The following is a 63,323-nucleotide window of genomic DNA, read 5'->3' on the forward strand; positions in this document are numbered from 1 at the left end:
GGTTGGTCTCCTTCAAAGGGTTTCTTCTTCTTTGTCTATTATTATCTTTTTTTTTACTTACACGTTGCCTTCCCTTTTGACGATTTCACGATGGGTGTCTTTCAGACGCTCAACGTGGCTCCCTCTCAGCTTCACCCAAATACCTGGGTCTCTCTTCGAACATTTCGTCTTATATGTGATGTGTTCTGTCTGTCCCCTACTCCTTCCACCTTTTTAAGTTATTACACCTCTCACCTGATCGAACTCGTTAGCCCTTTCACTACATCACACAAAAATTTCAAGGGAAAATTCTTCAAGTTTTTTGTTGAGCCTGAGGGCATGAGGTTTATCTTTGACGAAGTCGGTTGGTCTAGGTTTTCTTTGTATTGGACTAGGAACCCTACCCAATTCAAGGAATGGCCTCGTCCGGCTCTGAGTGTCGAGGAGCAAGAGATTTACTCTCTCTTTGACAAGTTCCTTCGAAGGCTCCCTACACGGAAGTTATTAGTAATGTACAAGTCGTCTCAACAATGGGCGACCTTCCAGGGTATGTTTGCATTGATTTTTGTCTTTGTTGGTATTCTGGTCTTTTGCTAATGTGTTTTCTCTTTCTTGTAGATATTATGACTAAAGAGGTTCCTCAAGCTAGCAGCACAGTGCATGCCTTTCGTGCCAAGGCCCTGCAATATGGTAAAGGTAAGGGCAGCTTGGAGACGGTTGCAGCTGGCAACTTGTTCGGGGTTGGTCCCTTGGCCGCTGAAGGGAGCAAGAGGAAAATGAGAAGAGAGGCTAGCAACATCGCCATTACCACTCGATCTCTAGGTAAATTTAAGTGAAAATTCTATATCTTATTGAAAAATATGACCAAGGGAACTTATTATGTGTTTAAGTAAATTTTGAGATATTTGGACTGTTTAGAAAAGTTTAAAATATGATGTGATTAAATGGTGCATTGATGTGTTACATGAGATGTGGAATGGTGTTAAATTGTGATCAAGACATAGTATTTTCAGGAAAGAATATACCGTGTTAAGATTGTTATTAGGGTGTGAGTATCATGTGAATGAGACGATCCTAACTCTACTGATATAATGGAATCACGTAGATGAAATTATTCAGTTGGTGAGAATCGAAGGAGGTCCATTTGGCTGAGTCTGAGGTTTGAAAGAACTTATCAAAGCATATTAAATGGGTTAACCTTGTCATATGAGATTATGAGATGACGAGACATTGAGATGAGTATGTGCATGGCTGTGTGGATTTCACATCGAGTAGTATGACATGTGCAGGTATCTGGATTCTAAGTTCAACACACGAGTCTTCCGGAAGTAGAGTCAAGTGTCTATGTGTTGTGAGTCAGTAGAAGTCTGTCATGAGAAAGATGAATTTTGAATTTTTGATAGGTTATGTGTAATGAATGAAAATTGATGGTTTTATGTAGATGTTTAAAGTTATATTTATATTACAAGTTTTTAAAATAGCTAGTTTACCCTTTGTTTTGTTTTGTGATTGTTTTCTTTTAATCTGTGATGATCGTGTATTTACACAATAACACATAATCTTACAGGTGATAGAACTCCTCGGTAAGAAAGTAGATGATGAAAATATTGTATTTTATTTTAAAAAATTATTTTAATTTTATGTAAATACTTAAAGTCTTATTAAAATAGAAATATTTTGAAACATTATACGAAAGGTTATAAACATTTGTATTATATTTATATATTAAATTTGATATTTCATACCTTAAATCAAAATAATATGTATTGATGTTAATCGAAAAAATAAGTAAGAGACCAACCAAAAATCATTTAGGAATAACAATGTAATAAGAATAATGTGGAACGTAATACATACCCGCACTATATAACCATACATAATCAACAACTCGTGGGGTGAAAATGTAGGTTAACTCACACTGCCTTACAATCCATTTTTTCGTTTAATTTTTTATTCTGTATGTAGTATTGTTTTTTAATTGAATAAGACTAAATATTTTTATTATTGTTTTATTAATATTATATATTTAGGAGTACAGCTATATATTTTAATTTATGTATACTTTAATATATATTTTTAGTAAATAAATAATATTTAAGTTTTTTTTTATGATTTTGATACTTGCTGTAAATTCTTATTTTCGTAAGACATTCAAATTTAGAGTTAAAAAGTAAAAAGTAAAAAAAGTTTTTCTTGACTTTTTTAATATTTTTAAAAATTTGTGAATTTTTTTATAGATCATAATTATACTGGACATGCCAGACTTATTAACTCAAAAGTTTAAGTCAAGTTATTTCAGACTTATTAACTCACAAGTGTCTTTTCAAATTTTTCTTAACATAATACGTGGTAGATTAAAATAGGACCAGTCAACCTATATTATCACTTTTAACACTAATTTATATCCATAAAAAAATAACTTTGATAGAAATATAAATATGATTGACTTTAATTTTCTACGTATTGAAAAAAATAACATAAAGAGGTCTTTGATTGAGTTAATGAAGTCCTAAGTAAATATAAATAGATCGAAAAAATCATTAACTCAGGAGAGAGTAAGATAAAATTATATATTCAAATTCTTAAACTTTTATGTGAAATTTAATATTTTAATTTCAAAGAATCGAATTATTTTCGTAACTTCTTAAAATTTCAATTTTTTTTTTATTAAAAATATGTGGTCCAAACATAAGTTAAGAATCTTAGACGAGTTTGTGTGAGATATATTTTTTAAACAAATAATAACCGATAAGTTTAACAAAACTGTATCGATATAAGTATTATAAAAGAGTAAATAATACTTAAATAGTTTTTATTGGTATAGGTTATAGATAAAATATTCATTATTCATTATTCTTTAATCAACCAAAACGAGCGATTTTATTATTTGCTGACATTAATATTTTTTTGACATATATTTTTTTATTTATTTCCATTTTAGAATCTTAGTTGATTTTTAAATTTCGTAAAATAAAAAAGTACTACTACTAAAAAATAATTTTAAATAAATGTTATTTCTCGCTTAAAAAGAAATGTTTTAAACTTCTTAACCAAATCTTAAAGACCCCTGTTTTCCGTATATAGGGATAACAAGAAAGTTTTAACCTATAGATAGGTCAAATTCACAATGAACTAGTAACAATACCTTTTATACATATATTTATCCTTTTTCATTAAAGATTTTTTGAATATTTTAAAAAAAATATCAAAGTAAAGTTATCATCTGAAAAGATTGATAACTTGATAATTATTTACAATTTAATTTCATGTATATTTTTTATTTATATCCATGAACAATTATATAAATTTATATTTTTCTGTGCAAATTACTTGATTTTTTTTTAAATAATTTCATTTGTTGTAGTATTCTATATTACAGTTTAATTTGAATTATATTTTAAGTTTAATTTTTATTTGAGTTTATATTTTAAAGATAATTTTTAAATAATTTATTTTAATTTAAAAAAAAAAAACTATGTGTGTTCATACATGCCTCTAGACGTAGCATAATATATATACTACATACACAAGTTTTTCAAATGAGATGAATAATAAGACATTTTTTCAGACGAAGAGTAACTGATAACTGTGAGGGGTTGCTATCCCTACCTACCCATTCTCATAACAAAAATGTTTTTTTTTTATACCCAATGTTTCACCATACACTCCAAAAAAAATATTAATATTTTAATAATTTATAATTTTTAAAATTTTTAAAATTATTTTAATATTTTATATTTTATTTATATTTTTATTAAGAAATTTTTTTAATTTTTTTTTATTACAAATATTAATATTTTATTTTGTTGTGGGTGTAAGATGGAGCAAGATATCAAAATATCATCACCGTCTCATAATTTAATTACAGGAAATTAAGGAAAGGTTGGGAGGAAAGGGAGATTAGAACTCTACAGAAAAAAAATCTATTTTGATAATTGGACACTTGAAGGCGTGATTATATGTTCATCTACACCAAATTATAAGAGTAAAGACAAATGTTAATTTAGTATGTGCATAGTTAAAAAAGTCACTTTGTAATTATTTTTTAAAATTATTTCATCTTTTGAAATCTACATTTTAATAATAATAATAATAAATTACAGTTATAATTTGATGAAGAACTATCAACATATCATCATTAAAAAAGAATGGATGTCCATATCTTAACAATATATCATCACTCAAAAAGAATGATGTTGAAATCTTAATATCACATAACTTATCTAACAGTGATAGGGTTGTTAGGAGTATTTTGGTCTTATTACTTGTGAAGGTATTTTTCGTAGGAGTATGTAGGAATTTATTGGTGTTTTCTAGGTTTCTTAAAGTTCAGATTGTTATGCTTGCTGAGTTTTATGGAGTTATAAATGCTATGAAGGAAGTTCAAAAGATGGGGCTTATTAATGTCTGGCTTGAATGTGATTCTGTCTTGGTTTGTGTTGCGTTTACTACTAAGACTAATTTATGGATGCTTAATGGAATACTTGTATGTCTTAATTACGGTGAAAAAATCATGTTTATTGTTACTCATATTTTTTTTTGAAGAAAATGTGTTGTGCTTATAAGTTTGCTAATTTAGAATTTATTGATAGATAATCATTTCATTGATATAATAGATTTTCATATAGTATATTATTAGAATTTGTTAACATATAAATTTTGGTATAGTTTTCCTTTATTTTTGTATTTTTTTTTTTTTTTTTTTTAATAATATTTTTTTCATATGACGGCTGATGATTGTGGTTACTTCAGGTTAGTTGAGATGTCAAGTTGCATAATGTATAACATGAAAGTTTTTATGATTTTTTTTTATCAAACATTCAATTGATAATTTAATAAATTAATATCTTAATTATATTTAATTTAGTTTTTAATTTAAAATAATATTATATTATTATAATGGTTTGTTAACTATTTGTGTTTTATTTTTTTATGTTAAAGAAATGTTTTTTTTTTTAAAAAAAAAAGTGTCTGTACGTCTCTGTTCAAGAAAAAAGAGTCTTTGGGCACCACCACCACTCAACTCACTTTGGCATTGCTTTGATCTTGCACCCTTAATAGAGTCCTCAAGATGCCTTTTGTGTCCCATAAAGTTAAAAATAACTCATTTTCTTTTATTTTCAACAACTAAAAATCAATGCTAATCATATGAACTTGCAAAAGAACATCACGTGTTTGTCCTTCACTCAGTGGCTTTTCTAAAAGCTATGAACTTGATTTGATTGAAAATGCACTAAAATCACTACTTCATCATTGTTCACACCTCACACTGTTGCCTACCTAATTATTCTTCTACATTTTTTCCCCTTTAGAATTTCACTGAACCCATCATTTTTTAAGAGATTCCTTTCCCAGGTTTCTAGCACTGAATAGTCTTATTTTTTATACATAATATCTCAGGGGTGAAAAACGGACCGTCTCGTATAGGTCTGCAAAATGTGGGTCAGGTTGACCCATCCCGCATACAAAATGTGGATTGATTTTCATGATTCGCTTTGCATGCGGGTTGACTTGTAGGTTTGTGGACCGATTTGGTTTTTTTTTTAGAACGTAGAGGAGGAGTAGAGGCAGTAGCGGTGTGCAGTTGCGGAGCGGCAGTAGCGCGCGATAGTTGCAGACGAAGTCACGCGGAGTCGCAAGCAGAGTAAAGGAGAGTGCGTCGTGTGTTGTGTGCCTTTTTTTTTTTAACAACATAATTGCGTTGTGTTGAATGAAAACCTAATTTTCTTTCACTCAAAGTTGTCATTCCGGACCATTGTTGTCAAGTCATTTAATTAATTAATTTATTTTTATTCTTTTACGGACAAGCGGGTCAGCTTGCCCTGCCCCGCGCGAACCGCAGGGTATGCAGAACGGGCTAATGCAGATCAGCGGGTTGAAAACGTTAGCCCACCCCGCATTTTTAACCACAGGCCGCCGCAGCCCGGCTCACCCCACTTTATCACCTTAATATCCACTTACTTTGTTGATGAATTATTCTTCGTTGAAACCTGATTATAAATTAACTACAAACTCATTTATAATATATTATTATTTTTATCCACAATATAACTAGTCTCTATACATATCATGGATTATTAATTTGATATATGCAAAAACATTAAAATCCTATAGGTTTAAACATTATCATTACCACCATCAATAAAGCTTATTTCTAAGTATACCAAGCTTTCATTTTACCTTTCCTCTATTCTTATTTTTAGCATGATCGTTAACATTATTTAGTTTTATAAGAATAAGGAGTTAAATCAAACAAAATCATTTTTCAGCAAAATCTAATCGAAAAAGAAACTAATATTGTTGAAGATCTCATGTCGACGTCGACGACTAGAGATAAAAAGATTCATAGTATATCACCGTATAAATCAATTTTATAAGATTGAGTTAGATTTAAAAAGGGTTACCATTAGACCATTCATAAATACATTTGCAACATGTGTTTCAGATTTCACATCTCTTACAAATAAGAATAGGTGGGTACAAACACTACAAAAAAATATCATTAAATAGAAACTATATTTAGAGACCAAAATAATTAGTAATTATATTGATTAGATTAAAGACCATTATATAAACTAATTTTTTTTTATCTAAAATAGATTCTAGTTTCTAAATTAACATCTAATTTAAAATTTATTTTATAATATTTTATTAATAATAAAAATTACATTAAATATATATAATTTTTAAATTAATATTTAATTTTATAATATAGTGATTAATTATTTTTTATTTTTAAATTTGGTTATTATAAAGATTTATACTTAATATATGTGTAAACAGTAGAAAACTGTTTTACACAGTCTATTTTCTCATAAGAATCTTTGAACCTTGAACCAAGAATCAGGATCCTCACTAGTCTCATTTTAGCTTTACCAGGTTTGAGTTCACAAGTTGGAAACAACCATGTTACCGCAAATATCTCACATCCATGCACATGCCACTTCAGCCTTGCCACGATGAAAAAAGGTAGGAAAAAAATATCTGTATACTTTTTCTGTGAAAAAATTATTATCAGTGGTAACAGAGCAAATAATATTCTTCTTATCAAACTCAAAATCATAAAATCACAAGATTTTTTTTTTATAGTGAAATAAAAGGAATCATTTTAGAGGGATCTACCATGAATTAATCTTGTGGAGAAGTGGACAAAGTTTGGTGTGTCTTCTTGCAAGCATGAGCTATGACATGCCACATGATATCCTGGAAAATTGCAGACTGGTGAGTCAACATGAGTTGTCCATTTGTGGTACTATATATACATATATATATATATGTAATTACCGATACCAAAACTCAAATCATTACCAACTATAAACTGTTTGAGGCATCTCATTCCCATTTCCCAAAGTGAAAATGATACATACACATTTTATATATATGGGTCGAACAACATATTATATTATGGATACTCGATAGCGAGCGGCTTATCCAGCTTGATAAACCCAACAAATTTTCGTTAGAATAGATTCAAAAATAACTTTGATATCATATTAAGAAATAGACTTTAAGTCTAACTCAATCACAAAATCAACTTATAAGATAAGATTTACACCTACTGAAATATTCTAATCTCTAGTCGATATAGAATTTCTAACACTTCCTAAAATATTCTCATCTTTAGTTGAAATAGGATTTGTAACGCATATAGGATTTCTATCACCAAATATGTGTGAAATGCTGCATTCATTTTTCTTTACTAATGTTTCTCTTGTCCTCAAAAGATGTTGGAATCTGATCCACCCACCTTACTTTGTTTTTCATGGTTTTGGACATTGTTTTTCTAACAGGACTTGTTCAACGTGGCACAACAGAAAGAAGATAGAGACATCATGTCATGGTTGCAATCATGCATGCTAATCAATCAGCTTTTTAATTGAAGAAAATGTTAACTCACAACTACAAATTAAAATACAACAATTTACAATTCTCTTTGGTGCATAATTGTAAACGTATCATCATTCTCTTAATAATCTAACTCAATTCTCTAACTAATTACTTTACACGATTAAAAAAACATGTTTGTGCCGAATCCCAATCCGACAGTGGCTCTTCCTTTAATTTCTTTATGTTTGTTGCAAGAGACAGCAAGATGCAAATCCTCCAAAAGAGAAGCACAATCTTTGCCTCAATCTAGCTATCAATTAATTACATGGAAAGGACAAATCATAAATAAGACCCTCTAACTAGGAATTCCAAAGTGGAGTAACAATCAGCTTCACAATTTCCCATAACACGGTGCACTTACTGAGACACCGAATCTACCATATTTTAGAGGCACTCACACAGTTATTGATGAACCACTATCATGATAAAAAATGACAGATACATTGAAGCTTCATAAGCTTGCCAAATACCACTTTCAATAAACTTGCAACCCCACATGCAAAACTACACTCAGATTAAATTATTTACATGGATTAGCTCATAATAAGCATGCATATACAAGAGTCGTGGATGTAGCAGAAACATAGAAAACATTCGACATTAATAATACTGCCAAAGAAGATAAGAACATAGTCTAAGGTGGCAGGCACTGTGGTTTTGCCACTGACACCGTTTTCATCACAAGTGGGGAAGCAGCTGCAAACATTATGATATTAGTCTTTGGAAAATCTCTGGTTTAGAATGAGTTTTTTAAGTACTCTATCTCTATTTGTATCATGCTTTTTCAACACTTCAAATAAATTACTGATGATAGAGAGGCTAATTAGTACTTAAACAAGATGTGGATGAATAATGAGTTTGTTTGAGAGGCAGTGGAAAGTGTGGCAGGTGTTGAACAACAGGGGTAAAAGGTGGACAACAGCTGTCAGTGTCCTAAACGTTGACTTGCTAGCACTGTCAAAGCACTACTACATGTGTGTTTTATGAATGCTTTTTGGAGTGTGGTTGGACCACTATGGCAGACAATGACTAAAGCACTTCCACACACATCATATAGAAATAGTAGTTTGGTCTGGTCTGGTCACATTGGCATGGAGAGTAGTATAATAATAAGATGGTGACTGGGCCCAGTTTATCAGGTATTGGAATTGTAATGGAAGTGCTTTCTTTTTGGGAACCTTCACGTGAGTAACAAACATTGACCACTTTGCTTGCATGTATTTATTTTTATATGTATTCTTTCTAGTATTGATATACTAACAATCCTGCACCAGTTACAACTGTGAAGAAAAATAACTGGTGTCTTTCAATTTGCTATTGTCAAAAAAGTAACATTTTCCTTCTTTCTCATGCTTCTTGGAGACAACACCCAACTATATCTCTCCTCTTTGACACCCTTTTCTCTCTCTCATTCAACTCCTCAAACATGAAGCTTAATCTGCACCTTGGAGCTCTCTTGTTTTTCCTTTTCCTAGTTTCTTCACCAAGATTACATGCTCGTTCACTCACTGAACAAGGTAATTAATTAAGCTGTTGTTATTAAGTCTCAACCATTAATGGTTCCTTTGTGGAATGAAATGTGTTTTACTGATATAGAACTTGGTTTCTTTAGGGAGGAACAGATCAAAACTGAATGAGGTCTCAGGGGAGGACTTTGTTTTGGAGTTGGAAGGAGGTGAACCTTTGAAGGTAGGAGACATGAGATCAAAACTTACATGTTTATTAGATGCTATATCTTGGTATTGTTCCTCTATTAGAGTTTAAAAATTTGTGCTATAATCTTCAATATAAATGTTTATCAGTAGAATGTTAAAATGGAAATGCCAAAGAACTTCTTATAAAACATATAAGATTTATTTCACTGTTTGTTTTCTCCTCCTTGTGAATGAATTGAACTTTATAGTTTATCTTCCAATTGTTTCTGTCCTGGAAGCAGCAGCTGCTGGGGGTGGAGGACTGCAATGGTGGAGATGAAGAATGTTTGCAGAGAAGAATTGCTTTAGAAGCTCACCTGGACTACATTTACACCCAGCACCATAAGCCTTGAATCATAAATCCTACATTTTGTACACAATCTTCATAATTTAACTTATAGATAATATCAAGCTAGAATTGTTTTTGTTTTCACTACAACACTAGTGGCTTTGCAAAAGTCTTTGTTCAACTGGTATAAGGGTATATCTGTTTGATATAATGCAGCTGCAGAACATAAACATAACAGAAATCTGATTACTTTTATTAGCCATGTTATGCTTGCATATGGTAATAGTTATTGTGAGTTTCTCCAACTGCAACCATCACAAATCTGCTGTTTCAACGGATCCATCAAGAGGGGATAAGACGCCATAAGCAATTCGAAAAATAGTGGATTCCATATATTGTCTGTTTTGAAACTAGTTTTGTCACAATTTTATTTTAAGAGTTACCTAGAAAAATTAAGAGAGATATTATATTTAAAGTATAATTTATCTTGATTCTGATTCTTAAACATGTGATTCTGTTTCTTAAACATGTGAGATTAATGATATATCGGAACAAACTTTTTTAGAAAATTTTTGAAACCATTTTTCTATTCTCTTGTGAGGATTCGTCACAAATTATTATAGATTTTTTTTAATAATTAAGAATATTAGTACAATCTAATTCTAATTTTCACTTAAAAAAATCATTAAATAAAAATTAATTTTAAAAATAAAAAATAACTAATTGTTATAGTGATTAAATTAGAAAATATTTTAAAAATTAAAAAAATTATTGGTTTCTAAATTAATTTCTATTATTAATAAATAGTTTTTAAATTAATACTAATTAATTACTGAAATTTTAACTACCAATTATTTAAATTCTAAATTTGAAAGAAAAACCTTAGTAACTAATTAAATACAAATTTAAAAACTATTTATCAATAATAGAAATTAATTTAGAAATCAATATTTTTTTTAATTTTTAAAATAATTTCTAATTTAGTCATTATAATAACTAATTATTTTTTGTCTCTAAAATTGATTTTTATTTAATATTTTCTTATAATATTTATCATTAGAACGTGAATTTATATTTAATTAAATATATGCTACTCTATCAATCATGATATTAAAAATTAATTTATAAAATGAAATTTACTTCTATTTCTATTTGTATACATTTTTTTATTGTACTTTTAGTTAAGCTGATATCTATAATATTATTGATTTAAGAAACGTGAGTGAGTTTGTGTTTAATTTAATTAACAGATTAAATTTATATCTATTATACTATTTTGAATATATTTTTGTTGATTTGACATATCCATTATTATCGATTATCAAACATTTTCTCATCGAAGTATAATAATCATTTATTAATAAGTTTTGTGTTAATTTAGACGATGATTATTATTTTTTAAAGATATACTTTTTTATAATTAAAAAGTTTAGTTTATGTAACATTCCATTACATCATCTTAATTATCCTAATTTTCTCCTCCTATCAACTAACTTTTTCTTATTTTTACAAGTTCTTGGGGTACTTTTACTTTGCTAGCATAATTTCTGTTTACTGGTATAATTTCTATATTGTTTTTGGGGTTTAGATAAGGTGTATGTTTCTATTTTATTCGTATAATTTCTATATTATTTTTTGATTTTGATGGTGTATGTTTAGTTACAATATATTGATAATCAATATTAATTAAATATCACTATTATTATATTATATAAAAAGTTATCAATTAATTATATGTGAAAAAAAAAGTTATCAGCACATTATGTCTTGATTATTTCTCATTACTTATATATGAAGATTTGATCCGTGTGAAGTTCAGTTATATTCTCTGTAGCTTTTATCACTTTTTGTTGGTTTGACACGAAAATATGAACATAAATATGCGTTTAAAAATTAGGTGGGAATCGTTTGCTTTACAAAGTGAGTCAGGTTGGATGATTTTGTATTAAAAGTTCAAATTCATTTTAGTTGTCTGTCTGTCCCGCATAAGAAATATGCGAGTTTGCAAGTCATCTGTATAAAAAAAATTTAAAAAATTAAAATTTTATTAATTATAAAAAAACTTATTTCTACTGTTGAAAAATTAAAATTTTATCTGTGTTTCAATTTATTTAATTAAGATAAAAATATAATTTCAAGTATGAGCATTGTTAGAATATTTGATTAAAAATAAATAAAATTTTGTTTTGCATCTATTTATTCATATATATATATATATAAGAGTATCTTATCAAAGTTTTGTTACAAAATATTTTAATGAAGATGACTAATTTTTTAACTATCCTATTAAAATCTTTTCTTTATATTATTTTTTATTAACAAATTTTAAATATAAGACTTTACTTAAAACTAAATTCATTGTCACTCTTAATACTAACTTCATTAGATGATTAAAATAAAACATTCATTTTTTTAGTACATTAAATTCAATTTTTTTAAAATAAAATAAAGATCATACTGTAATAATGAGTGAATGGGATATGATTTTTTTTATAAAAAAATATAAATAATTTTCTTTTATTTACGCAGGCCGGCAGGCCAACCCGCCCTACTCCACTGTTGGCCCGCGTGGACTGCGAATTATGCAGGATGGGTCAAAGCGAGTCAGCGGACTAGATTAGTGATAACAAGTTGCGGGTCGACCTGCATGGTCTATCCCGCATTGTCACCCCTAATTTAAAATCCTGCTGTAAACACACGCTACATATACTAGTTGTACTGATTGGGCCGAGAAATTTGGCCGAAAGGTCCAATTAGGCCGAGGCCAGCTGAGATTGGGCCGAAAGGTCCAATTAGGCCGATGCCAACCGAAAGCAATGTGAAGATTGAGCCGAGAGTTCAACCCAAAAGTGAAGATGTGAAGTTGAACTAAAAAAGGTCAATTGAGAGAATTAAAAGAGAGAGATAAAATAAAATGGAAATTATTATTAAGCAAAAGCCCATGAAACTGGGCACAAATATGCAGGTGTGTGTAGTAAATGTTTAATACAAAGAGAAAAAGCCCAAATAACTTATGGGCCCAATAAAAGAGTAGTATAAATAAAGGGTCATCGTAAGAGGTGAAAAAGGGTGAATTCATTCTAATATTTTGTAAAACTGAATCTAACTTTGGCATTGGAGCACCTTTCAGGTACGCACACCCATCTGTGAGAGGAAGCCGAGACCAAAAATCGAAAGATCAAATGGAGTAAATTAAAGTTGACCGGGAGGTGTCTGTCAGGCAATTCGATAAAACGAGAAAGATTTATGAACCAAGTACAAGCCAAGAACAAATAAGCTGAAAGCTTAAGTCGAGAAGGGAGTTCGGAAGTGAAGGCCGGGAGGTCAACGGGTGGAAGGCAAAGAAAGAGTTTATTTCTAGGTCCTTGTAAGAACATTTAGGCGCCCACCGTGGGGCCGAGAAACAAAAAGAGCGAAAGAGGAGAACATTCCAGAGAACAAGAAGATTGTCAGAACGCCATGACCATGGCCATGTTAATACAATTGCAAGAGGAATTTGAGACACTGAAGAAGAGCAATGAAAAGGAGTTGAGTATGTTGAGAGCTGAGAATGCTTACATGAGACAAAGATTAAATGAAGAAACCGTGTTGAATGCTTCCCTTGAAACTTTTCAGCCGAGAACGCATGTTAATCAAAGAGAGAATAAGGAAGAGAGTTTCAGGGTCACACAAAGGAAGTTACCTGAGATTTCTGGTATTGTTGTGGGAACGCCAGCCAGAAGACTCCCGTTTTCTGAGACTATAATAGAAACCTCATTACCTGACAACTGGAAAAGTCTAACAATAGAGAAGTATGATGGGAGTACAGATCCAAATGAACATGTTGCCATATACACAACTCAAATAAGTCTATACACATGGAACGACGCCATCCTATGCAGAGTGTTTCCAACTACTTTGAAAGGAGCAGCTTTAAGCTGGTTTACCCGGTTACCACCGTTATCTATTGACTGTTTTGACACTTTGATAGAAAAGTTTGGAGCTCAATTTGCTACAAGTAGACCACATCACTTAACATCGATAACTCTCGTAAACATAAGACAAGAACAAAATGAGTCATTACGAGCTTTTATGGAGCGCTTTGGAAGAATGGCTTTAAGTATTAGAAACCTCAGTCCGGAAGTTTCTATGCACCATATGATAACTGCGTTGAGACCGGGACCATTTGTCGACAGTTTGTGCAAAAAACCAGTCGTAAGCCTTGATGAACTAAGACAGCGTGCAGCAAAGTTTATGCAAATGGAGGAGTTAAGGGACTTCAGGAATCAGGCAAGATGGACGTGAAGAACGAGAAGAAAACAAATGAAAGAGAGGGGCGATATCAAAGCAGACGTTTCAGAGAGGAACCCCGTGGCCGAAAGTTTCAACAATACACACCATTGAGCACAACTCGGACCCGAATACTTCAAGAGGCGATGGCAACTGAAGTAATTCCGCCACCAAGGAAAGCACGAACCCCAGATCGAGTTGATCACAATAAACATTGCCAGTACCATAAAAATCATGGCCATCACAATGTATAATGCATAGCGCTGAAATACCGAATTGAAGAGTTGATCCAAACAGGGCAATTAAAACGCTTTGTTAGAGTCGGAAGAATGAAGGCCAGTCAAAGTCCAGAACAAGATGTCAGGAGTAGAGGAGAAAAATTTGGAAGAACGACTGACATACAAAATGACTGAAATGAGAGAAGAGGAGGAAGAGATGAAAAAAAAAGATATAAGAAATGGAGGAAGCCACCTCCATTCTCAAGAGAGAAGGAGCCAACAACGCAGTTTGGGAAGGCCGGTTAGGGCGTTTATTAATACTATCTCTGGAGGCTTTGCGAAAAAGGAAACATATAATACGATAGGAAAGAAATATTTGAGAAGTGCCATAACCGTGAATCATGTTTTCAAAAGAAGAAGTTTACCACCAATGTTATTTACTGATGAAGATTTCCAAGATATTGATCCTGATCAACGAGACCCAATGGTGATAACAGTCGAAATTGTCGAGTACGCGGTAATCAAAACTCTAGTAGATCAAGGGAGCTCAGTCGATATTTTGTTCTGGGAAACTTTCAAAAAGTTACATTTGAAAGAACAGGACATGGTCCTTTTGAAAGAGCAAATAATTGGGTTTTCAGGTGAGAAGGTTGACACCAAAGGATATATTGATTTGCCGACAACCTTTGGTAGAGGAAATGCAACGAAAACAATTACAATCAGATACTTGGTGGTAGATACTCGTACTTCTTATAATGCCTTGTTAGGAAGATCTTCATTGAATAAGTTGGGAGCTATAGTGTCAACACCACATTTGGCAATGAAATTTCCAACAGAACGAGGAGACATAGCAACCATATATGTCGATCAAAAAGCAGCCAAAGAGTGTTATGCGACCGGATTGAAGATGGTCCAGGAGCCGAGAGTGGCGACCGGAAGTGTGGAAGCAAGAAACATGGTTGCAATGGTGGACTTGGATCCTAGAATGAATGATGATGAAAGGATAGAGCCAAGAGAAGAAATTACATCGGTTCAATTAGGCGAAGATGAAACACAATGTACATATGTTGGGGGTAGTATGCCCGAAGAAATGATTGATGACTTAGTGGCAGTAATAAGAATGAACAAAGATTTGTTCGCCTGGAAGGCATCAGACATACCGGGAATTGATCATAACATCATCTCTCACAAATTATCTGTTTGCCGAGAAGCAAGACCGATAGCTCAAAAACGAAGGAAGTTGGGAGAAGAGAGACGAAAAGTTGCTATTGAAGAAACAAAAAAATTGTTACAGACAGGTTTCATTAAAGAAATCCAGTATACGACTTGGTTAGCGAATGTAGTTCTAGTCAGGAAGGCAAACGGAAAATGGAGAATGTGTACTGATTATACAGATTTGAACAAGGCATGTTCGAAAGATTCATATCCCTTGGCGAGTATTGACAGGTTGGTTGATAGGGCATCTGATCAAGCCATGATGAGTTTCTTGGATGCTTATTCCGGTTACAATCAAATACAAATGTATAAACTTGACATCCCGAAGACTGCTTTCACTACCGATATAGCAAACTATTGTTATCAGGTCATGCCTTTCGGTTTAAAAAATGTCGGAGCTACATATCAAAGATTGATGGATACGGTGTTTAAAAAGCAGATTGGAAAGAATATGGAAGTGTATGTGGATGATATGATTGTCAAGTCACATGCGGTAGGTAACCATGTGAAAGATCTTGAAGAAGTATTTGCACAGATAAGGAAGTATAACTTGCGATTAAATCCAGAAAAATGTGTTTTTGGAGTCAAAGGTGGGAAGTTTCTCAGCTTCATGTTGACCAACAGAGGAATTGAGGCAAATCCAGATAAATGTGAAGCAATAATGAATATGAGGAATCCGATAAATTTGAAAGAAGTTCAGAGGTTAATAGGAAGGTTGAATGCCTTGGCAAGGTTTTTACCAATACTTTCCGAGAAGTCAAAACCGATAATGAAGTTGTTAAGGAAGGCCGAAACGTTCATGTGGAATGAACAATGTGAGCAAGTTTTTGCAACGATTAAAAAGACGATAGTTGAACCTCCCATCCTGGTCAAACCTGTGTCAACTCTGCCTATCATCGTCTTTTTTTGGAAATGGTGCTAGAAGGACCAGGGAACTTTCATTTGGAAATGGCTCTGAAATTTGAATTCAAAACTTCAAATAATCAAGCCGAATATGAGGCTTTAATTGCAGGATTGGTTTTGGCCAAAGACATGGGTGCACAAAATGTTGTATGCCGGAGTGATTCTCAATTAATGGTTGGACATATGAAAGGTGAATACTAGGTAAGATATCCCTTATTATTAAGGTATTATCACAAAGTCTTGAACATTATGGAAAACTTTATCACAGCCAAGATCATACATATTCCGAGAGAACAAAACACAAAAGCCGATTCTCTATTCAAGTTGGCAAGTCAACGAAGACAACCTCAACACAACTCCATTCTACAACAAACCTTGCACAATCCGACAGTTGGAGTGGAAGAATGTTTGATTGTTACCACAAAGAAAGATTATTGGATTCAATCATACAAAGAAGTGATTAACAATCAAGAACAAGGAATTGAAATTGATGTTAGAATGGCTAGAAAATTCGCTAATTTTATCCTCATAGGGGATGAATTGTACAAGAGAGGGTTTTCAACTCCTTTGTTAAAGTGCCTTTCTCATGAGCAATCTGAACATGTAATTCGAGAACTTCATGAAGGACTATGTGGATTGCACTGTGGTGCACGAACAATGGCAACAAGAATCTGTCGTGCCGGATATTATTGGCCGACAATACGAGAAGATTGCAATCAATATGTCAAAACCTGTAAGAAGTGTCAGGAATTTGGAAGCCTCAACCATATACCATCACAAGAGTTGCAAGGAATTGCTTCTCCCTAGCCATTTGCTAAATGAGGAATGGATATCCTCGGCCCATTCCCTTTAGCCCGAGGACAAACAAAATTCATGATCATTGCAGTTGATTATTTCACAAAATGGATAGAAGCTGAAGCGTTGACAAAAATAACAGCTCAACAAGTTCAAACATTTGTGTGGAAGAACATAATTTGTAGATTCGGTATTCCACATTCTATTATAATTGAAAATGGCCGACAATTCACTGATAAAAAGCTTTTGGAATTCTATGCGGATTTGGGAATCAAATCTACAACCACCTCAGTTGAACATCCGCAAACAAATGGACAAGCAGAGTCAGCTAACAAAGTCATTCTCAGTCAACTAAAGTGAAGATTGGGAAGCGCAAAAGGGTTGTGGGCCGAGAAGTTACCTGAAATATTGTGGGCATATAGATGCACACCGCAGACATCAACTGGAGAAACACCATTTAATCTCACATATGGAACAGACGCTATGTTGCCAATAGAAGTCAGTGAACCAATATTACGAAGACAAATAGAAGATTGGAGTGTTAATAATGAATGTTTAAAGGCAAAACTATATTTGATTGAAGAACTCCGAGAGAAAGCCAAAATCAGAGAAGAGGCAGTAAAAAGAAGAGCATGTAAGAGGTTTAATGCAAAGGTAAGACCGAGAACTTTTAGTGAAGGAGATTTAGTATGGAGAATGAGGACTGATGCAAGAAAAGACCCTGCACAAGGGAAGTTAGCACCAAACTGGGAAGGACCGTTCAGAGTAATAGAAAACTTGAAGAATGGAGCCTAAAGGTTAGAAACGTTAGACGAAAAGTTAATACCCAGAACGTGGAATGCGAGTCACTTAAAGTTTTATTTCAATTAAGGCTTGTATTTAAGAACAGTAACTATTGTATATTAAGACCTTTTGTAGAACAGTGAATGAAGAAAATGTTGAAAGCTCTAAGTGTTAACTAGAAACTCTCGGTTTCGGATGGTTTCATTTCAGGTGAAATCCCTCCCGAGAGAATATTTCCTTATAATTCTTTCGGTCTTGGATGCTTTCACTTTAGGTGAAATCCCTCCCAAGGGAACATTTACTTATAATTCTTTCGGTCTTGGATGCTTTCACTCCAGGTGAAATCCCTCCCGAGAGAACATTTACTTATAATTCTTTCGGTCTTGGATGCTTTCACTCCAGGTGAAATCTCCCCGAGAGAACATTTACTTATAATCCTTTCGGTCTTGGATACTTTCACTCCAGGTGAAATCCCTCCCGAGAGAACATCTACTTATAATTCTTTCAGACTCGAACACTTTCACGACGAGCCTAAAACTTCCTGAAAGAATGATTTCATATGAATCTTTCGGCATAAGCTTCTTTCACGTGAACTTTTTTCCAAAGAATATTACGTATAGTTCTCGTGGTCAATGATGCCTTCCCGAAACCACATCGAAAAATAAGACCGAATACTAATGCCGAAAGACCGAAATATGAGATTCAACGTGTTTATAATATTATATGAGTTAAACTAAGATATATCTATCGTTTAAGCATAGTTGGCCGAATACTAAACCGGATACTGAAGCCGAAAAGGTGAGATGCCTTTATCTTCGCTTAGAAAAACTTAAGGCCGAAAGGTTATATGTTTTCATCTTAGTTTAAAAAAAAAGTAGGATTAATACCGAAAAGTATTATACGTTCATTTTAACTAGGAAAAGTAAATCAAAATGTTAATGACAAAAGGTGAAGCGGAATACATTTGTCATATTAAATTAATTAAGATGGTAGGTAACTCGTACTGATCAAGTAAAATAGATGCGAAGTAAATAAAATATTATATATATAATTTGATGCCATACATCCAAAATTACCATCAAATGGCTAAGACAAGACATGCTAAAAACCCAAGAGTTTTTACTCGGGAACTGTTACAAAAGCAAATAACTAAATACTATTCGGCGTCATCATGCCCATTATCATCCCTTTCATTTTCCCTTTCATCTTCTGGAGATCCTTCATAAGGAATGTCACCAACCAGAATAAATTCACCCTTATAAAAGTCTTTGCTGACATCAAAGTTCCCGGCATCTAAAGGGATCTTGTAAAAGTATTCGGCCTGTTGGAGAGCTCTCTCAAAACCGAACTTGTATTGTTGGATAACAAAACTTTCAACTTGATCAACTCTCAACTTTAACTCATTCACTTCTGCTTCCAAGCGAAAAATGCCTTCAACATCAATTTTCTTCGCAGTAGTAAGTTTAGCAACATCTTCCTTCAATTGCTGATTCTCAGTGTTAAGTGTCAAATTTTGGGCCGAGAGCTCAACATTTTCACTCTTCGATGTTTCTTTCTCGGTTTCTTGTCGGATATTAACTAAAGAAAGTTCATCAATTTGAGAATTTAGTAATCTGATTTTTTCATTTGATTCGGCTACTTCTCTTTTCAATTTCTCAAACTCAACAGAAGAAATATGGTTCTTAGTTTCTTCCCTTATCGCTTTACTAATCAGAAAAGCACGGCTAGTTAGTTCAAACATCGAATCAGTTAGAGAAGGAACAGAAACAGCTTTGAACATATCCCGAGCAAAGGAATCAAGATTGGAGTCAACAAAATCTGAAAAATGTGTGGACGACGTAAATATTGTTTCAAAGAGAGATTGAGAAGAACTCCCGGAACCATGACGATGTTTCTTAGAAGAGTGTGACCTTCTATTACTTTTGTCTCGTTTCCTACTCTTCTTAGAAGGTCCTATTTCGGCGTCCGCGGCAATTTCAACCTCTAAGCGAGAGGCAGGCTCAACAACTTCATTTTCTGTTTGTGGAATTTCTTTCTCAGGTCGAGGAGTTGAGCCTCCATCTTGGTTAAACAACTTAGAAAAATAAGCACGATCCTTCGATTTCATTGCCGTCATTAAACCTGAACATCACCAAAAGATTCAGCAAAGTTAAAATTCTATTATTACTAAAAGAGAGAATCCGAAAAAATCACATACCCATGAAATCTTTTCGGGGTTTATGAGAAACGTATAGCCGAAGTAGAGCACGAGTTGGAATCTTATGGGAGAAGTAACCGAGAACCGCAATAACATGCTTGTCTTCGATAGTCATGGAATAATAAGAACAAGAGTTGAATTTCAAAGGAGCACGAGTCCAGTAGAAAGGGAATTTTGGAATATCACCATCAAAGAAATACTTTCTCCCGGTTTCCTCAATGAGAATTTTAAAGAAACCTCCTTTGAAGTTTTTGTATGAAGAAGTAAATGGAGAAAGAAAACAAATTTTTGTCTTACTAATCAGGGACAACCAACTAGGCTTCTTACCGGGCCAGGAGCTATAGTAATATAAAAAAGTTTTCGGACTCGGAGTCAAAGAAAGGTATTTACACAAAATGCTAAAAGCTTGCATATAAGCCCAACCGTTAGGGTGAAGTTGAGTAGGAGCAACGTTAAGAAAACAAAGGACACCCATCTGAAATTCACTTAAAGGAAACCGAATATGGAGATCAGTAAAGAGACATTCATAAAAATAAAAAAATTCGTGTCTGTCGCCTTCACGGCCATGGCAAACATTATCAATGGCACCAGTTCACCGAAAAGAAATGATTTCCTCAGTGGCATCAGGAGAATACACATAAATTTGAGAAAGGAAATTGCGAAGGGTTGAGGAAAATTGGTACCAAGAGAAATATTCTCGAACTTTCGGATTAACCCATTCGTACCCGAGCCGAAGGCTTAATCTTTGTTCGGCTATTTCTTCTCTTTCCTCGGCTTCAACATCCACAACATCTTTGCTTGATGAATTCATACACGAGAGCGTTTCAGGTGACAAAGAGGATTTGGCATTCTTATTGGTCTCAATCACTCTCCCAGTAGATTCATTACTCGTGCTCGAAAATCCCGTAAACTCAAAAGAAACGGAAACAGAACTCGATGAAGACATTATACCTTCCGTGAATATTTGCTTCAACTTTAATATATAATGAGTGGAGAAATTGTGTAACCAGATGAATGGAGTTGAAGATTTATAATGGTGGAAGAGTGATGACATATGAAGAGTCATGGCATTGTAACCATTAGATTTAGTCATATCCAGTGGTTGGAAACTTCTAGCTTGTCACGTCAAGCAGTACAATCAAGAGGAAGCGCGCAAAACGAAAAAGTCTTTTCGCAATTAATACACCATTAAAGTCTTTTTTTTTCAAAATTTGTTTTCCCCCCAAAATATAAAAGAGGTGAAGTTTCATTTTTTCATAGACATTTCGTCGTCTACATCTCCTTATGCCTGGGGGCTTAGTGTACTGATTGGGCCGAGAGATTTGGCCGAAAGGTCCAATTAGGCCGAGACCAACTGAGATTGGGCCGAGAGATTCGGCTGAAAGGTCCAATTAGGCCGATGCCAACCGAAAGCAATGTGAAGACAGAGCCGAGAGTTCAACCCAAAAGTAAAGATGTGAAGTTGAACTAAAAAAGTTCAATTGAGAGAATTAAAAGAGAGAGATAAAATAAAATGGAAATTATTATTAAGCAAAAGCCCATGAAATTGGGCCCAAATATGCAGGTGTGTGTAGTAAATGTTTAATACAAAGAGAAAAAGTCCAAATAACTTCTGGGCCTAATAAAAGAGTAGTATAAATAGAGGGTCATCGTAAGAGGTGAAAAAGGGTGAATTCATTCTAATATTTTGTAAAACTGAATCTAACTTTGGCATCAAAGCACCTTTCAGGTACGCACACCCATCTGTGAGAGAAAGCCGAGACCAAAAACCGAAAGATCAAATGGAGTAAATTAAAGTTGACCGGGAGGTGTTTGTCAGGCAATTCGATAAAACGAGAAAGATTTATGAACCAAGTACAAGCCAAGAACAAATAAGCCGAAAGCTTAAGTCGAGAAGGGAGTCCGGAAGTGAAGGCCTGGAGGTCAACGGGTGGAAGGCAAAGAAAGAATTTGTTTCTAGGTCCTTGTAAGAACACTAGCAAATATAAAATGTAAACTATAATTATTAACTTTTTAAAATCTTGTGAAAATTTTGTGAAGATGTGGAAACAAATATGTTAATAATGATTATTATTGGAAGGAAATGGATTGGAGTGTGAATGTTTGTGAAAAGACCAAACTAACTCTCATTTATTATTATATTTAATCTACTTATTAATTTCTTCTCCCCACTTCTTTTTCTTCTTTGTTCTTTGCACCCCTCCCTGCACCCCTTAACATTTTTTCTTCATCCCTTATCAATTATTGAGTGGAAAAGCCTATTGGAACTATATTGGTTACCATTGATGTCGCACTGGTTTTGTACTTTTAATTTGGCTTTCAAATTTAAAACACACATTAGGATGTAAAATCCATAATGAATATACATTTTGAATTTATGCATTATGGAATGTATGTAATATATTTTTGATTGTGGATTTTGGAATGTATTTTTTAAATGTATGAAAATACATTATGGAATACACAAACTGAAATGTATTTATTAATTTTAAAATAAGTATTAATTGTTTGTTATTATTATTATTATCGAAGGTATGACTAAGACCAAAGGTGAACCATCATTGCAAGCATGAGCTAGACAGAGACTGACGATGTCAATTCATAAAAGGGATAGAGAACAAGTTGTTGTTACCATTGATGGTGATGTATTTCTATTAGATGCTACTAGAGAACATGAGGAAGTTGGAGTAAGATTTTCTATGAGACCTACTGATATGTCGTTGCTCGAGAGTTACGCTGACCACGTGGCTTGTAGATCGTGGGAGGGTGAGGATCGAGGGGAACTAAAGTTGGTCAAGCTAAGTAAGTTTGGGATCTCTCATCCTAAAGTTGAGGTCATGATGTTTAACAATGGGTTGTTGTCACTATGCAATTGATAAAGGTCTCATAAAAACCTTTGTTAAGAGGTGACATCGTAACATCAACAATTTTCACCTCCTTGTTGTTGAGATGACCATCACTCTGGTTGATTTGTCCGCATTGTTTCTTCTCCACATTGTGTGACGATTTTGTTCGTATGTGATGTTGGATTTCATATTAGCGACATCATTGTTGGTTGAGCTACTTGTGGTAGATTTTGGTGATATGGTGATTGAATTGAGGTAGTGTTGTGGTACTCATGTTTGATTGAGTTGGTTGCACAAGGTGTACGAGGAGTGCATCATACATCACATATGAAAGTTCTCAACTCGCAATTATTTGTTGCATTTGGTTGATTGCACGATTTTTGTCGATGGTGCGACATTGATTAGTGGTGGGTATGCATGAGGAGTTGTCACACTTAGCCACATGTACGACCAGTTGGGGAATGCTTGCTTTGCGCAAACATAATAGTTAGGATATTATGTCATGCAATTATTACATGTAAATGACACATAATTTGAATAATTTATATTTGTTTTCAATTAAATATATGAATAATATTTAGTTCATAATGGATAAAACATTGATATATGAACATCTTAAAGGGATGAGAATCAATATAACACTCCCATATATCATAAGCTCCTTCTCTCAGGCGTGTTGTTGTGTTATTAAACACCATGAGTGTACACTTGACGTTATGCGCACAGAGAGCAACGATCTTACCCATGTTGTAGTGCTATGGAGGCCTTACGGTGACCATTGGCCTAGTCATCCATTTGAGGCGATAATCATGTTCTCATGACATATTTGGCTTGGGACATGCTCACATCCCCATTTATTTGAGCGTGCTCTACGTTAATGTAGGTATGAGCAGACGATTCCTCAACATCCTCCACCTTTCAGAAGAGATGTAGTTGTTGTCATTGATGACTGATGATTGCATTTTACTGACCATTTTGTTACTAGTGTGACATTGACTTCACATCCTTCAACATGTGCATTTGGATTTATACACTAGTTCAAATCAATGTCATACCCTTGTATACTTCCTCGTGCGAACAAAAATTAACCGTATGTATTACCATGTCATCGACCAAATAAGTTCAGATGGTGGCCAAACATGACTATCGTCACAACAGAAACATGTTTTTCCGACGAGTTATTTTCATGATTATGTTACCATGATTTTTTCTTTATTTTTTCAAGTGCCTAATGCATTGGTTCAATAAATGCAAGGTGTATTAAGGAAAAACGCCAACATTCTACAGTGCATGATTGATTGTGGACACGTGACAAAAGGTATTTCAGCATGGGATGAAACCCACCATGCATTGCAGTTAGCTTGTGGCGTCACAAATAAGGGGGTTGTTTATATTACACATCCATGTGTTATATGGAGTAGGCGACTTGAACATAGTTTTAGAAGTTTTGTATTTTTAAATTTAACAATAATTTTGTACAATTTTTTTTTATCATTAATGTATGAGATATTATCATCATTTATTGTGTTCACTTTTATTGAATATTGTTCGTATTAAAAAATCTCAATATTAAATAAAGTATTTGTGTTTAAAATACAAAAATGATTATATAAAATAAATTACTTGCGTTTGAAATTAATTCAAATTCAAATAAAATACAAATATATTTAAAAAAATCCAAAAAATAATGTATTTTAGAATGTACAATACAAAATACAAAGATGTATTCTTGAATGTACAATCTATAATAATTTTTTTGTATTTCACAATATACAATCCCGAATACACAATATGTGTTTCAAATTATACTTCCAAAATACAATTTTAAAAGGATGAAAATGGATTTTAAAATATAGGAGCGTATAATTTAAAGGATTTTACTTCCTACATCCCCCTATTTTTGAAACTACACCCCCATAAATTGGGGAAATTGACGAATTGTCTTGTTAAAAATCTTATTCTATTATAGACAACGTATTTTAAGACGTATTTTATAAACTAAAAAAAAATTGTGTGTTCAAAAAAATTCCTAGAACAAGTAATTTAGAAATTACTTTAAAAAATAGTCATTTTAAAAATGATGAGAATGCAGAAAAGGGAAGTGCAGGAAGTAAAAGCCTAATTTAAATTTATCGGTGTGCAGAATGCAGAGCCCGATCCATAGTGGCTTAGAGTGGCCCGCTGAGAAAATTACAAAATAAACAACATAGGTGACAAAAAGTGCATTTTGAATAAAAAAATTAATTGAGCTCTTTTTTGTGTAAGATAAGAGGGAAATTGAATTTTAAATTTATGAATAGCGAAAAGTTTAACCGATAAATGAGTAAAAAGGTGAAAATAGAGTGAGAAGTTAATTAGGAAGATGAGATAAGAGATTGAAACGACGGAGAAGGGTGTCGTATGGGAAGAACCCTCTTTCTCTTTTGTTTGCCTCTATCGTCGTTTGTAACGACAGGTAGCTGTGGTAGGATTCATGTAATGTAACTGTGTTATCTTCTTCACTCACTCACTCACCTTATCCATTCGCATCACTCTCTAACCGTTTCTTCCCAAATGGACAACGACGAAGACCAACCGCAAGACTCTCCGGCGGCCAATGACCTCCAAAACGACACCTCCTCCGAGTCCGAGTCCGAGTCCGAGTCCGAGTCCGACTACGAGTCCGACTACTCCTACGACGAGGAGGAGGATGACGCCTTCCGCCGCGCCTTCAAGTCAGGCGGGGACGAGGACGAGAAGAGGCCGGAGGATGATAAGGGCAACAACCCGGAGAACAACCTCCGAGAGTTCAGTCGAGCGCTGGAGAGCGCGGCGGCGAAGGAGCTGAAGGAAGAGCTGGACCCCTTGATTGCGTTGGAGAAAAACCCTTTCGACTTCCCCAAGGACCCCGAGAACTGGACAGAGCAGGACCTGCGTGAGCTTTGGGCGGATGGGGTCCCCGAAATTGGTGGCACAGGGTGGGACCCTGCTTGGGCCACCGAGGAAGAGGTTCGCTACGTCAATGAACAGCTTGAGGAGGGAGGAGACCCTCCCATTGCGCCGTTCTATCTTCCTTTTCGCAAACATTACCCTCCAATTCCCGATAACCACTACGACATTGCCACTCCCAAGGATACTATCGAAGAGTTGGATAGGATTGAGGAGTTCCTCAAATGGGTTAGCTACGTTTTCCAAGATGGTAGCACGTATGTGTATTTTTCTATACTGTAACACTTACATGATTCTTTTTTATGTTCACTTTAATGTGCTACGTGTTTGTTGCTGTTGGATGGATTATGCGTTTCTTTTTTTCAGCTATGAAGGGACTATTTGGGATGACTATGCTCATGGGAAAGGAGTTTATGTTTCTGACGATGGATTGGTCAGGTTTGTCTTTGCTCCGTTGAGGTGTTTTATCTAAGGGCATGTTTGTTTTTTCATTGAGTTCCGTTGAACGCGAATGTCGTGTGAGTGATGGATTCTCGTTGTAGAAAACGATAATTAAGTAAAACTAACACACACTAAGTGATGATAATGCCGGTGATAAACTAAAACAACATTATATATACAAGGAATGGATTCAAGTAATGAACACTTAAAATGTTAAATTTGCAATGTAATTGGAAAGAGGGGAGAAATTTGTTTAGGTTTTTGTTGTGCCCTTGGTCTGATGACACAAAGGTTTGAAAATTCAGATGTTATTGATTGATAACGGTTTTAAATATTGGTTTGTGGCTGCAATTTCAGCCACAATGTCAACACTGTTGGAATTACTGATAGCAATTGCAGCCACATTGGCTGCATTTGTCTGTAATTTCCCACAACAACAAGAATAGAGATGAAACCACAGCCACAATATAAAACTCACAGTTAACGTAAGCACAGGAAAGCTGACTAAAAAAATGGTTAGCTTAGGTGGTACCCTTATTTTGTTGTCATGCTTCTTTGTGCAACACCCATTCATTGACTTGAAGATTTGCCTTGGAAATTTGTGGGAGGTGACAATGACCAAGTCATTGGCATTTTTAAGCGAAGACAAACTCTAAGTTCAACAAATTTCTACTGCCAACCTCAAATTGAGGAATTCAATTTTTACGCTTTAGGCTAAACTGGATCTGTTGGCCATGTTTTTAGGGTTCTGTTGGCCATGTTTTTAGGGTTCTGTTGGGGTCTATGACTCTCTGTTTGCTAAGTATTTCAATTAGGGCCAGAATCTACCCATTTTCCACATCGGACATAGCGCTCTTCATTTCTTGACATGTTCGTCTTCATACAACAATTCTTTTATGTCACTGATATTTTGCAATGTATTATCTTTTCATAGGTATGAAGGTGAATGGTTTCAAAATGATATCGAGGGTCATGGTGTACTTGATCTTGATATACCTGTCATAGAGCCTGCTCCTGGGTCCAAGTATGTATCTTTCTTTGAATTGCCCCCTTAAGACTGAATGAAGTCTTAGACTGTGGCACAGTTTGAATATGCATTCATTTTCTTGAGAACAAACTTGGGCTGCTTTTATCCATGCCCTCAGGCTTGAAGCAAAGATGCGAGCCGAAGGAAGGATTATAGCTAGGGATTTTTGGTCCCCGGAAGACAGAGAATGGCTTGAAAAGGATATTGAAGATATGTATGATCTTGCAGATGGGGAATACGAAATCCCCTATTATGAGAATGAGGAATGGGTAAAGAAATATGGAAGCAAGCCGTAAGTTTAGTTGTCTATTTCTGTTTAGTCTTTTCAGTTTGAATCACTTTATTATCTTTAAGATAAGTGCCACTTTGCAATCCTTCTCTCTAGACATTACTTGCATTGTCACTTTACATCTATACAAGAGCATTATTACTAGTATTGAGAGAGGTTTTATATTTATTGTCCAGGGAGAAAGGTCGGTATCGTTATGCTGGTCAGTGGAAGCATGGCAGGATGCATGGATGTGGTGTATTTGAAGTCAATGAGCGTGTCCTACATGTAGGTGCATGGATTAGACAAAATTTATGTTTCAACTTATTGACTATAATCAACCTCTTGCAATTTTTATTAAACTGGGCAGAGAAAACTGGACTCTGCAGTTGGAAAATGATTGCAGAAATAACATGTTTTGCTCTAGTTTCTTGGAGTGTCCTACATTCCTTATGCTTATGGAGACTGTTATTTTTTGCTCAACATACTTCAATTTTGTGTTTATGGTGTATGATCAACATTACTTGGATGATTTTTGCCACTTAATTAATCGGGGGAATTGTAAGGTATCTCAACATAAGGGATGATGTTATTTCTTCCATCACACTTATGACATCTACTAGTAGACCTATTTTCTTTCCTGGTTACATAATTTGTGTGCATGCAGGGTAGATTTTATTTTGGAGAATACGTGAACGAGTTTGAGGGATGTGATGAAGAAATTTCAGCGGTATTTTTTTCATTACTTTTTCATCTCTGTATAATAAAAAAATAATAATCCAAGACCTGTGTCAATATCTTAATCTTTCTGATATTCTGTCAATTTCAGATGCATGCTGGTATAGCAGAAGTTGCTGCTGCAAAGGCTCGCATGTTTATTAACAAGCCAGATGGAAGTATGCTATTTGACCTCTTTGGAAATATTGGAAAACGTTATATGCATTTTTTTTGTGGTGGTGGGCCTGGAAGGGGAGTGTTTCTAATTTTAGGTTTTGCAATTTCTTTGGTTGCTGGATCCATTGATTAGTGCATGTGTTATTGATTTGGGCATAAAGTTTCATGTTCTGTTACTTTCTTCCTTTTACTTCTTATCACCGTTTAGAATATGTTTGGTTGAGATTATTACTAGAAAGCAATTGTTTATTTTTCCTAGCTCTATTGAAGCTGAAAAAAGTAGGCAATTTATTTATCTAAAATTATTTAAGCTACACAAGCAATTTTGACCTCTTTTCCTGATTGGGGTGATGCTGATTTTATTTTGTTTACACATCTTTAATATTTTGTGTCGGCAGTGGTTAGAGAAGAGAGGGGCCCTTATACTGATCCACAGCATCCTTACTTTTATGAAGAAGAGGATGTGTGGATGGCACCAGGCTTCATTAACCAGTTTTATGAAGTGAGGCTTATTGACAATGTTTTATCCTAATTTATTGCTTGTTGTCATCTTGATATGCAAGGAAGTTGAAACATGCGTATGATTCTATCACAGGTCCCTGATCACTGGAAAGTATATGTGCATGAAGTAGATGAAGAAAGAGAAATGTGGTTGAACTCTTTTTATAGAGCTCCTCTGAGGTTACCCATGCCAGCCGAGCTTGAGCACTGGTGGTCAAAAGGTTGGTATTTGTTCTTCCCATTTTTGTGTATGAACAAGTACGTAATTGGTATGCTTTTTACAGTCCTCTCCTGTCAGGCAATGAAAATGAAAAGTTCTTAATTTATTCTTCCTTCAAATGCTTGGTCAGAGGAGAATCACGAGGTTCCTGAATTTGTTCTTATTAATAAGGAACCAGAACCTGATCCTGAAGATCCTTCAAAGCTTATATATACTGAGGATCCTTTGATCCTCCATACACCAACCGGAAATATTATCAATTATATTGAGGATGAGGAATATGGGATACGTTTATTCTGGCAGCCACCTTTGAAAGAAGGCGAGGATGTAGATCCTGAAAAGGTTGTATTCCTGCCCCTTGGTTATGATGAGTTTTATGGAGGAGAAACGGATAACAAAAAGGAGAGCATATTGTTGCGTATTATACTTGCAATTGAAAATGCTTGCAAGCCGTGGGTTGATAAGTTGGATAAATGGACTGAAGAGCAGAAAAAAATTAAGGAAGAGGAAAAGAAAAAAATTGATGAAGATCTTGAACTGCTGGAAGCTGAAATTGGACTAGAAGAGGCTGTTGAGGATATGGAAAGGTTACTGCGCATAAAAGAGAAAGAGGAAGAAAAGAAGGCAGAGATGGGTTTGCTGGATGAAGATGAAGAAGATGGTGATGATGATACGGCTTCTGTACCCAAACAAGATGAAGAAGCTCCTGTAAAGGTGGAAGAGGAAGCTCCTGTAGAGGTGGAAGAGGAAGATGATGATGATGGAGATGACGGAGACGATGATGGTAGTGCACAATCAAGTTTCGGGTCTGTTGAGCAGGGACAGACAACAGATCAGTGGAAGGGAAAACCTGGGAAATCTCCATTTTCTACATTGTCACTTGCATTTGCTCGTAGCAGCCTTATCTCTACTGTGAGTTATTCCCAAATTTTATTCAATGCAAGTATTTATGCATGACTGCGTCTTATATTTTGGAACCGATTCTTGTATTCAAATTATATCCTCTCTTATGTATATCCTGGTTCCACTGAATAATCAGGGAGCTGCATTGTTCATCACGCAACATCAATTATAATTTTCTCCTTTTAAACATCATTAAGCATTTTTAATGGATTTATAAAACAGTTTTATGCTTCAGTCAATTATTCTTTGATTGAACAAGTTAACTGATTATATTTGACTTATCTCTTCTGAGATATACCACCATATACGTTTCAATGAGTTCATTTGGCATTCTTGCTTGAACGCATTTTTTTCCCTGGTTGTGTGGAAAATAAGAATATTAGAACTACCCAAGTATTGAAAAATCTGGCAACCATACTCTTGTAAATATTTCTCATAGTTTCACAGTTTTGAATAATCAGATAAAGTATGATAAGGAATGTGGGATAACTACACTGAGCTCCCTTGGGATTAGCGGTAATTACAGCTAGTAATGGTGTATTGCTAATGTAGTTGCACCACCTTGTCTGGGAGCCACAATACATTTGTGCTATTGGTCATCTTAACTCTTACTTCATTTCAATGTTTAGGGGAGAAACTTGTTTGTTTTAGGAGTTTGAATTGAAGACAGGCAAGTTCATGAATATTTTTCTCTCTCGGTTGGTTTATCAGGTTCCATCCAAGCTGCAACAATCATTTTCGTTCTGGAACATGGGAAGATCGAAACTAGAATCAGGTCCTCCTCCGAGCATTGATCGCTCTAATATGAAAACAGTTTGCTCAGTCAGTTTCCGTTCTCTGACCAGCCAGAAGGGTAGCTTGAAGACTGTGGGGAAACTCAAGGCAAGAAGCTCTTTAAGGGGGAAAATTCTTGAAGTGCACTCTCAGACTCGATCACATTTATCATCTTCTGCAAATTCCATAAGCAACTTACAGAGGCCAAGATCGAGCAGTGACGTGTGGTTGCATGCAGCACCTGAGAGGGCTTTAGACAGCATACTGTCTTTGCATTCATCTTTGTATAATTTTGAACAACGTAGAGAGATTGTTTGATGATCGTATTCTGTCCATTTTTCCCAAATAAGAGAGTTTTACTTGAAATACAAGTTTTGAAGGCCTTTTTGTATTGTTGCCCTTTCTGTACCAAAAAGAAGCACACTTAGGATTTTTGGGAGGGAAGAGACATAAAAATTGTTTATGTATTTTATATGTATGTCGTTCTAAATCTCAAAAGCACCCAGTGATATAGAATTGTAGAATGCTGTTTGCATTTACTTTTCAATGTTCATCCAATTTCACTTTCTTACACTATTAACATGATGCAATCTTTAACCACACATGATAAACTATTCATATGAAATAATTCAAACGGCTTAAAACTTTGATTCAGAAATTATTCGCTGCCTTTATTATGAAATCGTTTTCTAAAATAAAAATATTTTCATAAATTGATTTATAAAAGTTTTTTATGTTAACTGGGGGAAATAAAAGCTTACTCGAACACACTGACTAGTTATATAAAGTAATCTAAAAGTTTAGATGAAGTTGAAATTTTTGTTTTGTAATGAGAAGGTAAGATAAGCCAAAAACACTTTACAATAAAATAAAGATTAACATAATTGTCTTACCTTTAGCAATTGAATATCATAGCACAATATTCCAATTATTTGTTTTCTCCTTAATTTATATATTTAACTTAACCCATCCAAAATCTACAAGCAAATTTAGTTTTAGTTTCTAATTCAAACTCTATACTTTCTGGATATGACCTTCTAAAAGCAACTAAAAATATTAAGATCCTTATATCACTGACACTTGTATATAGTAAAAACACACTCCTAGCAAATAAAGAAATTAATATTTTAACTATATTTATTTGAATTTTTAATTAAAAATATTATCATATTTTATATTATTATATAGGGTTGTTGAATAGTGTTATTGAGCAGTGTTAACAAGACTTTTTCCAAATATTAAAGATGACTTTACACAAATCTATCAAAAAATAATACATTTTAATTTATTTTTTTTAAGTTTAAACAAACTAATTCACAACCCACGAATCAGAATCATTTCTGTGACCACGTTTTGACCTTTTGTCACAGATGATGACAATTACATGAGTTGTCCTTGTCCCATTTCTTTCACGTGTTCTTTTTTGTCTTACAGTGGGTTTTTTATTTGCTGATGTAGTTGATTAAATAGATACAAAATTTCATTTTCATAATATATAAATAGATATAAAATTTCATTTTATGAATTATTAAATTTAAATTATATTTTATTTTTTAATATAATATTAAAGTTTTTTAAAATCTATTATAATAGTAATTTATTGACTCAAACATAAATGAAGTGTGTTGGAAATTCTGTCTACGAAGATAAAAACAATATTTATATAAAAAAATTATAAATTTATTAATTTAAAATGATAATTTATTTTTTATGTAAATTTGTTTATATACATTTTCGAGAAAACCTAACACAAATAACATATAAGGTGACTGAATAAAAACGCAATATAAGGGTAGGAACCGATTAATTAAACTTTGTAGGGAAATATTTTGCTGATTTTTCATAGACATTGTTATTTTAACTTGCTATGTTTTTGTTTCTACTAAATTATTAGAAAGTCACTTTGACTCTAATTTATTATTACAAAATTGATTTATAAAGTATGATTTAATACAATTTTTTCAAGTTGAGATATAAAGATAAATATTTTATATGTATGATTAAATATTAATTGATAGACCGATCTCATAATCATCGGATAAATAAAAATTGTTAATATAAATTTTAATATTATGTCAAAAAACATATTTAAATCTAATTTTTTTTGTAAAATAAGAATTGTCTCACTTATATATTATAAATTAAATTTATATATAATAACTTGAGATATTTACCCAGTATTACAAAGCATGTTCACAAGAAAATTAATATTGAGATATAAGGAAAAAGGTTCAAGAAGAACGTTAAAAAAAAAACAATTAACGAAAAAGAATTAATGGAAAAGAAAAAAATTTAACAAGAAAATGGCAAAAAAAATGTAAAAAGTTATACGAAAAATAAATTTCAAGGAAAAGTGAAGTAACAGCAAAATATGGAAATATAAATATAATTTGAAAAGGAAAGATGTAAGTTGATAGGTAACTAATTGTTGAATAATAAGTTAAAAATCATAAACAAATAAAGCGTTGTGAGTAAATGGATTTGAAAAAAAAAGTGTAATAAATTTTAAAATTGGTAGAAATAAAAATTTGCAAGAAACAAAATGTGCTTTAAAACTAAAGAAATAAGAAAAGTAATAAAAATGTTTTGTCTTAATATAAATTTTACTTAAAATATTTTTTTTTTAAATTTATAGAATTAAAAATAATAATAATAATAATATGGGTTATAAAAGTATCTATAAAATAGCAATGTAAAGTGAAGTTAAATAAAATCAATTAAAACAAATATAATATGCTGAATAAATAAAATTTGTCATTCAGAAACACTTTGCAATGTTTGCTCACCTCATTTCACTGAAATAAAAAGGGAAAATGTATTGTTAACTCTCCTAAGTTTTACTCCATTATTAAATAGATCCTAAACTTTAATTCTATTAAATTAGATTGTCAAATTTTATTCCTTTTATGAATAGATATATTGTATTTTAATTTTGCTTTAATTGATCCTTAAATTGAACTATTTTGTAAACAAACACCTAAAATTTAAATTTTATTCTAATTAATTCTTATAAAATTATAGCTTTTTATAAATAGTGTTTTCCCAACATATTTAAGTTAAATGTGAATAGTCAAATCATATTTTTCTTCTTTTATAATCATTAAAATAAACAAAAATAATTTTTAGAATTAATTAAGATGAAATTGAATTAAGGTGGTTATCTTGAAAAGGAGATCAAGCTTAAGGAACAATTAAAGTTTAAGATATTTATTTATAAACAATGTAAAGTTTTAGTACCCATGAGAATATATCGGAATTTAGGGAGTGTGCTTATAAAAAATTAAGGGCCCAACAATATTTTCAAATTTTAGAACAATTGCTTTTGCAAACCTCAAATTTCTCTTTCTTATTTTAGTCATTTTTTCTTTAAAATTTAAAATAAGTAATACAGTAAATAGAATTAATGCGAGTTGTATTTCAACAAATCAGAGTGGCGCAGCGGAAGCGTGGTGGGCCCATAACCCACAGGTCCCAGGATCGAAACCTGGCTCTAATAAAATTGAGTTTTTTTTTTTTTTTAGTTTTTTCTATTTAATTTTTTAACATTTTTAAAATAAAAGAATTTCATTTTTTAAAGTGATCACTTAATATGCATTACTAAATTATTAAAAAACTGAATGAATTTCTAATAAAATCTGGTATCTACGTTAATTATATTTTTTGTAAAACATCTTCTTAATTATATTTCAATTTGAATAAGCTTTGTTGCTCACTAAATTAATTTTCAAAACATAGCAGTTAACAATTGAAGAATAATTTGTTTTCAGATAGTTTGAAACATAGAGAAAGAAAAATGTTTTATTTTAATAAATACTACAGTATAAACACAAATTAGTATTTCTATAAATATAGATTTTAAATTAAGAAAATGAATAGATATAATTATGGTATATTGAGTATATTTTAAAGGTTATTTCACGCTCAACCCATATAATTAATGAAATTCACAACATAGAACAAACAGTGACTGTCAATGTTAATTGATAAAAATCTTAATAAACTTTTAGAGAAAATTAACATAAATTAAGATTGAGTAGAAAATATGAAGATTTTTTTAAAAAAATTATTAAAATTTGTTTAATACTTAAATAAATTTTTACAGTAATTGAAATTATTTATTTATAAATGTGAAATTCAAATTCACTAAATTCAAATTATCAATTACCTTATTCAAATAAAACATGTGAAAAATAAATAATTTAAAATAAAATCAATTTAAATTTAATGTATCTGAGTATACTGTAAACATTAAAATTCTTAATCCAAACGTAAAGTAAAACCTTTGGCATAATAAAAAAATGATGTTAGCCTTAAGTAGTAATTAATTTAATTTTAAGGAGTGCTTTTCTCTAATTCCTCTCAAAGTATGAATAATTTTATGAGAAGTACAAACTCACCATTTCTATTCAAATTAAATAGAAATTATTTTCAATTATATTTGAGAAAGTCAAATGTTAAAATTGAAAATGAGTTATAAGTTTTTCTAAATCCTAAATAAGTATACGTTTAATAACATTCTTAAAAAAAATTAAAATCAATAAAATTCCAAAATTATTTAATCTTTTTCTTAAAAAAAAATATAAATTAATTAAATTTATATGTTTTTCAAAGTTCTAAATAAATACGAACCCTAAATTATTATTTTTTTATTTAAATAATAATCTAAAATAAATAATATTTTTAAAAATTTTAAAATCCTAAATAAATATAAAATCTAAATTATTTAATATCATAATTAAATTAAAATAATTTTTTTTAAATTATTTAAAATTCTAAACAAATACAAATCCTAAATTAATGTTATACTTAAATAAATATTTACAATAAATAAAATACCTAAATTATTTAAAATTATAAATAAATACAAATCTTAAATTATTGAATATCATACTTAAATAAAAATTTACAATAAATAAATTTTTTAAATTATTTAAAATTATAAATAGATGCGAATCTTAAATCCTGAATGTTATACTTAAATAAAATTTTACAACGAATAAAATTCCTAAATTATTTAATGTTATAGTTAAATAAAATATCTAAAATAAATAAAATTATTAAATTATTCAAAATATTAATAAACAATAATTTTAGATTATTTAATATTATACTTAATAAAAATTTGAAATAAATAAAAATTCTAAAATATCTAAATTCTTAAATAAACACAAATCCTAAAAGTTTTTAAAAATCTAAAATATATACAAAATCCAAAATTATTTTATTTACTACTTAAATAAAAATATAAAATAAATAACATTTATAAGTTTTTCAAAATCCTAAATAGAAATCCAAAAATTTGTAATATTATTCTTAAATAAAAATAAAAAATCAATAAAATTCCTAAATTAATCAAAATTCTAAATAAATTCATATACTAAATTATTTAATGTTGTTTTTAGATTTTTTTTTAAGTTTTACAAAATTCTAAATAAATACGAACCTAGATTATTTTATTTTCTACTTAAATAGTAATCTCAAAGAAATAAAAATTCTAAATTTTTTAAAATCCTAAATAAATATAAAACTTAAATTATTTAATGTTCTACTTAAATAAAAATTCAAAAAAATAAATTAATATATATATATATATATAAATTATATTTTTATACAAAATAGTAAAAGAAAACCCGTAATGTAAACCAACAAACCTTCGAACGACATGGAAGAATTTCATTATGTTAAAAACTTCAAAAAAAGAAAATAAGATTATTTTTTAAAAAGACGTTAATAGACAAAATTTGTGTTAGTTTTTTTATATTTAACAATTTATTTTTTTAGTATACTATTTATGTTTATGCATTGTTTATATTAATTTTAGTATGTTTGGTTTCTTTATCCATATATGCTGATTTTTTTTTTCATGTATTAATATTTACTTTGTAATTTATTTATTTATTAATATTTATACCAATATATAAAGAGATTTATCTTTTTTGTTTACATAATTTTTTTCTGATTCTACCTTTATTTAATATATTTCATTTTATTAGTATAATGAAGTATTTTTTTCATTTCATATGAATTACTTAAAAAATAAAATTATTTTTAAATTAATATTAACATTTTTTATATACAACCTAATTTTTCACTATTTCCTTACTTCTTTATTTTAAGGCAACAAGAAAGAGAACGAAAGAAAGAGAAAGAATACATTAAGCTCTCACATCAAATTCAAATCTCACATATTAAATGAAATAACTTATATTTCTAATCACCATCTCCACTTCTATTTCTAATCATCCTCTTCACTTTATTTTAAACAACTATATTTTTTTGTAAAACAATCTTTCTTCAACCTGTGTTTCCAATCACCATCTCCATTTCATTTTAACAAAGTGAACATCATCACATCCTCTAATCCCAAAATCATCAATGAAAGAAAAAAATCATCACACTCTCCAATACCAGAACATCAATGAAAATTTCAGAACATCAATAAAAAAAGAAAAAAAACTTGAAAAAAAAATTCGAACAAGAAGAAAAATAATAATTAATCAATTTATGATCGTAAAAGACACACAAACGGAAGTGGGTCTTGTGTTTCCCTGATATTAATAATACTTATTTTCCGTGCATTACACGGATTAAAAACCTAGTTCATACACAAACAACCCCTAACTCACCCTGTTCACTCCACTTCACCGCCAGATCTCGTTCTGTTTCACTCATTGCACAAGATAGAAAGAGAAATAATGGTGGTCATGGCGGTTCACCAATTCGCGCAATGCATCACTTGCCACGCCTGGAGCGCCGATCAATCTAGTAATTATCCTCCTTCTCTCTCTCTATTCCGATTCTTTATTTTTTTTCGTTTTGGATTCCAACAGAAATTTTCTGTTTCGAGGGAGAACAGAGTTCGCCTTTCGCTTTTTCTTCTACTAATTTTAGGAAATCCGATTCGGCGGTGGTTTGAATTTGATATGTTCTGTTCGTCGATGGAACGTGGAGTTTTCTGATTTTGTAGATGCGATTTTGATTGGATCTGATTTTTTTAATTTTCTTTTGAGCTTTTCATTTGAAATCGAACTGAGGCTGTGGTTAGTCGAAAATGGAAACGTTCTGCACGAACATTGTTCGATGGCGAAGCTGATAATCACTACGTGTCGAGTGTTGATGTTTTCTTTAACTTTATTTAGGAAGCCTTTGGTTCCTGAAAGTTGGAAAATTGTTCATTTTAGTGTGTTTAAGTGCCTAGGGAAGTTGTGTAGCTTGTTTGATCGTTTTGAGGATCAGCTTGAGTAATTTCGTTTGTGATTTGAATTTATTTGAGTTTTGCACAGGCTAGTCTGCTTTGTGATGGTGGGAGAATGTTATTGTTTAAGAAGGAAAATTCATGCTGATCAAAAAAAAAAAAAAAAAGAAGGAAAATTCACTCGGTTATATTATTGTAAACTTTAGAGAGAGGCACTAAGTTGTGGACCCAAAGCAGAGCATAGGATGTTTGAAGAACTTGAGTGAGAGGTACTAGAAGTTGTAGTGTGCAATGTGGAATTTGTTGACATGGGAAGGGGAGGAGTTAGGAGGTTGAGCAATAAGTTTTGTTTGGATGGTTGAAATCGTCCAGATTTGTGTGACCTAAATGTTGCAAGTGACATCAATTGTCCCGTGATAGAGGCCAGGTGGGACAAGTCTCAATCGAGTTATAGTTTTTGGCGAAATGATAAGCACTCGATCCATCAATTGATATTAGAGTCAAGGCCACGAGTTCGATTTTCATCAGTGGGTCAATTGTTCAAGGGGGAGATTATTACAAGTTGCACAATTGTTCTATGGAGTAGGTCAAGAGGGTCAAGTCACAATCGAGGAGTTTGATTCCTAGTGGAACAATTGCCCAAGGGGAGAGTTGTTATAGGTGACATCAATTGTCCCATTGTATAAATCGGGTGAGTCAAGTTATAATCGAATTGTTGTGCTTGGGCATTTACACTTTTTAAGTAGAATGAGTTGTCCTAACTATCAGTTATAACTTTTGACCCAGTGGTAAGCGCTCAATCCAATGCTAAAATGTTCATAAAATGGAAGGTTTTGGAGCTCTTTAATATCACGCGTGTTACATTGCAATATTCAACTAAAATTGCTACTATACGTATTGCTATTTTGCACATGGAGGGTAAAGCCCCATTTTTGGACCTTTCCAACCTTATTATTATGATATTTTTAATCTCAAAAAGAGTTTTAGGTTAATTTAATCTCATAAAACTGGTTTGTAAGAAATGATTGCATCCCTCTATTTATTCATACCACTAGTTGATATAGGATTTTCAACGTAAACACAACTTACAAGATTAACTTGAAATTTGAAGCTTGCAAGTCACTAATATATTTGATCATAGTCATAACACTAGTCAATGTGAAGTCTCCAATATTTATCATATTCCACTTGGCTTTAGAATGTGGAATACCCTCCTTTCTTCCTGTGCAATCATTTCTGTTTGACAACCCATGCTTGTCTCATCTACCCTCATGAGCTCAAGTCCATCGATTGCTGGCAGTTCTATGGTCATTGTCAGCATTTACTAGTATTTCTGGTTACCAAGTCTTGTGTTTTCTCAATCATGCGTTTCCTATGGCCATCCACTCATTCTCTGGTGACCCGAACACATTTTGTCACTCAATCCCCCACTGTCTTATTCTTTTTGACCGTGATGTATTAAATATGGATATGACTTTGATTTTGAATATCCTTTTTTTATTACTATTTGGTAAGGGGTATAGTTGCCATCACGTTATCTACCATCCTTTTATAGCGCCTTTCACGGTTGACAGCTATGATCATGAAATGTGTAATCAAAATATGTTTGAACTTGGAAGTTTGATCTCAATTAGCAGATTTATAGTGTGCATATTTTCTGATATTTAGGTGCTAGTTGCTAATGCATTAATATTAGGAAATTTATTTTAAGTTGTTGTTTTGGACCAAACTGGTGATTTTGTCTCAAGACAATTGTTATAAAGCTTATCAAACGGTGGAAATAATTTAAGATGCTTCAACATTTTCTTTTCTCATGCAAATATAATATTGACAGTTTTACTATTTCTTTAATATGATATGCAAACATTTTAACATTTCTTGTATCGTATTATATTCTAAGATTAACAAATCTACTTTTTATTGTCTTTAAGGCATATTATTACTGCTTTTGTTTTTTTTAAAGTATTATATTTATAATATGTTTATCTCCCATTGTAGTGGTCGCTTTATGCCCAAACAGTAATGAAGTGCACATCTATAGGTTGGTTGAAGACAAATGGGAAAAGGTGTACGTACTTCAAAAGGTAGTATGCTAATATTCCTCCTTTTTTTAATTAAAATAACGTTATTAATTGTGTACTCTTGCTTCTGGATTTGATCACGGTAGAAGATGTGTAAAACTGATATTTTTTATGCTTAGTGATTAAAAAGTTAAGTTTGATTGTCAGAAATGATTGGACTGGCAGTAAGAATGAATGCAATTTTCAAGCAATGAGTTGTACTATATTTTTAGTGTATATCATATTGTTCTATGAACTACTATATGTGTCTTTAATATCATTTGATTCTTTGTCCATGAAGTCAACTCTGATGCCAATAATATAATGATTGACTTTCTTTTTCTAATCCATTTCTGTTTATAATGGATTAACTAATTTGGTTGGAGATTTAGTGAATAGTTTCATTTCTTGGCCTTTTTTCTCAGCATGACCAGGTAATTTCTGGGATAGACTGGAGTGCAAGATCAAATAGAATAGTTACTGCATCCCATGATCGGAATTCGTGAGTGCCCTTGTGATTTAGAACATTAGACCTGTCACCCTAGGTCTTGGTGACTTTTTAACATTGCATTTTTTATATATACACAATACATAATAACAAGTTTAGATTTAAAACCACGTGTTCTTTGTAGATATGTCTGGAACCTTGAAGAATCAGAATGGGTGCCAACTCTTGTTATCCTTAGACTAAACCGTGCTGCTCTTTGTGTTCAATGGAGTCCAAAAGGTATTAAGCATGCTGCTATGGTTCATTTTCTCTATGCTTCTCTTCTTAAGTAGAGGTATGTTTATATATTCATGAAAGTTCATGCAGGGAAAATAATTACTCCGAAAGTTATGAGTTGTCCACCTTCTAGAGTTAGATAAGGAAATTTTTGTTTCAAGTCATCCCATAATTTAAAATATGTAGGAGTGAAAGCATTGCTTCCTTCACCACCCTTTGCACAATTAGCTTGCAGTTATTGGAAGATGTAATGACTAAGAGGCTATCATAAGCCAACTTCAGTTATGCCCTTGTCGTGCATGTCTGGTGCAATTTTATATTCAATCAAATTTTTACCCGCCCAAGTCTTGGGTGTAATGTTAATGTTCGGAGGTTTGATCCTTCAAGGTGCCACTTTTGTTCTTTCTTACTCAGGTGCTTTCACCTTCTTTGTAATATCCCTTTTTTGTGGTTTTCCTAGAATAATTGTCTAAACCTTTTTTGTTAACTATTTTGTAAATTGTTGTTAAAGTTATAAGTTAAGGTTATGATGCATTTCCAAATTTTTTTTTTGCAGAAAACAAATTTGCAGTGGGGAGTGGAGCCAAAACTATTTGTATATGCTACTATGAGCAGGAGAACAACTGGTTTGTCTTTGTTTCCTTGCACTTTAATTCCCGGGTCCTTTAGCATCTTGGCTACAAGAAAAGGAAATGTATCTAACGTGGTTGTTTTTGTCATTTCGGTGGTTTTAACCTCGTTAAATGTGTTACCTGCATTTTGACTTTCCCCTAGTAACTCCACCATGACTAATAGGTACTTTCACCGTGTCTGTCATCACTAAGGTAGTGAGACCCACAAAAAAACGTTTTTTAAATTTGACCCTTCAACATTGTCTGACAGAATGTATAGATGTTGTATGTGTGTTAGCGTCAAACATGGGGACAGCATTGAATTGAAGAGCTGTGTCTGTGCTTCATAGAATGGCTTGGTCATGTCCTTAACTTGTTCATAAATCTTGCCTTTAATAATTCAAATTGAGGAGGTATGCTACTTTCTAGTTAATTTGGGATTTAAGTTGACGTTTGTTAGAGTTGTTATTGTAATGAATTCTCCATTTGTATCTTGGTATTATTTTAGCAATTGTCATGTGAAAATTTTCTTATTATGTGACAGACCCACTAGTTCACTCATGAGTGGGTTGAATTTGGATCTGGTTGGAGGAAAATAGTATTTCCCAAACCTTAATTGACTCAATCCAATCCACCGCTTTCATGACCCGGCCCAGTCCTTCCTGTGGACACATAGTTAAGATAATTGGAACATTAGATTTCAGAATAGTTATAGGAACTTTCTTTTCTTTTCATTGTTTATTTCTTCATTTTATGTATCTACTTTGCAGGTGGGTCAGCAAACTTATCAGGAAAAGACATGAGTCTTCAGTGACTAGTGTTTCTTGGCATCCAGATAATGTTAGCCTGTCTTTCTCATGTACATGCATATATATATATATATATATATATATATATATATATATATATATATATTCAATAAATATACACAAGTGTTTTTATTTATTTTATAGTAGTTATTGAAAGCCTTTTTTGTATACCAAGTCAGCTCTTTAGGTTGCACTTGCTTTGCTTGCTAAAAAATTCTTTAATTAGGCTTTTTTTTCATATGGCCATATTTGTTGTTTGCTATTATGATTTATATGTAATAATATATTTTAAATATATGATATGATATCTATTTATCTCCTGTATTTCTGTTTAATTCCTTTTTCCTCTAATGTTTTACCCAGCTAACGTCTTGGCCTGTTAAATTATTAGTTTTGGGGTCAAAATTCAGATAATTGTGTTTTCTATATAACATTGATAACTGTGTTCTGAAATATATTTGTTATGTGATGTGAAAAAAATCCAATGCACAACATCTTTGTTTTTCTTTGAACTGCAGATTCTTCTCGCAACAACATCTACAGATGGGAAATGCCGAGTATTCTCCACTCTTATTAAAGGCGTTGATGCAAAGTATGATAAAAGGATCTTTGATTGGGGCCGACTTTTTCTGTTTATGTTTTTATATCATTCAAGTTTAAATGTTGAATTGGCACAGGGATTCAAAAAAGGGTACTTCATCAGATTCAAAATTTGGAGAGGTTCAATTTTAACTCTTATTCCACATGTGAATCTTTTATATTTATGATCAGCTTGATGTAAGATAATTTGCATACATGTTGCAATAAATACATTGCTTGTGAAGCCTGTTAAATATCCTGTGGATATACTATTTACCTGTTGTTGATTGTAAAAGTTGAAATGATATTATTTTAAAAGAAGACTTGGTAAAGGTTTGATGTCTGGAATTATATATTTTAGCATCTGATCGGTGACTGAATGCTGCTGAAAAAAAAATGATTTGTATAAGATTATAATAATGAACTGATAATTAGTTTTCCAGTTAACATTTTTTTCTTCTATCTCCTAGAAAACAGAAGAAAGTTGACATATATGAAATGAAAAGACATGTTGGCCAAGTGTATCTTCTGCTAATACTGTTTTTGTTGTCCACAGCTGATTGTTCAGCTTGATCTCTCGTCGTCTTGGACATTTGGAGTCAAGTGGTCGCCAAGTGGCAATACTCTAGCATATGTAGGTGAGGAAATTCTTTCCTCTGGATGGTTACCCTGTGCTAGCTTAAGATTATAGCTGCAAGTTAGATGCTTCTGCTGAGGTTGAGTTATCATCATTTATAAAAGAAGAATATTATGTATAAATTATTTGATATCATCAGGTATTTTAGGTTTTCATGACGCACAAATGCATTTGTCGACTAATTATATTAAAATAAAATATTGGGCTTTTATATAAAATAACGGAATCTTATGAAATTATTGTATTTTATCAAGTTTCTTTGTGTCTTTTACTTTTGGCTATGTTGAGACAGAGAGAAACAAGAGAGCATAGGATAAATTCCGTGTCCTTAGACTACAATGGAGCTATTGAATTTATGGGAGAAGAGCATATTTACAAAATTTTGACATAATTACAAAATATTTAGTTACACTATTTTAAGCTAATAACATAGATATAGACTCAATTTAATTAATCTTAATGTCCACCATTAGTATATTTACAAAATTCTAACAGACCAACTGTATTTGTTAATATTGTACAGGTCATAATTCTATGATATATTTTGTTGATGATGTTGGTCCTTCTCCTTTGGCCCAAAATGTTGTGTTCCGTGATTTGCCCCTCCGTGATGTGGGTCAGCATCCACCCTGTCTATCTATTTTTAGTTTCCCATTGTCTTTTTTGCATATTTACTGATTTTTTTTGGAACTGGTGTATGACATGTTTTCAGGTACTATTTGTTTCTGAGAGAAAAGTGATAGGTGTAGGATTTGATTGCAACCCAATGGTTTTTGCGGCAGATGAAAGGGGAATTTGGTACGTGTAAATTCAGATATTTGTGCTTTTAAGATTTTCCTTATCAACGTGACTTAGGCCAATTTGTATGCTATATTTCTATTTTCTAATAGAGATAGAATTATTGTGTTTTTTCATCTGTACATAATGATGCTTTTAATTATTTTTCTAGGTGGAAAAAAGTGTTTGTTTTGGTTCCTCATTTATTTTTTTGAATCTTTGGATGTGTTTTTTTTTTATTCTATAGGAGTTTTGTCAGATATCTGGGGGAACGGAAAGCAGTATCTTCTGGATCAAGATATGGCTCACAGGTAACTGAATTTCTTGCAAAAGATTATTCAGTATTCAGCTATGAGAAACATGAATCTCCTGCTGGAAATTAATTTCATTAATAGTAATGGCGAACTTGAAAATTCCTGATCTTCCTAAGTTCCTAACACATTTAGATTTTGTCAAACTGGAAAGATAAAAAAAAGAAATGTCAGCAACAAATAATGCTGTCAGCTTGAGGGGATCATAACTTCTATTTTGATGTCTAATGAAGATACTCTCATCGTGCCAGCATTTAGCTGAACTCCACAAATTAATAAAAGAAAGTTGTTTTTACCTACCCAGAAACATGCATAAGAAAGTTGACATATTTTAATAAAAATGAAATTTTATTTTAGAGAAAACGGGAAAGTACAATTAGCAGATGATGTATATCCTTTAGGACGGGTTAACCTACTGCTAAAATCAGAATATTAGAATGTTGTTATAGTAAATTGCAACACAAGATAGCTGTGAAAGGTTAGTCTTTTAAAAGCAAAGACGCTGGTTATAAAGAAATTGTCCAATATAAAACTAACTGATCCATCGTTGACTAAAGCACCCCTACACCTGCCTAGCTACCACAATGTGATCTACTTTCTGCATTGGTGCTACCGCTGGCCATTTTGCACGTGTCCATCCAACCCACCTTAACTGGTTTTCTGTCATCTACTCCTCGTATCAATGCATCAACTTAACTCTTTAATATTTTACTGGAACAAAAAAAAATAGTGAGGGACATAATTTACACATTTGTTTATCAAGAGACGAAAAATGTAATTAAATATTTTCCTTATTATCTAAACCTCATTGTAATGTGAACTATGACAGCTGAATCAAGCTTGAGATAGGTTCGCACAAGGTCATAAGTTGTAGGCTTGTAGATATTTCGCTTATTCTTGTAGTATTTCTATATATGTTATTAACTGGTGTTTTACTATTTTCTTCATTTGTTAAATTATGTCTTTTAATCAGTTCTCTGAAGCATTTGGTAAGTTTTATGGCCAATCAAAGCTTGGAGTGAACAACGATGCAGTTGAAACTTCAAGAACTCGTGGAACTGTTCATGAGAACTGTATAAAGTATGTCTCCTTCAGGATCCGTACTTTCTCCAAATGTGATTGGTTGTTACGTATTTTCTTTGTAAAATGCTAGCTTTTTCAATTCTACAATATTGTAGCGGTTTCCATTGTTCTGTTCAATTTTTATGCCTGTACTACCTGCAACAGTGACAGTGGGGTTCAGGCAACTTAGTTCATATAAAATGCTAACGACTGGCTTGATTTTTGGACTCTGTAGTTGTATTATGCCTCTTGGGGATCATGACACAATGATAAGGCGTTTCAGCACGTCAGGTTAGTGGAGAATGATGGTCATATGAATTTTTGTTATTGTTTTGTGCTGATAATGTTAGTCTCGAAAAGGCTGCTTTTGCTAATGCCTACACATTGAATAGGATTGGATGGAAGAATTGTTGTATGGGATTTGGAAAATGAGCAAGACCTGCTGGAATAATAAGTTCATCGGTAAATTGTCACAACTTCATGGTAAAGAATCTGAGGTTGATTGTTGTATGAAGCATTATACCTTGTAAATTGATTTGGGTACGAGGGATTGAGGTGATCTCTAATCATTATAATCAAGACTTGAAAGTGTCAGATATATGAGCCCGAAGAATATGTTCATAAACTCTACCTCCATGTTAGCAGATTCTCTTATTCAATATTTTGGCTGTTGTTTTCCATGCAATCACTCTCGGGTAAAAGATATATAACCAGTAATATTCTTGAGAAGGAATATCAGTTTCATCGTTAGAGGACTTGAATGTTTTTCCTTTACTCTATACATTATAGATATTTTCATTTGGTCCATCATATTTAGAGGCGTAAGGTTTAATGGAAGTTTGTCCATAAAGTATAGTTTTCAATTTACGTTTTTGTTCTTTTAAATGTAACAATTTTTTCATTTGACTTCTTTTTTTGTCTTTTCTAAGTAAGTAGTAATGACTTTTTATTTTAGTCTTTGTAAAAGCTTTTGTTATTTTTGGAATGACTTTTTTTTAGTTTTGTCAATAACTGTACTTAGTTTAGTAATGACACAACTAACAGGATAAAGAATATTTTAAATTAATATAATTATATTATTTTTAACCTCGTTTGTTACTTATATTTTGTATGTAAATTTATCGACAATCCTTAATGGAGGATGCTTACTAAATTAAATGTTTACGCAAATTTGTCAATTTTAAACTCACAATGTTTGTGCAAAGTAGCAAACTTGAATGTAAACTAAATTGACTAAATGAAAAAACGCTCAACATATTATTAATATTAATCCTTACGTGCAGATTTTATGCAATTATTTTTCTGAAAGGCAAAGATTAGATGCTATTGAAAGAGTCATGCATATAACCACAAGTAGTGACAAGTTAAAAATGGTCGTGATAAAAGCTTTTTGATGTCTAATCTCAACAATTAAATGATTTATGATCTATTAGAGAGTCTGATCAAAAGATAAAGATAATGTGAGGAGTAAATAATAAAGATAATGTAGATGATTTATATTCTGACAATGATTTCTGTTATTGCAGTATATAGCATAATCTCTAAACATCTACGTGTTCATTTAATAAGACTTTGTTAATTGTTTAACAAAATTTAAAATGAATGTTTTATTTGTAATTTGAATGGCGTAATAGTTTTTTTGTTTAACTATAGTATGTAGTAGACGATAAGATAAACACATTGCATACGTAATAAATTTTGTCTAAAACAATTAATTATAAAAAATAAAATCTTCAAAATATATATAGTTGCTAAAGATGTGTTTAATCAAAGTAACATAATAAGTGAAACAAAATATTTTATTTGCAAATTTTTAAAAAAAAATATTCACAATGTATTTTTAATAAACAAAAATATATTTATTATCTCTTTCATAACTATCTTCCTTAAACATATTTTTATCAGTTGTGATGTAATGTAAATCTTTTTAAAAAAAAATAATTAAATAATTAAAATAAAGTACTTTGCATTTAACATATATTACTTTGAATTAAAAGATTTTTTTTTATTAGGTGTACTTCTAGAGATTGAAAGGGTTTAGATAGTACCATGTACGGACTTGTAACATTTGTCTCTAATCTTTTTGGTCATTCCTTTTTGTATTTAGTCCTCGGTGTTCAGTCGCTCGTTCTTTTTCGTACTCACTCTTTAATATTCGGTCGGAAGTTAACCTGCAAAAGATTATCCGACGATCGAGTAAGTGCTCTCTATAAGAGTGATTGATGTATTGATAAAAAAATGTAACTTACTCTTGTGTAACAATGTCTATTTATAATATTAATAGTAGACTATCTTGCTTATGGGTTATACAGGTGCATATTTTTAATAAAACAGTATTAGTTGATTTATCTCATAGTTATCAGATTTATAGACTGTTATTCGAATTTTTAGAAAATTACTTAATTTGTTGCATGTCTCTTTATTTTGATATTTAATGTAACTAGTTCATTTGGTTTGTCACCGATGTTGAGTGACGTGATTCGTTCGACTTTGATTAATATATTATGTTTTAATTTGTTTTTACTAATCTATATTGTAAATATTTTTGAATTAGTTTTTTAAAATAAATTCAAATAAAAAAATTTGAAATATTGTAAATTATAGTTTCTTGTTTTGAGTATGAATTGCATATGCATTTATATAAAAACTAAACAGTAAACACATAATAATAATAATAATAATAATAATAATAATAATAATAATAATAAATAATAATAATAATAAATATAGAAACAGTAAATAAATATTAAGAGATTAAAAACAGTAAACACTTATAAAAGATAGTAAAATGTAAAAATGTTTATAAAAATTAAAAACAATACATACATAAAAAATAAATAAAACAGTAAACACCTAAAAAAATGTAAACGCAATTATTAAAATTAAAAATAATAAACAGATAATAACAAAAAATGTAAAAACAGTAAACATCATAAACACACAAGAAAAAAAAACACATATTTATAAAAATTAAAAACAGTAAACATATAAAGTAAAAAATTAAACAGTAAAGACATATTAAAAAATTAAAAACAATAAACAAATAATAAAAATGTAAAAAAGTAAACACATAACATAAAAAAATTAAATACATTTTATTACAAAGTAGATATAGATCTCCAACACATTTATAAAAATTAAAAATAATAAACACTTAAAAAATGTAAATATATTTATAAAAATTAAAAATAATAAATACATAATAAAACAGTAAAAACCTAAAAAAAACTCAGATTATTAAAATTAGAAACAATGAACATATAAAAAAAATTAAACAGTTTCTTGTTAATAATAAAAATTAAAAACAATAAACACATAATAACAAAATATATATATATATATATATATAAATTAAAAACAATAAACACATAAAATAAAAAATTAAACAGTAAATACATAATAATAAAAACATAAAAATAGTAAACACATAAGAATAAGAATATTGTAAATAAATTTATAAAAAATAAAAACAATAAAGACATAACAAATATAAATGCATTTATAACAATTAAAAATAAAAATAAAAAATAAAAAAAACAAAACAGTAAACACCTAAAAAAATTAAATACAATTACTAAATTTTTTTTAAAAAATAAACACATAAAGAAAACACATAACACATAATAATAAATAAATAAATATATATATATATATATAAACAGTAAAATCATAAAATAAAAAACTAAACAGTAAGACATGATAATAAAAAATATAAAACAGTAAACACATAAAAATAAAAATAAAATGTAAATACATTATAAAAATTAAAAACGATAAAATACATAAAAAAAATAAACAATAAACACATATAAAAAATATAAAAATACATTTATTGAAAATAAAAACTATTAACATATAGAAAAAAAATGTAAATATTTTTAAAAATTAAAACCTAATAAAGAAAAGTCTAAATACAATTATAAAAATAAGAAAAGACCGATGAGTTTACGTGAAGGATACTGGTGAATAAGAAGAAGTATGATCAACACAAACAAAGAATCACCAGATTTTGCAACCACAATATCCAACATCCAATCTGAAAACACAACCGAAAATATTATAAGTTAACAAAATTGATTTTGTATGTAGTTATAGAAAAACCAAAATCAATTTGTTCTAGTTTTAAAAGTTATATAATTAATTGTCTAAAATCAACCTGCATCATTTCTGAAATTTTTTTAAAATCGATTATGGTTGTTAAACAAGCATCTGAATAGATTTTGTTGTTTACATGAAAATTTTAAATGATTCTATAAAGAAAAATTGATTCTAATAAAAACAATAAAGAAAGAGTCATGGCATCAAATGATTTTACCTTTTTTTTTTTATTGTTCTTCTTCAAGCACAGAAAAATAAACAACTCTAACAAGAAACCATCTCTCTCACACTTTGAGCACACAGCAACAACAAGATCTTCTGCACCACTGCTACCAAGCACTTTGACCATTCTAATCAAAAAAATTCCACTCAAAATTGCCACCAGTGTATTGAATGCATGCACAACTGCACATCAATATCTTCACTGTGTTTAATATATTTATAATGGTACAAACAAGGTCTCTCAGATAAAATAAAAAAAATTATAATAATTGGAAATGTAGTGTGGTGTAAATGTTCTATCATTAAGGTACTGTACTCGATTTCTCCTAATAAGTTAATTTATTTTGTATGCATAGAAAGAGCCTCTAAGTAAATGAATAAAAAACTTATGCCTTAAATTTCGAAACGAAGCTTCCTAATATTCCCACGTTCTTTCAGTTGCAGCGCTAACAACTTTTTCCACTAAAAATTCATTTAAATTTTATCCTTTTGAACGGCAACGTATACCGCCACGTGTCGCTGAAAAATTGGGTCTTAAGCTGCAGCCCTCAAACCACGGTTCTCCGCCAAACACTAAGAAAACTTCCTTAACAGGCTACACCCAGTGAAGTCTTTCTTATAAAAAGCCCTTATATTCCGTTTGGTTGAAGTATAAATTGGCATGAAAGAAACTCAACCTCACTCTTCAAATCCCTCTTTTCTATCTCCCTTCTTTGCCTCATTGTTACACCTTTCTCGTTATGATAGCTCCCGGTCGGCGTCCACCGCCGATTGAGGTTAACAACAAACCCAAAAAACACAGCGTAGCGCGGCGCAGCCAGACGCGGTGGCAACCATAACGAGCATCTCAAATTCCCACTCTGCCCTTCGTTTCTCTCTGTATTTTATTTTACTCTTTTTTTTTTCCTGAGCTGCTATCCGGTGAGGTTTGTTCCATGGCAACCCCCAAGAGCAGCCGTAACGCGCAGTATGAGGGTCACCGGCGGGGAAGATCGTCCTCGTTCCACACCCAGGCCGCCGTGTCCGTCGCTCAGCTCCGCCGTCCGCAAACAGTTCCCGATCTCCCATCCCTTAGAAGCGTAGCCGGATCGACGCCGGATTGTCCACGGAGAAAGCCGCCGAAGGTGCTGCTGAAGGTAGCCGTGCAGAGAAGCCTCTCGCCAGTGCAGTTGCTGATGACGCCGGAATCCACCGTCGGCGACCTGATAGTGGCGGCGCTGCGACAGTACGTGAAGGAAAGTCGCCGCCCAATCTTGCCGGCCAACACAGCCTCCGAATTCGACCTCCATTATTCACAGTTTAGTCTAGAAAGTAGGTCTCAACAATCACATGCAATTTTTCAAAATAATTTGATGTTTCATTTACGCTAATTATTGAAATGAAAATTTATAAAACTGCGTGGCTTATGTTGATAAACTAATTTCATCTTTGATTTCATGATTCTGCGTTGTTTCAGGTTTGGATAGGAAGAAGAATCTGGTGGATCTTGGATCTAGGAACTTCTTTCTGTGTCCGCGAAACCCTTGCACGACACTGGAAGGTAGCGTAACGACGCCGTTTACGTCCTGTGCCAAAGAAATGGAAAAATTGAGGGAAAAGTGTGGTAGTGGTGGTGGTGGCATTGCTTGGTACAAACTCATGCAGTTCATGATGTGATTGGTTGGGTAGTTATTGTTTGTTTGTTTGTTTGTTTGTTTTTTTTTGTCCAAGACTATTGGGCCGTTGATTGTAAAAAAAAGGCTTTGGAGTGCAAGAAAACCAAAATTGTAAAATTGCATATAGGGTAATGATAACCCGTTCATACCTGGAACGGTGAAGTTTATAATTATATAAATTCTATGCATAAAACTTTTTACCTGACACTGTATGAAAGTTTAATTTTATAATGTTTCTACCTCAAAGAGTATTACTATTATTGGGGTAATTACATTTAGGATATTATGCATCATGGTGTTATTCTCTTTAATTAAAAAAAAAATCAGAAAAAAAAATCTATAAACATATTTTCATTTCGAAATTTCGTAATATGAGCTTTTGACATATTAGAACACATATTCTAGTCGAAGTTAAATGATAATAATAATTTATAATTGTTTTTTCCAGTGGGCATTTTAATTTTAATTTTGTTGATATTACTAGGATTATCCATCTAAAATACGATTAATTTTTATATGTGACGTAACATTTATCCTAAAAAGAAAGAGAAGATATAGAAAAATATACAAGGATGACAAAAATTACATACAAGTATGCACTAGAAAGAGAACATTTTAATATTAATTATTTTCAACGTTCTACTCAATTGAATGAGTAAATCCAAACTCAATATCTACACCTATCTAAAAAGGATTTTCCATTATAACCCCTTTTTTTATCTCCATAATTTTTTTGCAATTTTACCCTTATTTAATATATCACATTTTATTAATACAATTGAGTGTTTGTCATTTCATATGAATTATTTAAAAAAAAAAAAAATTAAATTAATATTAATGTATAGTTTTTATATGACTCCCACCATTTTCTTAATTTTTAAAGCAACAACAAGGAGAAAGAGAGAGCATACTCTGACACATTTTCACACAAAATCTCACATATCAAATAAAATAACCTCCATTTTTACTCATTCTCTACACTTTGTTTTTTAATTTTGACTCATCTAAAATTATTTCTGTATGTATATTAAATTTCTATTATCATAAAAATTGAGTAAAAGAAAAAAATACAAATACATAGGCGCATTTACGCGCATGTGTTTCCACTAGTATATATAAAATTTGTATTGTCTCTATCAATTCCATGGAATGAAATAAGAGCAGGTGAAGGAGTTATGTTAGAGATCTATTTCTAGACCTTGAAACCACTTCTGACAGTTGTAAAAATGACTTTTTACACACATCTTATATTAATTTAGAAATTTTATCTAAATTATATTACTTTCTCTTATATGCTTTATATAAGATTAAAACAATCAATTAGCAAAATTACTTGAGTAGCATGTGTTTTTTTTCTTCTAAAATTTCTTCTTACATTAGTAATAAAATACTAATGTTTCTCTTCTGTTAAATTTATATGTAAATGTCTTCTTCTTTTGTTTGTTTTTGTTATTCCATATTTTGGTCTTCGATCTTTAAGTTGTAATGTGTGATATGCTTATAAATATATTCCAAAACTTAAGTTAGGTTGAGTACAATTTGCAACTACTAGGTTAGATTTTACGTATTTTTTTGACTTTGGGATGCTTTCCTATTTATTTATACAATGATCTCTGACATTTGATGGTACAGATATGCATGTTAGATCCAAAAGAAGTTTAATCACATCTTAATCATATTTTATGGATAACTTAGTACATTATTCATTAATAACATTTTTAGATTTTTCTCTTATGTCATGTATCACATATTAAAATGTCAAAATGTTAATAAAATGTCAGTTATAGTAGACTCAACGATAGTATAATTTCAAAATTTATAATGAGTTTTGAGTAGTTAAGATTATATTTCCACAGTACCCTTCATATAACAACAAAGATAAACTCCGAACAACTAAAAATATTGGTGTCTTTTTACCATTTATTAAACAAGAAGAAACAACCCACAATCAAAATAACAATTAATAAGAGAAATAACTACATGGCCCTTTTTACATACATTATTTAAATTAAAAAAAAAAATAGAAGTTCATAGCCATCTATGAACTTTAAGGTGTACCATTATAAGTTGTTTATCGATCGTTGATGGAGATGGGCGATGATGAAGATATACATCACATCTTTAAAATGAAGGGTGAATCAAATTAATTTCTTACACTAGAAGATGCTTTTCTTATCTTGGCTTGGAGAAGATTTATCTTCTTATCTTAGCTTGGAGAAGATTGTTCACAGCTTTTTCCCTTTTCCATTGAAAAAGTGTTTAGCTGGGTCCATGAGTATGATACAATTAATCTAATGGGACAATTTATCACAACAAACTTGCAATGGTGTCTTAATAAAACAACTTATTACACATTCCTTTAATGCACTTTAGAAGTTTTCATTCATAATAATTGACATTAACATAGAAAAAAGTGCATGGGAAGGCCCACAACTCACTTGCTTTTATTTCATCAATTATTCTCATTCAACCATTTTTCAAAAGAACATTCATTTCAATAAGAAAAGTGTACCTTTTTTTCTGTTTTAATATCATCATGTTATTTTCATGAATAAAATACCATCAATTGTTTTTATCATTATTCAGAAACAACAACAAGTGCTTCTTATTATCATATTTCCACTTACTAATATCGTGTTATCTAATAAGACGTTTATTTAGTACTTATCTAAAAACACTCTATTTTACCCACACCAGAGGCAGCACCTAAAATTTGTAAAATGGGTCGGCCTTGATGCAAGACCAATTGAAGACTGATTTTTCTAGCACTTTTATGTTATTCTCTCACTCTATAATTTTTGGTGCTATTTTTAAAAATATCCTTTATGTAATATTTTGAATTAGTCTCTGAAAGTTTTTTTTCAAATTCATAATTAACTTATGGATTATATAATTTGAAATATTTTTTCAAAAGCATGATTAGTTTCCGGATTACATAATCCAAAAGTCTTTTCTAATATGAGATTAACCTTTTGATTATGTAATCTAGAAACTTTTTTCAAATGCGTATCCAGATTACAAAATCCAGAAGCTACTCTCAAATCCATACTTATGAATTATATAATCCGGAATACCATTATTTAAAAATATACTCTGGAAAGCCATACTAAGTAATAAAGTACCCCGTATTTTTTCCTCTGTCTCTGGTTGTCGTGCAATCCCATAAGTTATTTCTGAATCAAAGAGTAACTTTCGGATTATGTAATCTGAAATATGAGAGTGACACAAAAAGTATTTTTCGTGTTTTGTATTGGGTGCTAGAAGAATATGTAGAGGTACAAGAAGAAACAGTCCCAATTGAAACACACGGCCCAAATTGCAGGATAAATTGAAGGTGGCAAATACTCTCTGCACCCGTATGGTTTCATCTTGCACCTTTACAGGATGGTGAAATTGCCATTTTAAACCTTAATAAAATAAATAGATAAACCCTACAACATTCTCTCTTCATCTGCTCAATTGCAACCGCGCATATTATGCATAAAACTTACACACTTTATGAGTTAGAACATTTTGGTAATAAATATTCACTAATGAGACATTGTTCCATTAGCACTTCAGCATATTCATTTTCAAATATTTTGTTAATGAGCATATGTTTTTCTGGTGAATATTCTAAAAAATATCCCAAAATGAGTTAGAATGTGTTGACCCAATTTTGAACACAATATGAAATTCACATGGTACAATTTAGAATAATTTATCTTATCTAGAGTATAAATTTTTGCATTTTAGATGTTGTAATTTAAGATAAACCATTTTGTAATTCAGGTTATATAACTTGAAATACAAATTTTGTATTATAAACTATACAATCCAAAATATGAATTTGTAGAATTTGTATGATGTATTGTGTAATCCATATTTCACAAAATCACAAATGTTAATTTTCAGATTTTATAATTCAATAAATTTTTAAATTCTACATTTTAAAATTAAAAAAAAATCCAATATATATTTTAAGAAGTATGGGGTACAACAGAAAAACATGGCATGGACAAAGAATTTGCCATTAAGGGCTAATGCACCATAGACCCCATAGTATTTTTACATCTCATACATTTTAAAATTTCAATTTACTCTCTTATTTAAAATCTTCATTTCAGTTTTGGATTCTGTTGGGAGACATGAAACATCAATAGTTTTATATTTTAAAATATTAAAATAAAATTTAAAAATATATTTTGGAATGTTGTATTCAAGATTATACATCATAGAATATAAAATAGAAAATATAATTTAAATTATACAACTTAAAATTATAAAATTGAAAACATAAATGCGAAATCTTTCTTCCAGTACATATAACAAATTTTCTTTCAATCTCTTTTTAAAATTTTCCAATACTTTCATAGAAGTGAATAAAGAAAAAGTATGAGTGGAAGGAGAAAGAAGAGGATGAAATGGAGAAAATAGGAACAAATTAAACATTTTTACAATTCCATGCGGTGCAGCTTTAAACAATGAGGTGCAAATGGAAATAGCGTACATTAAGTGGACAAAAATTAAAAGGTAAATTCTTCTTACACCCAACACAGTTTTCAATTTCCAAAAATGCCCTTCATCTTAGAAATAAAAATCCAGAATTGAAAATAATACATTCTAGATAAGTATATTCAGAAGATATTATTGTATTCCAGAAATAAAAATTTGGAAACAAAAATCAAAATCACATTCTGAATTAGAAAATCCGTTGAAAAAAAAATCTGGAAACATATTCCGAAAAAAAAAGTCCAAAATGTGATCTTATGTGTACCCCATTTTAATTTAAGGGCCTTTTCGTCTTTTCATAGTGAAGTTGGGTGCATTGAAATGGTGCAGGAAACAATTGCCAAATTGAAAACGATCCAAAAGAACATAACGAACAACAAAAAAAAAAGGCAGTTTCTTCCTGCACCCCTACATTTTTCTTCCTGCACCCCCACAATGTTATGTAAAGACCAAATTGTCCCTATTATTCTTTAAAAACCCTAAAATGCACTTGAACTGTATTTATTTTTTGCATTAGGGATTATGGAATCCGGAAAAATTTCGGATCCACCAATCCATAATTCAAAATATGCATCATTCAAAAAAGTATTCTGGATCCACCAATCCGTAACAGAAATATACATTTCGGATTCAAAAATTCGTAATTTAAAAAAAAAGTATTCTAGATCCATGAATCCGTAATAGAATTAGACTTCTGGATTCAGCAATCCGGAAATCAATAATTTATGCAAAAATTGCTTCTGAAACACCCCCTCATCCAGAAAAAAAAAAATTCAGTTCCGGATTGCTGAATCCATAGCACACTCCCACATTCTTATTTCCAGTAACCACGGTGTCCTTTTTCAAATAAAATATTAAGGCCAATTTCGGGATTTAGAAAATTGTGGGGGTGCAGGAAGAAAAATGTAGGGGTGCAGGAAGAAGAAGCCAAAAAATAAATTTAGGATGGGAGAGAGAAAAAAAGCACATAGAGTCTCAGACATCAAAAACCCTAGTTGCCGCGACACAATAAAATTAGAGTCCAAAGCACTATAAATATTCATAAAACCCTTTAAACCTTGAATCCTTCCATTTCTCTTACTCCTTGAACCCTACTCTTCTTCCCCGCCACTCTTCTATTCCTCTTACTCCTCCAACCCTACTTTTCTTCTTCTTCATTTGAAATGGAGTTTTGGGGTAATGATTTTGCTTTCTTCTTTTTGTTTAGGGTTTTTCTGATTTGTTGTTTCTCTGACCAGAGTAAATTTGCTCTCTTAACTAATGTTAAACTTCCATTTATTTTTTTAATTTTGCCAAAACTGATTCTTATATGTATTTGCTGTACTGGTTTTTATTTTGCCATGGTTTTTCTTTCTTTCTTTAACCTGTGTCATCAATGATGGCTATTACTGCTATTAGTGACATCTGATATTTTGGGTTTTGTCTATGTAGGTGCTGAGGTTAAGGTTGGGGAGTCTGTTAAGGTAGACCCAACTGAATTTGAGGCATGCATACACCTTTCTCAGGTTAGGGTTTTGCGTGGATGCTATGTTTTGGTGTATGTTTTTGCATGTGTAGACAAAATTTCTGACCTTTTGTTGTGTAGGCTGCTCTTGGTGAGGCAAAGAAGGAGAAACCAAATGAGCCTGTGGTTGTCTACTTGAAGGTTGGTGAGCAGAAATTTGTCTTGGGAACCCTCTCCAGGGAGAAAATCCCTCAAATTTCTCTGGAATTGGTTCTGGAGAAAGAGTTTGAATTATCCCACAGTTCAAAGAATGCAACCGTTCATTTCTGTGGATACAAGGCTTATTACTCTGGAGATGAATATCCTTGACATTACTAGTCTATTTTTAACTTTTTAAATTGTTGTTTATAAACTAATATCTTAATGTTTGAAGTTTATGTGCACAGCTGTTTTATCCAAATGTATGATTGTGAACAGATATTTGTTAGGCTATTATCTAAGCATATTGTTAGTTAGCTTTATTTTTTTCATTGCCATTTTCGTTTTTTCCTTGACTTTTATTGTGTTTTGGCTCGCACTAGTGAGGAGGATGAATTTACTGGTAAGGCTCAAACATTCACCTCTGAAAACAGTTATTGCATTTGGATTGAGTTGCTTGGTCTGACATGCATTTTTGTAATTGTATAGATAGCGATGAGGATATTCCATTGGTTAACACAGAGAATGGTACCTGCCTTTTCTTAATGCTAATTTTATTATTGGTAGTGTATGCCACTACACAGTTAATTAAATGATGTTTATCTTATGCTAGGAAAACCTGAAAAAAAATCTGAAGAAGTGAAGGCAGTTGGATCTAAAAAGCCAGATGCCAAAGCTGCTGCTCCATCAAAGAAAGTCAAGGTTGTTGAGCCAGAGAAAGACAAAGAGGACTCTGATGATGATTCTGATGAAGATGAAGCTTTTGGAATTTCTGATGAAGAGGTACTGGTTTGCTTTTCTTTTGAATTGCTCTTACTGTGAAATATTTTTATTCTATTTTTTAAGATTATACACAATTTGTTTGGATGAAATATTTTTGTTAAAATTGTTTGCTGCCATTATGGTGTGGAGCAGCACCTGACATCTAAGGGGAAGCTGTAGCTATGTGCTATTTTATAAATGCAACAACATTTAAATGATAAAGTAGACTTGGATTTAGAAGAGATTACTGATGGTTTTCATCTAGGAAACTTGTATTTGACTTTTGTTGGTGTTTACTTTTGTTTAGGACAAACATGACTCTTTGTTTTTTAATTATAATAATGGATGTCATTAATTTTAATAAATTTTAATGATTTTTATATATACAGATAGTATACTTTACTAAGATTTTTTTTTTAAAATAGTGGTTATTGTTCTATAGCCAATCTTGCTGTAACATTTTTGAGGCCAGCTGTTATCTGGTTTTTAAAGCATTGATTTTTATTATGTTCTGTAAAAAAAATTCATGTATTTAAAATTTTAATCTGGTTTTGTAAAAAGAGAACGTGTTGATATTTCTTGTCACTGAAGTGGCTCTACAAAAAAAATGTTTGTAAACTAATCATTTTGTTCCTTACATGTGGTGGCCAGTTGACCCTTTGTTTACCTGTAGTAACTGGTTCTTAGTTCTTTTGTTCTTATGTTTTGGAGGTCAAATTGCTTACAACTAAATTTCAACTTGCATGAAACAGTTCTATCAGCTCCGTACCACCCTGCAAGTATTTCATCTACATGCATCCTTTGTGTTTTGAAATGCTACTTATATTAGATGAATCTTAAGTTTTTATCCAACTACTAGTACCTTGCTCTTAATAACATTCTTGCAACATTGTAACAATTAACAATGCAAGTGTTCATCTTTACACTTTGGTTGCGATATTTTATCATAACATTTTTTCTGTTTAACTTTTTAGATGGATGATGCTGACAGTGATGACAGTGACGAGGAGTCTGGCAGTGAAGAAGATGATGATGAAGAAACCCCTCCTCCTAAAAAGGTATTTGTATTTAATTTTTATTTCCATGATAGTGTTGTCGGCTTTGGTGGGTTGAGATGACTTGGCAATTAAGTTGTAATTGACTGTATGTTTTATAGGCAGATTTAGGAAAGAAGAGACCAAATGAGTCTGCATCAAAAACTCCTGTTTCCTCCAAGAAAGCAAAAAATGCTACTCCAGAAAAGAATGGTGAGAATATGCGTGTATATGTAAACACACATAAGCTTATATTTAATGATTTCTTGCTAAATCTTTGTAAATGCCCTTTTTACATCTGTTCTTTGTTAGTGAATGTGTTTTATATTTCCTACTGTAGTTAATGAATATCATGAATAACCTTTGCTTTAATTTGTGATTTAGATGGTAAGAAAACTGGAAATGTAGGAACTCCACACTCTGCGAAGAAAGGTGGAAAGACTCCCAACAGTGAAGCCAAGAGTCCCAAGTCCGGAGGACTCAGTTGCAAAAGCTGCAGCAAGTATGATCTTTTTACAAAATCCCAAAAGCTTAGCTTTATTAAATAAATTCATCGTGACCTAATTTAAATATTTTGTTTGTGCACCAGGTCTTTCAACTCCGATAGTGGTCTGCAACAACATAACAAGGCAAAGCACGGTGGCCAGTGATATTTTTGCAGTTTGTTAGCTTATTCTTCTTTATTTTTTCGCTATTTGTAATAGAGTATTTTAAGGACGTTAGGATTATGTCCTTGGTTTTTGGCCTAGTAACCCTTGAAGTGTCATGGTGAATGCATGTTTTGGAAGTTTTGTTTGATATGTTATGAGAACCTTTCTTAATGTCTAAATTGTTGCGCTTAGATCTTTTGCAGCTTCCTCTTAGATACTTTCTATAATTTATGCCACTGGGGTTACATATTACATTCTTTAAAGTGTTTGGTTACATAGTACCTACTAAAATTTATCAGGATTAAAAAATTTGTTTGGTTAATAACATTAAAAGTGTTTATTATTTTCGTTCATTATTTATAGTTGTTATTTTAAATTTCTTAATATCAAAGGAAAATTTTGAGGGCTCGAAGACGATAATATTTTAGAATAACTTGGTAACTAAATTAATATTTGTAATATATTATTGCAGTAATGTCATATTATGGATTAAGTTTTATGTTAAGCATAAAATGGTTTAGGGTATTATTGCGTCATGATAGTGATAATAGTTAATTTTTATGTTTAGGTCAAATTTGAATTTGTAAATATAATTTGCTTCTCTAGTTAAGGAATATGGAATTTGAAAATTCATCTTGTAGCTTCAAATTCAATTCGTATAAAGTTGTGGTATTTCAAAGGTAGTAAATGTCGCATATGTATTTCAAGGAGACGAAAATATTATTAAACTTGTCAAAAATAGAATTTACAATGATTATTCGTCATTTTAGAAGTTTGACTTACTTCTGTTAGTCCCCCTTAGATGTTGTAATTGGAACACGGACGTATTAAAGAAAAAATGCTCACTTAATATTCAACTATAATTAATTATTGAACCGAAATTATACATCAATCTTCTCGTTAAAAATAAAACTTGTTTTTGTCTATGTAGTCAATCATATGTGGCAACACTCAATAATAACTTATAAACGTTAAATTCACTAATTGGTTCGTGTTAATGTTGAATTACCGATAGATTTCACGTCAATGTATAAGTACTTTCATCAAGTATTGATATTATTAATATCTAATGTTCAAAGGGCTTCTGAAAAAAAATATTAAAGATTATTAAAAACACTTCATTTTGTTTAAATATTAAAAATCAATTTATTTTTAAAAAATTTCATAAGAGACCCAAAGGTTGTGCTTTCAATATTTTACTCTAAATTTAATTTCTTGGAATAATAAAAGCGAGAAGCATAAAAAAAATTTCATGTAAAAGCAAGGCGTAACGTTGATATTTTCCTCAAAACTCGTACCGACGATTTACATTTCGTAAAACCTCCCACACTTCATTGTAATGATTCGAACACCATATTTTGTGATTAGAAAAATTCAACAATTTTTTTTTTGCCACTATCTAATTCTAAATTAAAAAACATTAAATTATATACACCAATTAAATTGATTGAAAAATGATTCCTGCATTAGTCATTTATCATTTCATAGTTGTAAAAAATTATTTCTTTTAAAAGGACTAATCAATTTTACTCCCTTGCATAAAAGATATAGATATAAAATAAAGCAATTTTCCTCATTCTGTTAGGCGATAGTGTTTTGGTGTCTGAGAGCTGTATCATAAAAGAAACAATTTACAAACGGCGGAAAATTAAGTTGAAAGGTGGGTACCAATAGATATCTAAAGGATAAACACATACTAATCTGCCAAAAAAAGAAAAGAAAAGCATCTTCCTCAGCCTGCAAATGAGAGAAGTTTTCTCTTACAAATTCATCCTACTCCTACACGATTAGTTGCCAGCTCAAGACCCATTAAAACATCCTCCAAAGAGCATACCAAGAAGAATGAACCTGTACACATTCCATGGTAAACTGGAATTAACAAAAGTGCTTGTTTCTTTAGATGCAGGGATACCTGAACCTGCAAAACTCATAACAACGTAACATCATACTGTTTAAATTTTTCAATTTTCTATGAGGCAAAACAAAAAAAAGAACTAATTGAAATAAAATAAAATAAACCCTATGAAAGAGTTGAAACTGGTCGTTCATTAGTCTTCGTGTATGATGTTGGTTAGTGTACCTGACTGTAAAGTGATGCATACATTAAACAAGAGTGAGACCCGATGAATTTGAACAATTAAGCACTTGAGAAAAAGGACGTCCATTTTCTAATGACAGAAGAGGACCATGGAAAAAGTTACAAAACTCTACTCAACAAGAGGAGACTATATTTTAAAGGACTATATTAGCTAGAATGCCGTAAGGCTATTTTGAAATCTGTGAAACAGGGAAGGATTGAATGACAGCAAAACAACTATTTTCATAGATCCAAAAAAAAATTCTTGGCTAGGGGAATTATAAGACACTTGTAGGAACAACAAAGAAGGAAAAAGCAAATATGCACAAGTTTTTAGCTGACCTTCGTACATATAGTAGAAACAACAAAAGGGTTCCGCTGATCAGTATTTTTAGTACATTCTATACTGAAGAGTGATCAAATAATGCAGAAAGATTGTTAAAAACATGGTTCAAAACAATGAAATGCTGTGAATAACCTACGTAAGTTGCACAAACAGTGAAACGTTATGAATAACCTAGATAAATTGGAAAAACATCCACATGTCTATTAAAAAATGGAAAATCCAAAAAGTAAAAGAAAGGGAGGGAGGAAGAAAGGAACACATTCCATATATTAGAGAAGTGCACCTGCACCACCTGCACAGTGGAAAATGGGTGGTGAGCTGTGGTCTTCTCCCTGTTCCACTGCTCTAGAATAAAATATCCTGCCTAGTTCTAAATGAATACGCAAACAAAAGGGATAGAACACAAACCGTAACAACAAAAACAGATCAATATTCCTCATTTGGAGATTGCTGTTCCTGCCCATGAAATCTGCTAGCATTCCGAGACCGGCCACTGTTACCAATGTCGATGTCCTCTGCTTTAGTCTTCTTTCCAGGATCTTGCTCTTCC

The 63,323-nt window shown here is 31.5% G+C and overlaps 8 protein-coding genes across 14 annotated transcripts in view; 7 read left to right on the top strand and 1 right to left on the bottom strand.

The window, feature by feature from the left end:
• The first annotated feature begins 9,122 nt into the window (after nt 1-9,122).
• Nucleotides 9,123-10,112, top strand: LOC137835657 (putative phytosulfokines 6). Of its 2 annotated transcripts, none has more exons than XM_068644257.2 (3): nt 9,123-9,383; nt 9,479-9,555; nt 9,803-10,112. In XM_068644257.2, the coding sequence occupies exons 1-3, from the start codon at nt 9,293-9,295 to the stop codon at nt 9,911-9,913; spliced, it is 279 nt and encodes a 92-aa protein (XP_068500358.2). In that variant the 5' UTR covers nt 9,123-9,292; the 3' UTR covers nt 9,914-10,112. The 2 variants fall into 2 exon arrangements, with proteins under 2 accessions (XP_068500358.2, XP_068500359.2); XM_068644258.2 differs by having other exon boundaries at nt 9,150-9,383; nt 9,806-10,112.
• A 3,202-nt stretch (nt 10,113-13,314) lies between these two features.
• On the top strand, nt 13,315-14,133 carry LOC150027621 (uncharacterized). Its single transcript, XM_090302954.1, has one exon. It carries the CDS (start codon nt 13,315-13,317, stop codon nt 14,131-14,133), a length of 819 nt encoding a protein of 272 aa, XP_090159080.1.
• A 342-nt stretch (nt 14,134-14,475) lies between these two features.
• Nucleotides 14,476-16,473, top strand: LOC150027622 (uncharacterized). The gene is made up of 2 exons (XM_090302955.1): nt 14,476-15,741; nt 15,919-16,473. Exons 1-2 carry the CDS (start codon nt 14,476-14,478, stop codon nt 16,471-16,473), a joined length of 1,821 nt encoding a protein of 606 aa, XP_090159081.1.
• Nucleotides 16,474-25,373: 8,900 nt separating this feature from the next.
• EMB1211 (MORN (Membrane Occupation and Recognition Nexus) repeat-containing protein) lies at nt 25,374-31,578 on the top strand. The gene is made up of 11 exons (XM_068644260.2): nt 25,374-26,260; nt 26,370-26,441; nt 27,379-27,468; nt 27,590-27,763; nt 27,937-28,027; nt 28,407-28,469; nt 28,569-28,635; nt 29,032-29,135; nt 29,229-29,355; nt 29,485-30,266; nt 30,969-31,578. The coding sequence occupies exons 1-11, from the start codon at nt 25,629-25,631 to the stop codon at nt 31,347-31,349; spliced, it is 2,583 nt and encodes an 860-aa protein (XP_068500361.2). The 5' UTR covers nt 25,374-25,628; the 3' UTR covers nt 31,350-31,578.
• A 5,713-nt stretch (nt 31,579-37,291) lies between these two features.
• On the top strand, nt 37,292-46,557 carry LOC137835659 (actin-related protein 2/3 complex subunit 1B). Of its 4 annotated transcripts, none has more exons than XR_016520918.1 (15): nt 37,292-37,796; nt 40,225-40,310; nt 40,712-40,788; nt 40,919-41,013; nt 41,567-41,636; nt 42,392-42,461; nt 42,949-43,022; nt 43,108-43,150; nt 43,566-43,647; nt 44,170-44,262; nt 44,359-44,444; nt 44,671-44,734; nt 45,708-45,814; nt 46,032-46,087; nt 46,189-46,557. XR_016520918.1 is itself a non-coding variant. In XM_068644261.2 (15 exons), exons 1-15 carry the CDS (start codon nt 37,727-37,729, stop codon nt 46,245-46,247), a joined length of 1,128 nt encoding a protein of 375 aa, XP_068500362.1. In that variant the 5' UTR covers nt 37,333-37,726; the 3' UTR covers nt 46,248-46,557. The 4 variants fall into 4 exon arrangements, 2 of the variants coding, with proteins under 2 accessions (XP_068500362.1, XP_090158336.1); XM_068644261.2 differs by having other exon boundaries at nt 37,333-37,796; nt 44,170-44,258; XR_016520919.1 differs by having other exon boundaries at nt 37,616-37,796; nt 40,919-41,424.
• Nucleotides 46,558-50,740: 4,183 nt separating this feature from the next.
• LOC137835660 (uncharacterized protein At4g22758) lies at nt 50,741-51,976 on the top strand. The gene is made up of 2 exons (XM_068644262.2): nt 50,741-51,427; nt 51,573-51,976. The coding sequence occupies exons 1-2, from the start codon at nt 51,052-51,054 to the stop codon at nt 51,770-51,772; spliced, it is 576 nt and encodes a 191-aa protein (XP_068500363.2). The 5' UTR covers nt 50,741-51,051; the 3' UTR covers nt 51,773-51,976.
• A 5,251-nt stretch (nt 51,977-57,227) lies between these two features.
• HD2B (histone deacetylase 2B) lies at nt 57,228-60,541 on the top strand. Its single transcript, XM_068644263.2, has 10 exons — nt 57,228-57,438; nt 57,694-57,767; nt 57,848-58,065; nt 58,285-58,307; nt 58,394-58,432; nt 58,518-58,687; nt 59,641-59,724; nt 59,823-59,913; nt 60,085-60,202; nt 60,290-60,541. The coding sequence occupies exons 1-10, from the start codon at nt 57,426-57,428 to the stop codon at nt 60,348-60,350; spliced, it is 891 nt and encodes a 296-aa protein (XP_068500364.2). The 5' UTR covers nt 57,228-57,425; the 3' UTR covers nt 60,351-60,541.
• A 1,363-nt stretch (nt 60,542-61,904) lies between these two features.
• LOC137835662 (splicing factor U2af small subunit B) overlaps nt 61,905-63,323 on the bottom strand; it is a 2,985-nt gene continuing 1,566 nt past the window's right edge. The window contains exons 4-5 of one of the 3 annotated variants that reach the window (XM_068644264.2): nt 63,182-63,323; nt 61,905-63,065 (exon numbers count right to left, since the gene is read on the bottom strand). The exon at nt 63,182-63,323 is cut by the window's right edge and continues 270 nt beyond it. In XM_068644264.2, the coding sequence (XP_068500365.2) occupies nt 63,200-63,323 (124 nt within the window). In that variant the 3' untranslated portion in view covers nt 61,905-63,065; nt 63,182-63,199. The other 2 variants (XM_068644265.2, XM_090302211.1) reach the window with 2 other exon arrangements.

This window comes from Phaseolus vulgaris, chromosome 5 (assembly GCF_051622355.1).
Source record: "Phaseolus vulgaris cultivar YP4 chromosome 5, ASM5162235v1, whole genome shotgun sequence".
NCBI classification, from domain to species: Eukaryota; Viridiplantae; Streptophyta; class Magnoliopsida; order Fabales; family Fabaceae; genus Phaseolus; species Phaseolus vulgaris.

What these genes read in the sequence shown, in the direction of transcription:
- EMB1211 (XM_068644260.2), top strand. Translation starts at nt 25,629, where the DNA reads ATGGACAACGACGAAGACCAACCGCAAGACTCTCCGGCGGCCAATGAC. An exon ending in TCTGACGATGGATTGGTCAG is followed by an intron (nt 26,442 to 27,378) that starts GTTTGTCTTTGC and finishes ATCTTTTCATAG; the next exon opens with GTATGAAGGTGAATGGTTTC. An exon ending in GTAGCAGCCTTATCTCTACT is followed by an intron (nt 30,267 to 30,968) that starts GTGAGTTATTCC and finishes TTGGTTTATCAG; the next exon opens with GTTCCATCCAAGCTGCAACA.
- LOC150027622 (XM_090302955.1), top strand. Translation starts at nt 14,476, where the DNA reads ATGTCAGGAGTAGAGGAGAAAAATTTGGAAGAACGACTGACATACAAA. An exon ending in ATTATACAGATTTGAACAAG is followed by an intron (nt 15,742 to 15,918) that starts GCATGTTCGAAA and finishes TATTGTTATCAG; the next exon opens with GTCATGCCTTTCGGTTTAAA.
- LOC150027621 (XM_090302954.1), top strand. Translation starts at nt 13,315, where the DNA reads ATGGCCATGTTAATACAATTGCAAGAGGAATTTGAGACACTGAAGAAG.
- LOC137835660 (XM_068644262.2), top strand. Translation starts at nt 51,052, where the DNA reads ATGGCAACCCCCAAGAGCAGCCGTAACGCGCAGTATGAGGGTCACCGG. An exon ending in TTCACAGTTTAGTCTAGAAA is followed by an intron (nt 51,428 to 51,572) that starts GTAGGTCTCAAC and finishes GCGTTGTTTCAG; the next exon opens with GTTTGGATAGGAAGAAGAAT.
- LOC137835659 (XM_068644261.2), top strand. Translation starts at nt 37,727, where the DNA reads ATGGTGGTCATGGCGGTTCACCAATTCGCGCAATGCATCACTTGCCAC. An exon ending in CAGATTCAAAATTTGGAGAG is followed by an intron (nt 43,151 to 43,565) that starts GTTCAATTTTAA and finishes TGTTGTCCACAG; the next exon opens with CTGATTGTTCAGCTTGATCT. An exon ending in GCAGATGAAAGGGGAATTTG is followed by an intron (nt 44,445 to 44,670) that starts GTACGTGTAAAT and finishes TTTATTCTATAG; the next exon opens with GAGTTTTGTCAGATATCTGG.
- LOC137835657 (XM_068644257.2), top strand. Translation starts at nt 9,293, where the DNA reads ATGAAGCTTAATCTGCACCTTGGAGCTCTCTTGTTTTTCCTTTTCCTA. An exon ending in TCGTTCACTCACTGAACAAG is followed by an intron (nt 9,384 to 9,478) that starts GTAATTAATTAA and finishes TGGTTTCTTTAG; the next exon opens with GGAGGAACAGATCAAAACTG. An exon ending in AAGGAGGTGAACCTTTGAAG is followed by an intron (nt 9,556 to 9,802) that starts GTAGGAGACATG and finishes TCCTGGAAGCAG; the next exon opens with CAGCTGCTGGGGGTGGAGGA.
- HD2B (XM_068644263.2), top strand. An exon ending in TTGGAATTTCTGATGAAGAG is followed by an intron (nt 58,688 to 59,640) that starts GTACTGGTTTGC and finishes TTAACTTTTTAG; the next exon opens with ATGGATGATGCTGACAGTGA. An exon ending in TGCTACTCCAGAAAAGAATG is followed by an intron (nt 59,914 to 60,084) that starts GTGAGAATATGC and finishes TTTGTGATTTAG; the next exon opens with ATGGTAAGAAAACTGGAAAT.